Source organism: Lycium barbarum, chromosome 1, assembly GCF_019175385.1.
Source record: "Lycium barbarum isolate Lr01 chromosome 1, ASM1917538v2, whole genome shotgun sequence".
Classification (NCBI taxonomy): Eukaryota; Viridiplantae; Streptophyta; class Magnoliopsida; order Solanales; family Solanaceae; genus Lycium; species Lycium barbarum.
The window spans coordinates 101201068-101273156 of record NC_083337.1 but is presented as its reverse complement, the minus strand read 5'-3'; the positions used below and the strand labels follow the sequence as shown (position 1 = coordinate 101273156).

Sequence of the window (72089 nt, the reverse complement as noted above, 5' to 3'; positions counted from 1 at the left end):
ATTTTAACCTATGTCATGTGTCACCAATTCAAGTAAGAACTTGGAGAAAAAGGAGAGAATGAGAAATGGAGAGGAGCCGAATCCCTTCGTGAAGTGCTCCATATGTCCCATATTAGTTTTCTAGTTTAGCTTTTCGAGAGCCAAGTTGACTAACTTTCGGAGCTAAATTAGATTAGATTAATTCATTATTCTAAAATTATAATTTAATATTCAAAAACTACACAAAAAATACTACAAGTTGAAATTCTTCTCATATTAATATGGTGAGAAATATCTCCAAATATTGGTGAAAATGTATATAGTTTGAATTTTATAAAAGGAAAGTGGACAAGTAATATGGGACGGAGGGAGTACTTGTTTTCGGGGACTAAACAAGTAGAATAATGATCAACCCCAACAAGAGGAAACTTAAGTTGTTACCACATCAATGATCAACCCCACCCCCTCCCAGTTGCTCAAAGAAGACATCAATGCAGTCGTCATCTTCCATCTCCAGATCATCTGCAGTCTTTGTGGGATCAACCCTCTTTCCATCATAACAGAACCTACATATTTCATACATGAGATTTTGCCTGTCACAGTAACCAAACATCAACCTTTTTAGGGGAACATCTCTTCTGATTCTGAAAAACACGTCATTTTCCCTTTGGCTCACTACTCTTATAGTTATATGCTCTTTTTTCACTTCTTGCTCTGCTGATGTTTCCATATGGAGTATTTGATAATTCCCCTCACAAGTTACAACGAATAATAATACAATAAGGTAAATGACTAGTGAAGAATGAGGATATTTTATAAGCAACATGCACCTACGCTTATCCCTAGCTAGTTCTTGGGAACTAAATTATCGAAATTCCACCGGTTTCTTTTCTCTTTCTTTTCATATGTTTTGGGAATTGAAAAGTAAGTTGACATTTAACAGTTCACATTGCACAATCAAAGCTTCTAAGCCTTATATATTCTTCGCGGAGTTCGAGGGCATTTGGATAAAACATACTCCCTCAAGTTTTACTTGTACACTATACTAAAAATAATTGTCTAATTTTACTTATTCACTTTAGAAAATCAAAAGATAATTTATCACTTTTTTATATTTTACCCTCAGTATTAATAAGTCAAATTTTCCAATTCCGTTTTCCCACACTTTCAAATTATACTTGTCAAACTTGGCTTTTTTCCAATAAGTATAATGCAACACTCAATATTTACTTGTAAGATGATAGTAAAGTTACCTTTGTAGTCTTCAACATTTAAGGTTCTTCTACAATCTATATCTATATCTATCTATATATAATATAAAGTTAGGTATAGATAAGATGATGTGACACCTCTTTATGGCCACCATTCCTATTTATGTTTTTTTTCATTTTTTTTCCATTTTTCTTGCATTTATGTGTCATGTTACAAAAACTAAAAAGATACTCCTTTAATTAACTTTGTTAATTATATCTTAATTATGTTAAATGTGCTACATTTAACTCTCCATAACATTTTTAAGAGAAAAACATTTAGATTCATTATATTGTAATTAAAAAAATCTGATATTATTATCCAATCTTTCCCATTTCTTATAATTTTCTCTCATTATTTTTTCAATTTTGTCCTCTTTATGAAGTCAAGACAGAATGTGTAAAGACCACTAATTCTAATTAAACGGAATAATCTCAATTTATTGCTCAATTAAAGGGTAAGATAATTAATTGATGAATGAAAGATGAAAGGACTCTATATGATCAATCGTTTTCTTTGCACATAATTTGAGTTATAAAAGTAAATGTTATTTTTATTCGCTAATTAAATGTGAGAATTAATACATATAAGTGCATATCATCATATATAATAAGGTATATAGGTTACTCTCAATTTCTTCCCATCAGTTGAAACGTTATGAATTTTTTTTTGCCTCATTTTGGTTTCATTGTTTTTATTTTTATTTTTTATGTGTTCATATTTCGGGGAGGAAAAGAAAGAAGGCAAAACCTTGTGCCTTTGTCCCAAGCGAATAGAACCAAACTTCCTACCAAAAAAAGAATAGAACCAAACTATATGAACTTTTGGTAATTTTTTTGTCTTTATATTTCATTTGCTCTTTCTTTTACCTTTTTTGTTTCCTTCTTTCCTTATTTTAATTTCTCAAAGTTATATTAATCGAGATGATATTAATGAAGTAAAAATTGGATTAGCAAAATGGATAAAAATGTTAATATTAACACGCATGTATTTTCATCTATTAGCTTCCTGGTCATTTTTTTTTAAAATTCGTTTCATATATTAAGTTTGTGTATTTTTTGATGGATAGCTTGGGAAATGTTATTGAACATCATCTGAAATGTTGGTCTATTCATCAAGAATCCTCTTAATTTCTCTCTTAGATTTTCTTTCCCAATTTCATTTCAACCTTTCGAAAGTGTAATTTCTTTTTGGCTAATCCTAAATTTTCTCACTTCAATTATTCTTATTCATCTATTTTAATTGATAGTGATTATTCAAAGAAAATGGAGATTTTATTTTTCACCATTGATTAACAAAGTAAGAAAGCAAAAGAATATGAAAAGAGGTAAAGTATTCTTTTCCGTCTCATGGGCTTAGCACCCTCAATTGTTTAATAGATATCGATTTTTTTATAATAAAAAATATGATATTATTCAACTCTCTCTTGAAAGAAAGAAAGTTGAATACTTATATACATAAATTAGATGTACAATGAAATCATATTTTAAATGTTTGTTACACATATATGCATATTAAGAGAGACCAATTTGTTAAAATTATTTACGAGTCAAAAAACTCTTAGGTGATGAAAAATTAGATAAAAATGTAAAATGAAGTGTTAATAATAAAACACATTAAAACTTAAAAGTGTGATTTGTATATTAAAATTTAATTTAAAATACTTTTAATATTAGATATTAAAAAGACTATTTCGTATATAAACTTAGGTCTTTCAAAATCGCACGAAGCGCGGATAAATTCCCTAGTATACGTAGATACTAGTGGATTTGGCACGAATGTAACTGAAATTAGCGAATTTATGAACTTAATTTTTCTTTTTTGTAAATTTACTCGAGATGGAGAAATAAACTTTCATATATATGTACATACAAAAATTAGTTTTATAAATCGTATAGTCACAGATATAAATATTTTCTCCGACTAGCTCCAACTCTCTCATTTCACTAATCCTCCACTAACAAACATATTTTATTTTTTGCAGCCAGTATGAAAATGGCGTACAAAAAATTGAAATCAATTGCTAAATGGACTTTCAGTGCAATTTCCAACTATTCAATTTTGATTCAAATTGTTAATTAACTGACATTAAGTTTAAGTTAAGTACTCCCTTCGGATAAAAAAAAGTGTTCACTTGACCTTTTTTTCTTAGGTAAAAAAAGTGTTCACTTATCAAATCAAGAAACAATTAATCTTATCTGTCCAGATTTACCCCTATTAAGTGCTATGTGATCAAATCCCAATGCCTATTTAATTAGGGGCAGTTTAGTCAAATTAACTATTTTTTGTCTTGAAGTTAGTATTTTCTTAAGAGGTGTGCAAATGGCTAAGTGAACACTCTTTTTGATCCCGAAGGGAGTAATTTGCAATAATTTTTATCTCAAAAGGTCGAAGTATACAGTCACAAAAGAAAGGCGACTATTTTTCTTCCTTGCATAATCGAATTTACCAATTTTTTTCCTATTTTACCCTTAGTGTTAATAAGTCAAAATTTTCAATTCCTTTTTCCAAGACTTTGGAATTATACTAGTCAAACTTGACTTATTATGATAATTTTGGTTCCAAAATTAACTTTTTTTGGGGAAATCGTGAATTGTTGAAACCCATTAATTAATTAGTTGGCTCCACATTTTTTTTGGATGCTTTAATTGATTTCAATTATTAGGTAATTAGCAATAATTAGGGGTACTATGATAAACTTTCCATTCTATTTTTGGCTCATTAATAGGCGTGCCAAGTCAATATGTGATAAATAAAACTGTACGGAGGGGGTAATTACTACTCCCCGTCTCAAATTATCTATTGTGGTTAGTAAAACTAGTTGTATCAAATTATTTGTCATTTTAGAAATTCAAGACACAATTAATTATTTGTTCCTTATTTTACCCTTAGTAGAATTTTGTTTATTAATGGAGATGACACATAAAGGTAAAGTTAGTGAAATACCCCGAATTAATATTTCTTAAGGAATTTGAGGCGGAGGCCGGAGGGAGTACTATAATGGATGTTAATCGGTCTGGCACGTTGAATAATGTAGACATTAAATGAAATTAACGAAGTAGGAAACTTAAGTCACAAGTATGATTTAATAAGAAGTTCAATTTGCAGTAAAAACCTAATTAATTACAGTGCATTTATTATGTTTCCTAAACATTCTATGTCTCCCAAAAAAATATAAGTTCAATTTTGCAATAAAAACAAACCCTAATTAATTACACTGCATTTATTATGTTTCCTAGACATTCTATGTCTCCCAATAAACCCTTTCCTAAAATTAGTTATGGAAATAAATTATCTATATATATTTGATCTCTAGTTGTAATCCAGCATAGGGTTTTATTTCTTTGTTCTTTGCCTTTTGATTTGCATTCTTCTTCTTCTCTTCTTTATTATCTCTCTATGTTAATATATCAAAGGAAGAAATACACATTTATTTCTTTGTTCTTTGCCTTTAATAATACAGACACCCAGCTTCTTCAAGTAAACATCGGAAACCGATAACAACATATAGCACTACGTACTTGAAAAAGTAGTACAAAGTAAAAAATATACACACACACACTCGTTGTGACAAAAGTTCGACTACAATGCCTGTAGAAGAAAAGAAGATAAATCTTGGTGATGATAGTAAAAAAAGGGTGTTTGGTAGTCTTTATGACGAACTAATTAATGAGAGTACTATATACGAATTGAAGAGGACGGTGAAATCAGGATCAAAGTCAAAGCAGGCACTAAAACAAAATAATGTATTGCAAAATAAAAAACCAAAACTGAGTGCTGAAGATCATGCAAAGAAGTTACAGAAGCAAAGAGAAGCAGAAAGGATTGCATTAGAAAAGATGGTAAAGACGGTTGAATTTGATGATAATTTGCAGGTATTGAAAGATTTTGAGAGACTTATTGGCGCTCGACAATAATTGGAAAGAAAGATTGGCTTATTATATAGGACTACAAACTACATTATGCATGTGTCCCTTAGATCCAATATGTCATGTAATAATATTTCGAAAACCTTATTGACATATATTGTTGATTTATTCATTAATGACAGTTATTTTCTTTATTATTATTATAAATCATAAGTATTAACTTTCCTATTTGATAATGTTCTTGATTAAGTTTGTAAGACTTGTCATCTTAGTATAGTGTTGGGTTTGGTGGTGGTATGAATGAGAAACTTTTTATTCGTGGCCTTTTCTGGAAAGACACATGCTTTTTTTCCGTAAAGGCACCATCATTTTTTTTTCTTCCGAAAAGGTACTAGGACTCTAGGAGAGTGTTTGGATGACTTATTTTAAGTATTTTATTATTGGCTTTTAAGCTTTTTTGTACTTTTTGTAAGTTTTGAGAAGAATAAAAAGTGTTAAAAACAAATATAAAAATAAGTTACCCAACTTATGGCTTTCGCTTTTAGCTTATAAAGTTACTTTTGAAAAGTCAAACCAAACTCCTCTAGGTTGGGTTGCACATTTCATCACAACACCTATTCATTGGCTATATATATTGAGGCCTTGCCCCAGATTTTTTACACTGCGAACCGAATTTTCTTCTTCTTTTTTTCTCCGCATTTTTTTTCTTTTTTTTTTTTAAAACGAAAATAGTGTCGCGTGATTTGTACCGGTCTTTGTGTTCGAAAGTTGTCGGAATTTGAGGTACCACTATCCTGGCAAAGATATTTCATCCTACCCTTGAAGGTAATATCCTACAGCCTGGGTACAGTGAGGAGATTAAATTATATAACACACACGTGAATTTTGTGGGATCGAAATTACAGTTTGTTTAAACATTACCGTTTTGTTTTCTGTTTAGGCATTATAGACTCGACTTTAATTATTCTAACTAAGAATACAGTGAACAACAAGTAGAGGTCATGATAATCTTTAATAATTATTTATCTTTATTTACTGGTTAATACCTCGTCAGCTTAATGGGTGTGAGATAATGATTGATCAAGACAAAATACATGTTCAAGTAATTAATGAGTTTTAGCTCTATATGGTTATGAATAATTACCCTCTCAATAGATGCATCCTCACATGTTCACTATCTCTGTAACGACAAAATTTCGTTCCTAAAAACTAATAATCAAGACGAGAAAAACAATGACAAGTAATACTATTTAATTTCATTAACTTGTGCGGTAGTTACAATTTTTATAAAATCTTAAATAAAAAGATGTAATCCTCTAATTTTTCTCCTTACGATCGTCAGTTCAAGGGCTTTGCTTGTTCTTGAATTAATGGATTACTTTTGTTGAAATTTCACCATGAATGCAGAGCGAAGCTTTGATCATAAACATGGAGGTATGGAAGCTTGCGGCTCACCACTTGGATGCAAAGACTTCTCGGGATGCGGAAGACTTGCGGATCACTGGAGAGGAGAACATATTTCTGCACGCCTTTTGGCCTTATGAAGACCCCTATTTATAGTTGTAGGGGAGGGAGTTTGTGATGAATACATACTCTTTGTCCTTCAATTTGATTGGTCTACCGACGTCATCAAACCTATTACAAAATCTATGTCATAAGTATGTATGTAATTGGTTGAACCGCGTCATTTGAACACTTGACGATATTTTATTGGTTCTTATATTGACTGGCATGAAACGACACTAATGCACGTGACATGATTTTGTTGATCCTTGACTTGACTTGACTTGGCGTGCCACGTCATTTGACACGCGGCACAGATCTTGGGCTAATGGAGCAGCCCATTATTTGAAAACCAACTCAATGGGCTAGCCCAATAAAATTGAACTTACTTTAAATCCTATTTTGCTTAAATGATTTAATCTTGATTTGGGTTTGATATTTCTTGGATTTATCTGAATTAATATGGATGTTAATTCCACAAAATCCGTATGTCTACAACCTCAAACTAGGAGCATCCATCATTCCGCAAATTAGTACTCTCTTAGTATATTAGCGCACGACCTATTTGTCTAGTATGAAACTAAACAAGGAAAATAAAAGAAGAACCTGCTTTCATTTGCTTTGTGCAGCTTTAGTACTCGCTTATGTGTGAGTGAGAGTGTTTACCCCGATTTTGAATAACCAATTAAAATTGTAAGTGAGGTATAGGATATGAGATTATATCTTGACCTTATTCAATAGAGGAAAGAAATATATGAATATGGTATAAAGAGGCAATTGATGATCGATGGTTTGCTATAGACTCGTGTATCTACTAATACATAAACGTTATTTGATTTAGTAAACGTAAGAAATAAGCACAATAAATATAGATCGAATCTGATATATTGAGAGGGAGATTTGTGTATTTTGCTATTACAAGAGTTCTTGATAATGTAGAAGCCAACCCCCTAAGAGGAGGACAATGCCTCTTATTTATAGTAGTGCCCCATGGGCTTCACACAACATGAATAATAAAATAATGATGAAAAAGCTCTGAGTTGGGTTAGGTTGGATTAGGTAGACCGTACGGTCTGACACCCGTACGATTGACAGTTGAACATAGCAGGACGTCATCGACGCGTGGCAGCCGCGGAACGGATCTCCCGGACCACTGGCCATGACTAAACGGACATACGACCTCGAACAACCGGTCATGAAAGAATTCAGACCAAATGATGCCCCTCCTTTGCTCCAGTCCAAGCGTTTCCCCGGTTCAGAACGGGAGCCTTCATGCACGTTCTTGTCCCTTTCTTCCCTCGGCCTTCGGTCCCACCGGTTTAACACGTACCCGATTTTTACCGTATACAGATAGTCCCCACACTTCCTGGATCGTAGATTTGTCGGAGTGACGGGGAGTGGATGAATCACTAAACCGGGGACTCCCTTTGTCCGTCGTTACCTTTTCGTTTTTGGCGGGAACAGTTGCGCCATGTTCTTCTGCCATCGGCCACGTGTCTTATCCCGGATGGTCCGCTCTGACAACCGCCGCACGCACGTCGTTTCAAGTCATTCCTCATTAATTATGGGGCACGTGGCGCTCCTGGATTGGCCGGAGAATTGTAACCGTCACAGTCCCATGCCTATGTAAGGCTCTTTCATCTCTTCATTTGAACATTTTACCTCTTCGATTAATCTTTCTGCTTCAAGTTTTCTGCCTCTTACACATTCTATATCTCTACTCATAATCACCTGAAAAACTCAGTTCTTGTTGATCTACTGCTCGTACTACGTGAAAGAATCGATACCGCCACCTTCTCCACTCGTCATTCTCGTCTGTTGCTGCTTCCTCCTGTTGCCTTTGCCATTTTTGAACTCTTTGACTGTTTCTTTTGCTCTTTCACCTTCCTCTTCGAATCCATTCAACTTCTTCCTTTCATATTTCCAAATGTTTGAAACCACTTCCCACGATATTCCCTCGGTTTCATCTCAAGGAACCGAGCCTGCATCCTCGGCTAAAGCAAAGAGCTCCTTCGAGCCTACTGCCTCGGACATTATACCGGCCAAACCCAATTTCAACAAAGACCTCGAGGTCGAAAAACCTTCTTCGGTATCCGATAGGGGGTATGTTGTGAGGCGATACCCCTCATCCATTACTGAGGAGAGACTCGACATAGTTCGGGCTGACTGCGGGTGGGACACCCATCCGGTTCGGGTTTTTGCCCCCGGGCCAAGTGAATCAGTCACTGACCACCGGGAAGGTTTTTTGTACGTGTATACTTATCCTTTCACTTTCAAGCTCGACCCTCCGGTAGATCCGGTCATCCTGGACATGTGCCGGACCTACGACGTGACCTTGGCACAGATTGGTTCGATCGTTTGGAGGGTCGTAGCATGCCTCCGGTTATTGGCCGACAATGCCGGGAAGGAGCTCACGCTGGACCACCTGATACGTTTATACTCCCCGAGGCTGTTCCGGGGTGGCGTAATAAAACTCGCCAAGCGTAGCCGGAATCCATTTTTCTCAAAAATGGACGAAGACCGAGACAGGGGCTGGCTGGAGCGATATGTCCGGGTGAGGACCGAGGACATCATTCCGGCCAATTACATGCCCTTCCCGGAGAAGTGGAACAACAAGCGTAAGTCTGAATCCTTAAGTAATTGCTTTTGTATGTTTCGCCAAACTTTGATCCCACTTTCTCACCGTTTCTCTTATTTATACCATCCAATGGATATATTCCTCCGGTCGTCCGGAACCTGAGCGAATGGGTCACTGCACTCCTTAGCCAACATATCCACGATAACCGGACGTGGGGCCACCTGTCACGCGGCCGATGGGTCACCCAGAACTACGGTAATACTTTGCCCTTACCCGTGTTCCCTGCATCTTCTACTACCCGTATTTATTGTGTCTTTGATTTTCAGGTTTGCCCAAGGGCTCGGTGGATCCAAGACCGGATATGGCATCCGAACCCACAACTTCGGCACCCGAGTTTGATTCAGCAGGTGCATCTCGCATCCTTGCTGCTGCTAAAAGAAAAAGGCCCTCGGACAAAGGGCAGAAAACGAAGAAAAGGGCGAGGAGCGTCGTTAGGACTCTCCGGGACGAAGCAGAGTCCGAGCTTCTCGACTGGAGTATCGGTGCGGCCCCTGCCGTGGCTCCTGTTCTGGAGGAGGATGTCAACGCTTCTCCGCCCCCTTCGGCCGGTGAAGGGCCTTTAGTCCCGGCGCTACCCACAGGTGCGGAAGAAGTTCTTCACCTGGCTCCTCTAAGGTCGATTGATTTCGTCGACATTTTAGGTGAGGCTTCCTCCGAAGAGACCCCCCTGCAACGGGCAAGTAGATTTGGGGGGGCGGCTGCTGCCGAAGCTGGTCAAAGAACAGAGTCGGCCCCCGAGAGCAAAGCTCCATCGGTCGTTGGCCCGTTGCCCGATTATGAGGCCGCTGCCACTATGGAGCCCCCTTTCATTGTTGAAGCTGCTGAGGTTGCTCCAAGTTCTTCAACCCCGGCTCCGAGGCCTGACGAGTTTGAGGATATGTTCTCGGGCACTCCCCCCGCTATTGGCGAAGCCGCAAGATTCGGGCATTTCCCGATCCCTCGGGACACGAGGTCGGCCAGCCGGACCTCCGAATCTGGGGCCAGGGACAGCTTGGTCCGTAAGCGTGGAGCCGAGAAGAACAAAATCAGTTATGGTCACTGTCCCCGAGGACTGCAGCTTTCTTTCTCGCTCGGTGGGTGTGGGGATCTATATGAGGCCTCTTGTCTCGGATTCGGACAAGCGGAAGATGACTGGGGTCTCTTAGCAGTGCCTCATTAACGAGGGTATGCATGCGGGAAACCGGGTAAGAGTTTTAGCCGTCCTTGCATAACTTTGCTGAGAATTTTAGCCTTGTTTTGTTCAAGTTTTTAACTTGCTTCACTTGAAAAGTGTGGTGCTCGTCAACGAAGCCTTCATCCATGCCCAGCAAGTGATGGATGATCTTAAGGGCCAACTGGATGCCCAGGGTCGGGAAACGGAGAAATATCTGCACCTTATTCAGGAGAAGGAGGAGGAGTTTAACCGAGCAGTCGCTCTTTCCAATCTTCGACCCGAGCTTGACGTAGCGAACGCTGAAAATCGTCAATTAAGGAGTGGGCTGGCTGCGATGGCCGAATACAATCGGAGTCTCGAAGCTGACAAGATCGACCTTAACCGAGACAACGCTCAAATTTCATCGAGGCTTGGTGAGCTCGAAACCACCTTCTCCAACTTCGGGAGGAGCTGGATTTGGTGAAGTCGGATGCTGCGAGCTTGGCCGAGAGGAATCGGCTGCTCGAATCTGAGAATGCCTGATATCAAGAGCGTGCAAGGGTGTTCGAGGAGAAGGCGGAGATGAGGGCCTGGATGTGTGATGATCTGAAAAACGAGCTTAAGGAGACGGCTGATGCAAATGACACTCTCCAGGCCGAGCTTCAATCGGCCATCCAAATGCAGAATGTTCTTGGAGAGGCTCGGGATGCTCTAGCGGCGAAGTTAGCCCAGGCCGAGGCTGATTTGGACGAAGCTTTGAAGAGCGTCGAGGCCGTCGAGGCTCATTCTACCATTGCCGCTGAATACGAAAAATAGAAGTCTCGGAGGATCACCTTTAAGCAAGCCGAGCATGGTTTTACGGATCTACCGGCCCTTATTCTCGAGGCTAAAAGAATCGAGGAAGAGGCAAAGGGTGCCCTCGGGACCGATTCTGATGACTCCGAGCGGACAGTGTCCGAGCACTCCGGCTCCAGCCATTCCGGATAGATTTGGGCCTGTACTTAGCCTTTTGTTATTTTTTGCCTTTGTAGGAGTTTTCAATGTAAAAATCCTTTGCTATAAATGGAACATGTATTTTCCTTGACTCTTCACTTTTCTTGAATTTTTTGTTATGGTTTCCGCCCGAATTGTTGGTTTCGTTTTTAAGGAGTCATTATTTTAGACTGTGCCTATATATCGACATTTTGCCTTATCCGGTATATTTTGTCCCAGAATTTTATTGAGTTTTTGCCCGTGGGACTTATCTTTATGCTTTGTGAATAAGGACGTCTCTGAATCACAACGGGCATTTTTAGGGCCGGAATTTTTCGGCTATTTTTACCTTTTAGGGCCGGTATTTTTCGAACACCTGAATCTTAGCCTTAGCTGGATTTTCATGTAAAAGTCCCCGTCTGTGGGGCTACCAATTTTGACTCGGTTCACTATGACCTTGTTGCCTTTGCCGAATTTCTACCGTAGCGCCCGGTATCGGGTATATATGAATGAAGTAGTGCCGAAATACGGCAGTAATCCTCGGGGTAAAGTGTTTTATCGGAAAGACATTTTGAGAATGTTATCCAAACTTTCGATCATTTTTGTATTGCAAGTATTTGTATACATGAGAACGAACTTTTTCCTCCTACCTTTGCCGTGGCAAGTACTAAATGGACACGATTCATTCTGATCGTTTGGTCCTTACATTGGAACCTAATGTAGAAGGTACGGTTCTCTGTTTTGCCGTAGAAAATATTGCGTGGACACGATTCATTTTGATCGTTTGGTCCTTACATCGGGACCTGACATTTTTGGTCCGGTTTTGTTCGTTGAGGGCGGCCTCCGGTTTCGGCTAACCGGGGCAAACTCCGGAGTGGGTGTGATAGTCCCCTAGCCCTTAGCCGAGCTGCAAGATCGGATGAGTGCTATCAAGTCCCCATTCGTTGGGTGTGACCCCGAGAATTTGGACGTTTGTCCTTTATTTTTGTCAAGTAACACGTTGTACTTGTTGCCTCATTAAAAACCTTGTCGGAAAACCCATTTTGGGAAAAAATCGCACTAAGGAAAAGAGTGCAACACATGTTTTCAGAATTAGGTTCTTTTCTTTGCTCGGTACTCGGTCTCCTGCAAAAAAGAAAGGTCAAAAATAGAAAAGCATGGGGAGTTCATACCTCAGCAGTAGTATCTTTTCAGATGAGCCACATTCCAATTATTGCGCAACTGTTGCCCGTCCATGGACTCCAGCTGGTATGATCCTTTACCCGTTACCTCAGTTATCTTGTACGGTCCTTCCCAGTTCGGACCCAGTTTTCTTTCGTTAGGATTCTTGGTGTTCAAGGTAACTTTTCGAAGCACCAAGTCCCCAACCTGGAAATGATGAAAATTGGTTCTCTGATTGTAGTACCTTTCCACCCTCTGTTTCTGGGCTGCAATACGGACCGACGCGCTTTCGCGAAGTTCATCCGTGAGGTCGAGTCTTATGGCTATGGCCTCCTCATTTTACTCCTCGGTTGTATATCGGAACCGGAGGGTGGGTTCTCCGACTTCCACGGGAATAAGGGCTTCGGCCCCGTAGACCAACGAGAAAGGAGTTTCCCCCGTGCTTGATTTCGATGTGGTTCTGTAAGCCCATAATACCTCCGGTAATATTTCTCTCCAATGATGCTTTGATGCTTTAAGTCTTTTCCTCAGATTTTGGATTATTGTCTTGTTTGTGGATTCCGCATGTCCATTTGCACACGGGTGATACGGAGTTGATACGATTTTCTTGATTTTTAACCCTTCGAGGAATTTGTTGACTTTGCCACCCATGAACTGGGGTCCGTTATCACAAGTTATCTCAGCGGGGATGCCGAAACGACAGATGATGTGATCCCATATGAAGTCAATGACTTCCTTCTCTCTGATTTTTTCAAAGGCCTGCGCTTCAACCCATTTGGTGAAATAATCAGTCATAAACAGAATAAAACGGGCTTTACCTGGTGCCCCTGGTAATGGACCGACGATGTCCATTCCCCACTTCATGAAAGGCTAGGGCGACACCACCGAATGAAACAACTCCCCGGGCTGACGAATCATCGGAGCATGTCTCTGACACCCGTCGCATTTACGGACAAAATTCTTCGAGTCTTCCTCCATCCGGTTCCAGTAATAACCGGCCCTGATAATCTTTCGGACCAGAGCATCGGCACCGGAGTGATTGCCGCAGGTTCCTTCGTGCACCTCTCTCATCACATACGCCGTCTCTCCGAGAGCCAAACACTTGGCCAGGGGTTCGAAGAAAGACCGTCGATACAATTGGCCGTCTACCAAGCAAAAACGCGCAGCTTTGGTCTTTAATGACCGTGATTCCTTTGGGTCATTCGGGAGCTTCCCATCATAGTCGATGTACTTGTTGCGCCATGTTACATCTCGCGTTTACACAAGTTGGAAAGCGTACGAGTTCAATGACATTAGTAACGGAATAAGTTTGATGAATTTTGAAACTGTTATATATGGTCTTGATATGATATTTCAATAACAAAAGTTTTGGAAGCTTATGTATTTCAAAGAAATATTAAAATATTAGTGTATGAGATTATATCCTATGATTTTACTTTTTATATTAAAATAATTGGAGGGGTGGCATATTATCCACGTACCACATGGATTTTGGACATGTATTAGACATCATCATTACCTATTCATTCTTTATAATTAAGAAATTTGGCCAGCAATAATCTTTTTCTGATGAGTTTCTATCTGACTCCATAACATTCCGTATTTTTGGATTAGGAAATTGAATCGTCCAACAGGAGCAAATTTATCCAAGTTGGAGGATTCTATCATATTCAAGGATAAAAATCGAGAGCTCGGTGTACAAAGAGTTTGAGGTCCCGAAATAATTTAGGTCTTAACAAGTGTGACCACGGGGATTGAGAATAATATTTTGTGTGTACCAAAAGAGACTATGGACTAGTGCTAGATGTTATATCTCGTATTTTTGTACGATTGGATTATTCGTAAATAAGTTTAAGGACAAGATTAATCTTGAGATATGAGACGAGGATTTTTAATCCCGATTTATTATTGCTCGGCTTACTAATTAATTGCAAATAGTGTGGGAACATTAGCAAAGCGGGAAATTAACTAACCATGATTAGATTATTAAATGAAGATTAGGGATTAATTAAGATTAATTAAGTGTATTAAATGGACCCCAGTATAACACGACCAAATCTGATTGATCCATGCCATAGTGGGACATGTGTCAGTTGGTGGCTTAAGTAGTAAGCTCTAGATATAATATAAATGAGAATGGTACATAAGAAATTCTTGAAGTGGGTTCTACCTAATTTTTGTCTTATATATATTTGGATAACTTTGGACTAGGGGCAGTCACGTTTTCCTCCTATTTAGCTTAGTTGTCCTACTAGCTAATTACCACTATAGGGATATATAACAATATTAGGCTTACAAAGTGTGCTATATATATATATCTGTAGGGTAGTTTTATATATCTACACGTAAAGATTAAAATACTATAATCTTAGGAAATTGGTAGGGAGTTCATAGATAGCTGCTGCTATGATTTTATGATCGTGGTTTTGTGCAAAACAATTGGATAGATCCCAACACAACAAGTTCGTTGTTTCAACTTAGAGTTCGTTAAATCCGGGATTTATTTAAAGGAAAGCAAAGTGGAAGAAGATTATTTTTTTGCCATATTAGGTAAGAAATATTCTCTCCTCGGTATATTTTTTAGCCAAATTTATTAAGGTAAGGTTTAATATTCTCATACATATTTTAGAAGATGATTAGTCTTTGTATGAATTAATGGATGTGAAAGAGATTGCAAGAGTTGTGTATGTTGATATGGAAGTGGAGTTTGAGCCGTATGGGGCTAATTTAAACTAGCTATGGTAAATTAAGTTTAATTAGTGGTATGGTTGTTGTTATCATGGATTATATGGCAAAAGGATTAGAAAGTTAAAGTTGAAATTTTGTTGATATGAATATGCTGTTGTTTTCGTTGAATTGAATGAATTGAAGATATGATTGTATCCATATGTTGTTGTTGGTATGTCTGTGTCAACAGGAGAGCAATTGAAAATTTGGGATAGGCGAATGTATAGGGGAAGTGCTGCCGGATTTTCGCTAGATTTTTAGATAATAGAAAACCCTAAACGAGGATATATAAACTAAAATGTAGGTTCAATAAGAAATGGGTTATAGAATTGTGGACTAGAAAATATAGTTACTAACGATAACGTTACTTTTATATAAATAGGCTAAAAGGGCGACGAGGCGAAAAGGATTCATGAATAGTCACTGACAGGTATGTAAAGCCTACCTTTCTTTCTTTTGGCATGACCTTTATGAAACGAACAAATAACACATATGCATGCTTTTAAAGAAAATCCTATTCTTAAGGCCACTAGGATGGCCAATATCTTTGACTTCCATAAGCCATTCCATATGGTTTGATACGTACTTATGATGTCCGAAGTTCTATTCGATATGTTTCCGAATGTTGTTCGAAAAATATTTGATATGGCTAAAGTCTTGGATATATATTCTGATACGTACATATGACTCTAAAGGCTCCATTCGATTTGATCCATAAGGATATTTGAAAGTTCCCTAATATGATTGTTACTTGAATTTCCAAAAAGAGCTTCTGAAACATTTTTAGAACGTTCTGTACTTTAAAAGTTCGTAACTTTCGTATACTAATTCCGATTGACCCGAAACTGATTTCTGAGCCTTCGGATGTCGTAAATATATTTGTCCATCGAGTTTTGGAATTTATTTAATTATATGCATTTAGTTTCTCACTACTCCACTCGTGGATGTCTCAATGCTGCTTTCACTGAGCCCGGGCCAGGATATGTTATCACGCGTATTCCACTGCATTGTTCGCCGTGCCTCGATGTGAGGGGGCAGGTATACATGTACATGGGTTGTGGAGTATGCTGTTCCATGTACACACATTCTGATATATGATAATATGATATGATATGGCCATCGAATATGTTTGATATGTGCACATTCTGATATGATATGATATGTTACGGAGCTATTCCCTTCTCTGGAGTATGCTGTGTTGTGGCGCCAGTGACGGGGTGGCGACCACATTCTGTTCACCGAGTCCCATAATGGGGGCCGGATATGGCATATGCTCTGACATGTATTATCTCTGTTCTGTGAGTAAGCATTTTGACATTCCGGTTACTGTACTTATATTTTGTACCCTCTGTTCAGATTATGATTCTGTTTATTGTACTTTATGCTTTACATACTCGGTACATATTCCGTACTGACCCCCTTTCTTCGGGGGCTGCGTTTCATGCCACGCAGGTACAGACGACTGATTTACCGATCCGCCCGCTTAGGATTCTATTCTGCTGTCTTGGAGTGCTCGGTTGTCCGGAGCCTGCGTCTTGGTACAGTCTTTTGCCATTGTACATATGTATGTGGTGTCACACCCCTTTTTAACCGGGTCGAAATAGGAGTATGACATATTGATGATTCCTGTTTATTTTTATTTAAGGAGTCGCCACCTAATTAATTTTTAAGGTGAATTAGGACACCTAGAGGTTAACTAAGGCAAAGTTAAAACTGAACCTCAATTAATAGTCTGCTTAACCAGTGTGATTCTAGGTAAGGGCTCTATATTATCCTAAAGGGAAGAGATTAGGCACCCTTTAGGATCCGTTAACTTACGGTTATCCGACCAAACTTAGGTTAATTAATGAAGGTGAGAATTTGTATAAAAGAGGACTTTGAATGCCATTTTAAATAAAACTTGTAAATCTTCACTAAGGCTTTAAATAAAATGCGATTTAGCAATAAAACTTATAAAAAGATAGTTTGCATAAAAGAAGATTTTTAAAATAAAACTTAAAAGGTTACTAAAACCTTATATGAAGGTATAGTAAATGCCATTCAAGATAAAACTTGTAGGAAATATGATAATTTACCTATAAATAATAATTTTTGAGAAGAGATTTAGCAATTTTGATCTTTGGATAAATTATGTATATGAATATAGCAATGTAGAAAACTCTAGGCTTATGAATAGAATTCAAGAGGAAGTAAGTTTTATTTTTCCTTTTTATTATTTCTCATTATCTATGCTTAGCTAAAATATGCACGATTGATTCAAACTTGAAGAGTTATTTATAAAATATACTTGAGTTTATACCTGCATATTAATGACGTTTCGAAGTGTTTAGGATAAAAATGAAATATGAGTCTCTTAACTCAAAATATAGTCATGCTATTTTTGCAAATCAATTATTCCAAATAAAATAATATTAGACGTTATAAATAATTTTAACATAAAAAAGAAGAGAATAAACTTATGGAATTGATTGTTAGTCTTTCTTAAACTAACTACCCGTTGCTAAAACTAAACCTACTAATTCATTGGGATTTATCTAAACTGAGAAAAACAAAAACAAACAAGAAGGTTAGTTGCATAATACAAGTGAAATGCACAAAATGAATAGAAGAGTAGATAATTTAAATGGGCTCAGCCCATTTTTTTTTTAAAAAGAAGTGCTGCAATCGGGGCTGCTGTTGGGTTTTGGCCCAATAATAATTTATATGCTGCTGCGGACGTTGCTGGACATGGAAGATGACCCAAGGAGCTTATGTTGGGCTTTTAGCCCAACGCCAAATGCGGAAGAAGACGAGTCCGAAGGACTCGCATGCGATGGTCATGCATAAAAACGAAAGGAAAAGGATTAGAAACAATTCTCAACAAGGAAAGAGAAGTCTATATAACCCTAATTATTAAAAGCTAGATAAAAGAATCAAATGTAAAAAATAACATATAAGGCAAAAATAATTTAGAAAAGAATCAAATGTAAAAAATAACATATAAGGCAAAAATAATTTAGCATATTAATTGCACCCGAATTTGAGTATAGCAGCCCCACTCTCTTTTTACGCAAGTTTTAGGTGTTCAAATCAGTTTAATATTAAAGCGTAGCAGCGACATATTTTCAGCGAAGCAACAATAGCCCATCCAATACCATCCTTGACAAGGTAGTGACTTGGTCATAAATGGACAGTATGTATTTTTTTTTTTCAAACTTGAAGTGCCTCGAATCAGCAAACATTACAATATCAGTAGTAGCAACAGATAGCTATAGCATGTAGCAACAGGATGACAATATTTCAGGGATGTAGTAGATCATCGACAAATAATGCAGTAACTATTCGCCGTGAAGTACTCATGAATGCAACTCATTTAACCCTTTAAGGTGCAGCAATAGTTCATCAGATAGCAGCTCAAATGCAACGTCTATTTGCCACATATCGTAGCAGCACTTCAGCTCAAAATGAAGCACCTGCTTGCCTTGAAATGCCTCAGCAATTCGGCTCAGGGTGCGGCATTTGCTTTCTTCGAAGTGCAGCTACAACTTAGCTTAAGATGCAACAACTATTTAACATTAATTTTGCAACAACACAAAGCCAAAACCAGCAATTATTTGCCTTCACGATTGTCGCAAAATGCCACATATTTCAGCTCAAAACTGTAGTAACATTTCAGTCAAGATACCTTCAGTGAAACACTCCAAAAAGAGGTGTAAATGACCAAGATTTCAGCAGCTGTTTACAGCGAACCTAACAGCCAAGTAGCAGCTCAAAAGTGCAGCCATTTGGATTCAAAGATGGCATCTTTCAGTCTCAAAATGCAGCATTTAACTTAGTCGCATAACTCAACTCAAATTAATTAATATTTAGGCCAACAATCTGCCCTTGAAGGGCAGCGGTAAATGGAAAGAAAGCAGTGACAAAATGGCCAAAAAAATTGCAGCAAAGTCTTGGCCAAAATAAATCCGTAGAATGGCCAAAGCAGCAACCCAAAAAGAAAGTTCAACCTCAAAAATCATTTCAACAAACAAGCTACACTTAATCCGATCTTGAGCCCTTAAAAGATCATTTTTTTTTTGTATGCCACTTCTTTTAGCAACCAAACCCAGATTAATCTAAAGATACTAGTTAACACATAAGCATAAGTACAATACTATGGCATACATATATGGCCTCAACCCATTTTTCTTACATAAATTTAAATGACACAAGTTTGTAGGAAACTTGCTTAATCACACCAGTTGAGTCAACAGCGCTATCATATTTATCTAAGACTGTTTAGGCTATAAATGGTATCTAAGTCATGATTATTCAAGTGCATTAGCATACTTAGTTTGTTCGATCCAAATCACAACATTATATCAATTAGCATATTTAGACTTATAGACTAACATCAGGAAAGTGTAAAAATGCATCACTGATTAATACCATATGCAAGACGTACTTTATCCTGAAATAAATTATTGAAGAATCACGGCAAAATATGAACAGTTCAAACAACATATAGGAACAAAATAATACTTTAGACTATCATTGATGTACCACATACCGCAAAAGAAACTAAATAAGTGCACAGGCATTGGTGGATCATTTGATTATGAGGTATTTTGTATGCTTAACTTCAGATTGGCATAAAGGAATGGATATAGAATGCTTTGTCAAGAGACTAATGCATATTTTCTTTATATAAAGCAACTCAAGGCACTTTCTATACCAGATTGGGTGAACGCAAGCTTTAGTAATCGTACTGGAGTTTTAAATACTACTTCAGATCCATTTTATATGTAAAGGCTTCATGCAACTGATTGAAACCTTTTCAACCTGTTTGTCAGATCTAAACCCCTCACGAACCCCTTAAAGAAAGAATTTCCTGGCGAGTAGATTTTGAGCATGCTTCTACTCGAATGACTAAATCATCTAGCATACAAAATGATGAAATTATAACACATAAGGCATCCAAAGCTGACAAACTGATTGGACCTACTCATAATCCAACATCAGAGTCAAATAACAACAGTTACGCACATATACTGACTTAGGTTTAAACTGCTAAGCATATGAACAATCCGAGATTTAATCATGCTTGAATCATACGAAAATGCATGATTAAGCAGAACCCAAGAATACTCAAGCAAAATACTAACTAGTATTTAATAGACATCTAGATTAACAGCACTCCGACTGAACTGGTCTATAAACATATCACTGATTAATACAACATATCAAATCCTGCTTAATCAAATGATGACTGCTCATGGAACCAAACCATTCTAAACATTATAGATGTTAAACTTCACGCATAAATCATGTAGAGCCGTAAATTAAACTGACATAGAACAGATAAACCTAAAATGCAAAACGTAAACAAAAGAGGATTACCTTCTTCGGGTGCAGCGAAGTGGGTGCGGGGTTTCCAATCAACCTCGAAGACTACCAAATCCGAGCTTGCGAGGTTCGGATTTACAACAACAACAGAGCAGACGAAAAAATATATATATTTTAGTATTTCGACTCGATATTTTGAATTATCACAAACACTGAAAACTAATATTTGAGGGAATTTTAGGTGGCTCAAGAACTTGTATTTTCAAGAGAGATTTTCGATTCAGAAGCTTCAATTCTTGAGGGAGTTTTCTGAACTGTGATTCTTATGGGGGGGGGGGGGGGGTTTCTTGCGATTCTAGAACTCAATTCTTTGGGGGTTTTCTTGACTTTAAGGTTTCAATTCTTGGGAAAACCTTGAGGGGTTTTTGCTTTTCCGAATCCTCCATTTCTTGAGGTAATTTTATGAACCAAAAAAAAAAACTCCCCTAACATGGATGATGAAACCAATACTTATAGACTAATTTTGGGTCTTGAGTTTGAGAGGAGCGGGGAGAGACAAGATTAAGTGGGGAACAGAGAGAAGTGGGAGTGGGGGTAGGCGGCGGTGGTGGGGAACAGGAACTAGTGGGAGGGAGCGGAGAAGAGGGAGAGGGGAAGTGGAGAGGGGAGCGGGAAAGGGGAGAGACGAAGAAGGGGAGCGGCGGAAAAAATGAAAGGGGGTTAGGGATTTAGGGTTAAGGAAAATAGGGGATGGGCTGGACCGGGTCGGGTCGGGTAGTGTTTAGGTAATGGGCTGGTCCATTTTAAAATATTGGGCTGGTATTTAAATGTGGCTTGGGCATTAAGATGAATTAAAATGTGGGCTGATTTTATGAATTGGTCCGAAAATAGTATGGGTTGATTGGGTTACTACATTTAAATAAAAGACCTATTTAAATAACTTGTGTTAAAATATTACTTAATATAAAATATGCAATTATTAGTGCTCAGATAAAAAATGGCGTTGTAATAGCCGTGTAATAATATTTCGAAAATCCACAGTAAATAAACACTATTATTTAATTATGTAAAGATAAATGCGATGCGTGTGCGTAAGCTGGTAAAATGCCGAAATGATAAAAATTGTGAATAATAATAATAATAATAATAATAATGGCTAGTAACTGTAATGGAATAATGAAACGCCGGCATTGATAAGAGGCTAATAATTATAGTAAAAATATAAATATATATTTTTTAATTTTCCAAAAAATATTAGAAGCGTAAATAGGTATTTCGGAGGAGAGGCGGGACAAAATTGGGTGTCAACATGTGGTTCAGGGGTATGACGGGGCCCTGTCCCGTCTTGTGATTCTGTTGCTATCTGTAGAGGTCTGTAGACATACATGTGGGTTGTGTATATGTTTTGGGTTGATATGATCTGTGATAGCCTTATCGGCTTCCACGCGCTAAATCTGCTTATCTGTGATAATTAGTAACGCTAATCGACTCTTACATATATATATATATATATATATATATATATATATATATATATATATATATATATATATATATATTCTGCTAATATGCTGGTTTGGGTTATTGGGTACGTTCGAGTGTCCAACACGGACACTAGTCGCGGCCTACGGGGTTGGGTCGTGACACGCCAATCCCAAGTTAAACCCATTGTGTTTATTTCGGCGTGTCCGTTTTCATCGCCGTTTTTAACAAGTGCACCATTGTCTCGGGGTTGATTTCCTCCCCTTCGACCGAGGATCCCAAATTTGCTAATGCATCGGCTTCGCTGTTCTGCTCCCTCGGTATGTGTTGTATGGTCCATTCTTTAAATCGATGTAGTATCACTTGGATTTTTTCAAGATACCTCTACATCCGTTCGTCCTTGACCTCGAAGACGCCGTTCACCTGGTTTACGACCAAAAGTGAATCGCACTTTGCCTCGATTATTTCGGCCCCCATAACTCGGGCCAGTTCCAAACCTGCAATCATAGCCTCATACTCGGCTTCATTGTTAGTCAATTTAGCAGTTCTAATGGACTGTCGAACGGCATCCCCGACCGGGGTTCTAAGGACGATTCCCAGCCCAGAACCTTTGAGGTTCGAGGCCCTGTCCGTATGTAGCGACCAAATACCCGAGGCTTTCCCCGAGGTCAGCAGAAGTTCTTTCTCGACCTCGGGGACCATAGCCGGGGTGAAGTCTGCCATGAAGTCTGCCATGATCTGGGACTTGATGGCCGTTCGAGATTTGTACTCGATATCGTACCCGCTAATTTCTACAACCCATTTAGTTAGTCTACCCGATAATTTCGGTTTATGCATGATGTTTTTTAGGGGGTAAGTACTTATTACACATATCGGATAGCATTGAAAGTAGGGCTTGAGCTTTCTAAAAGCGCTTACCAATGCCAATGCCAATTTTTCCAAGTGGGGATAACAGGTCTCCGCATCCCCCAAAGTTCTATTCGCGTAATAGATAGGGAATTGTGTACCTGATTCTTCTCGGACCAAAACGCCACTTACCGCTACTTCAGAGACAGCAAGGTAGAGAAAATGCCGCTCGTCCGTTTTTGGCCTGTGCAGCAGCGGTGGGCTGGACAGGTATCTTTTTAATTCTTGTAAAGCCTTTTGACACACCGATGTCCAAATGAAATCGTTCTTCTTCCTCAGTAAGGAGAAGAAGCGGTGTCTCTTGTCCGAGGACCTTGATATGAAACGACTTAGCGCCGCTATCCTTACGGTGAGCCTCTGCACTCCTTTGACGTTGTTCACTACTTCGATATCATCGATGGCCTTGATTTTGTCCGGGTTGATTTCGATACCCCGGTTCGACACCATGAAGCCCAAAAATTACCGGACCGGACGCCGAAGGCGCATTTTTTCGGGTTAAGCTTCATATTATACTTGCGGAGCACATTGAAGGTTTCCTGCAAATGCTTTAAATGGTCCTCTGTTTCCAGGGACTTAACAACCATGTCGTCAATATAAACTTCTATTTTTTTTCCTATTTGCTCTTCGAACATCCCATTAACTAGGCGTTGGTACGTTGCACCGGCATTTTTTAGGCCAAAAGGCATGACATTATAACAGTAAGTCCCGTACCGGGTAATGAAGGATGTTTTCTCTTGATCCTCCGGGTGCATCCGAATTTGGTTATACCCGGAGTAAGCATCGAGAAAACTTAACATCTCATGCCCGACCGTCGCATCGATCATTCTATCGATGTGAGGCAACGAAAACGAATCCTTCGGGCAAGCTTTATTTAAATCTTTGTAATCAACACACATTCGAAATTTGTTACCCTTTTTGGGCACCAGTACCACGTTAGCTAGCAAATCCGGGTACTTTACCTCCCGGATAGAACCTATTTTTAAAAGCTTTGTTACCTCATCTTTTACGAAGGAGTGCTTTGCTTCCGCCATGGGCCTTCTCTTCTGCTTCACCGGGGGAAACTTTCCGTCCAAGCTAAGCTTGTGAGTCGCCACTTCTGGTGATATACCTGTCATATCTATATGGGACCATGCGAAACAATATGCGTTAACTCGAAGGAATTCAATTAACTTATTCCTGAGCTCCGGGGTTAGCCCCGTGTCCAGGTATACCTTTCTGTCCGGTAGGTACTCGAACAAGATGATCTGCTCCAACTCCTCTACGGTCGACTTGGTTGCATCCGAGTCATCCGGCATGACGAATGATCTGGGTATATCGAAATCATCCCCTTCATACGCCGGATCCGACCCGGTGTGCTTTGATTGCTATTTGGTGTCCTCTCCTCCGGTTAGATCTTCTTCCTTCTGAACCAATTCTTTGGGTCGAGGTGTCGCTTCCTCAACTGCGAACATCTCCCTTGCAGCGGGTTGTTCACCTCGGATGGTTTTTATCCCTTCCGGGGTGGGGAACTTCAGCAGCTGATGCAGTGTTGAGGGCACGACCCTCATGCTATGTATCCAGGGTCTACCCAGCAATGCATTATACTTCATATCCCCTTCAATTACATAAAACACGGTTTGCTGGATAGTGCCATCGATGTTCACAGGCAATGAGATCTCCCTTTTTGTGGTTTCGCTCGCCATGTTGAACCCGCTGAGCACCCGGGCTACCGGTACGATCTGATCGAGCAGCCCTAGCTGTTCGACCACTCTCCACCGGCTGATGTTGGCCGAGCTACCTGGGTCAATCAAAATACGTTTAATCTTAGTTTTAAAGATAAGTACAGAAATTACCAATGCATCATTGTGTGGTTGAATGATGCCCTCTGCGTCCTCATTGCTGAAAGAGATAGAACCCTCGGGTGAATGATCCCGGCTGCGCTTTTTGCAAACAACAGAAACCTTGGCCCGTTTCATCACCGGCCCCCGAGGGGCATCGATACCCCCAACTATCATGTTGATTACATGCTGGGGTTCTACTGGCTCGGCCCTTCGATGAGCTTCCCTTTCCTTGTAGTGGCTTTTGGCTCGTTCACTCAGCAGTTCTCGGAGATGACCATTCTCCAGTAACCGGGCTACCTCCTCTCTCAACTGGCGATAATCCTCGGTTCTGTGACCATGGGTTCCATGGTATTCACACACCATGCTCGGGTCCCGTTGGCCCAGATTCGACCTTAGAGGTCTCGGCCATCTTACATCCGGGACACGACCGATGGCCGAGATGAGACCCGAGGTACTGACGTTGAAGTTGTACTCCGATATCTTTGGTGAGTCCTTGTTGCCGGCAGAGCTTCCGGCATCGCTCCTGAATAAGAGACCCCGGCTGTTCGATGGGCGCTCGACCCGTTTACTACCCCGACCGGAGAAACGGCTTGGGCTCACCCTTGATTTTTCCAACCTAAAACTTTGCTTCTCCGAATGGGAGTATGGCCGATACCTTTCCTTCGACGATTCGGCCTTTGTTTCGTAACCCTTCCTTGGTCTCTCAAAACTTTTATTCACATTTATTGGCCCCGGGGGGAGCTCGAATTGATCATCCTCCACCCGAATCTTCGACTCGTATCGGTTATGGACATCAGCCCATGTCACAGCCTCGTATTCCAGCAAGCTCTCTTTTAATTTGAACGAAGTTGTTGAACTCTGAACATTGAGTCCCTTTGTAAAAGCTTGTGCAGCCCATTCTTCTGGAACCGGGGGGAGTTCCATCCGTTCCCTTTGGAATCGGTTGATGAATTCACGCAGTAACTCGTCGTCTCTTTGGGTTATACGAAAAATGTCGGCCTTACGGGCCTGCACCTTTTTGGCACCGGCGTGAACTTTGATGAAGGCATCGGCGAGCATTTTGAAAGAGGTGATCGAATGTTCGGGTACATGGTCGTACCATGTCAATGCTCCTTTTGACAAAGTTTTCCCGAATTTTTTCAGCAACAACGATTCAATTTTGTCCTCCTCCATATCATTGCCTTTTATGGCGCATGTGTATGAGGTCACGTGTTCGTGTGGGTTCGTTGTGCCGTCATATTTCTGTTCCTGCAACATTTCAAAGATTAAACGTAAGTCAATATTGTCATTAGGTGCACCCGGTTCCGGGACAAAGTAACAGAATTGTGAGTATTTAGAGGATCAGTGGCCGGTAAGGTGGCGTTCTCCTGGTCCATGGTGTTTTGACGGTTGAGGCCCTCCCTCGAATTAACGGGGTTAGGGTCATCATGGTTCGGCAATCCTCGTCGCCCGCTGCCTTCGTTTTTAGCCACGATCTCGTTGTTGTTGACGTGACCGGATAGCCCACTGTCGGCCATTTAGTCCGTTTTTTCAGAGACGAACAGAAGGTGTTTTTTGATTTAGATGGGTAAGGTAGAGATCAAGATAAAAGACCACTATTATCCTAGCCTCACGGTGGGCGCCAAACTGTTTACCCCGATTTTGGATAACCAATTAAAATTGTAAGTGAGGTATAGGATATGTGGTTATATCTTGACCTTATTCAATAGAGGAAAGAAATATATGAATATGGTATAAATGAGCAATTGATGATCGATGGTTTGCTATAGACTCGTGTATCTACTAATACATAAACGTTATTTGATTTAGGAAACGTAAGAAATAAGCACAATAAATATAGATCGAATCTAATATATTGAGAGGGAGATTTGTGTATTTTGCTATTACAAGAGTTCTTGGTAATGTAGAAGCCAACCCCCTAAGAGGAGGACAATGCCTCTTATTTATAGTAGTGCCCCATGGGCTTCGCACAACATGAATAATAAAATAATGATGAAAAAGCTCTGAGTTGGGTTAGGTAGACCGTACGGTCTGACACCCGTACGATTGGCAGTTGAACATAGCAGGACGTCATCGACGCGTGGCAGCCGTACAACGGATCTCCCGGACCACTGGCCATGACCAAACGGACATACGGCCTCGAACAACCGGTCATGAAAGAATTCGGACCAAATGATGCCCCTCCTTTGCTCCGGTCCAAGCGTTTCCCCGGTTCAGAACGGGAGCCTTCATGCACGTTCTTGTCCCTTTCTTCCCTCGGCCTTTGGTCCCACCGGTTTAATAGTACCCAGTTTTTACCGTATACAGAGAGATATTGCGATATTATAACTGGATTGCTTCACCTATAAGACATGATGATTAGCCCGTGAACTAATTCTCCACCTAAACCCTATTCTATTTGGGCAATTTGCACGATTGCCCTTATTAGGGGTGGTCTTTAATTTTTGCCCCTCAAATTGCTGGTCTTACTTTTTGCCCTTCGCTTAAAAAGGTGGCCGAAAATACCCCGAGGTTTTGGGTTCGAACCACCGCTCAGTAAAAAAAAAAATGTTGGGCTTCAAGAAATTTCTATCGAAATATCTCTAGCAGAAGAGAAGAAGCCCCAATCCGAGCAAAAACTAGGTCTGTTCCGGGAGAATTTGCTTCCGCTCGATCCTAAGGCCGTTTAAAATATGATGCAGGAGGGGGGGGTGGTGGTGGTGTGGGTGTGGGTTCTTGATTATTCAGGCGGCCTAAAATATTTATAGTGCGGTACCCATGTACAAATTTCGCCACTTTTTTTGTTTTTGTTTTGGTAAATAAAGATAGTAATATATTAATAGAACTTAATATGCATCAATACAAGGAAGTGGCAGAGCAAATGTTTTGCTATAGTAATAAATTTTGCCACTTAAAACTTCCATTATAGCAATTATGTACCTTGTAAATTCACATTCTGAATATCTTACTGGTATACAAAATATAAATTGTATATTCCCTATTTGTACAAAGTATATAATTATGTAACTACATATTGTATAGTATGAAGATATACAACTTGTTGAATCAAATTGTCATATATCATTAGTGGTCGTTTGGTTCAGAGACAAGTTAGGCAGAAATTAGTTATGTAGGACCGTAATTTAGGAAAGTTATGAAAATAATAATTCTTGTTTAATGTTTAGTTATGCATTAACATTATAAATGTAATATAAAATTAAAATATGTGGTTTACTTATTCAACCAATTAATAAAACTGCTTAAACTCGAATTTAAATGTTTTTTATGAGGGTTTGCATTATTCAGAATGGTGTACATGGATCGGGTTGGTTCGGGTTTTTCAAATACTAAATCAATTGTGTCGGATTTTTAAATCTATAAACCAAACCAACCGAATATAAGTAGGGTTCTTCAACCACAGATTTCCGTGGGATTTTCGGGTTTTTTTACGGAAAGATCTTCGTACAAAATATATACGTAACTTTTACTTCAAATATTTCTTTAGTCCTAATAAGATATAACTATCTAATTAAAGTATTTCTTACGAAAATAACACAAATGTGAGATGAGTGATGACATTATAATTAAATATTCAACAAAAAAGATAATAAAATCCTATAAAATTTCTCTAAAAAATAACGCTTTAAGAAAACCACGCAATATCCGACCCGCCTACGTTGGGCATCTCACTCAACCACCACCACCGATGGCTCCGACTATCTCCACCGGCAACTGCTGGGAGTAATTCACGACAATCCCATCCCCCACAGCAAACAACACCAATCCACGATCATCACACCAGAAATTAACCAAAGCAAAGAGACATACGCCCAAGCAATGCACATCGCAAAAAACACAGAAATAATTCACAAAACCATCAAACTCGACTATAGACCATATGTAATTAACAATGGATTATCAGTGGTTTCATTTACCACGGAGGAAGAGAAACTACTAGCACACAATTGCCGGCTGACCTTGGTTGGTAAATTCTCAAGGAATAAACCCCAAATTGATACGATCTGCAAAGAAATTAAAAGATGATTCCCAATGAAAGGGGAAGTAAAGATAGGGTTATTCGATTCAAGACACGTCTTTCTTGATTTCACCGATGAAGAAGATTTCAAGAATCTATACTACAGAAGATATATTCCATTCGGCATGGATGTGGTGATGTGACCACAAAGATATACAAAATATTTCACCCCATCGGAAGAAACAACCCTAGCACCAGTATGGGTAATCTTTCCAGGCGTTAAATGACATTATTTTGACTAGGAAGCAATCTTCAGACTTATAACACCATTCATTAGCACCGAGTAAGGCCACTGATTAAAAAACCAGGCCAAGCGTTGTTATACCCCGTACATTTATACGACAAATTACCCGCAAGCAAATCGACTCAAGTTAAAGACGGGATCATTTTCGGGCACGAAGTAGAAATCTTTAATTTCCGGTTTCTATTAGAACATGAATTGCTTATAAATTTTACTTAGTGTATAAATATTAATGGATATTAGGGATTAATTAGCCATGATTAGATTATTAAGTGGGGATTAAAAATTAATTATTCACGAATTAGGCACTAGTGGTCGTGTGGGCCCCACCAAGACATGTGGCCAAATTTGATGGGCTCAAGCCATGAGTGGGACATGTGTCCAACTAGTAGGCATGATATTTAAGTCAAATTGATGACTAAGGAACTCATTTATCATCTTTCAAACTTGAGAAAACTTAGAGTTAGAGAGAGGGGCTCTCAAGCTTAGAGAGAGAGAGAAGTTCCCGGAGCCACTATTCACGGCGGCGCCACTGTTCACGGCGCCACTATTCATGGTGGCGCACTGTTCACGCGCACTGTTCATGCCGCCACTGTTCACGCGCCACTGTTCACGGCCAAGAGGAGAAAAATCCAACCCCATTTCTAGCCTTCCCAAAAAGTAATTCCTTGGTGTTAACCCACTATTTGGAGGTCCCTAAGTAGCGTGGAAGCATTATTGGAGCAATCAAACCATCCATTTTTGTAAATCGCAAACCCTAACTTTCTTGTGGAGTAAAGAACAAAGGTAAGAATTTCTATTGTTTTATGGGCTATAAATGTTTTATGCATATTGTGGTATGTTAATATGGATGAAATTGGTGAAATATTGTATGTTGGAAGTGGGTTGTGTGCTTGGGGAGCTAGCCGTGTAAATGGGTGTGTGATTGGGGTTGGGTCGTGACAGAAGTGGTATCAGAGCGGTTTGTCCTCGGAATGTCTACAGGCCATGTCTAGTAGAGTCTTGTTTATCGGTGTGTTGTGCACCACATCTATAAACAGGAGGCTACAGGACATTTAGGATGTTACCTTTCTTTCATATCTTAGATCGTGCGATAGAGCCCAGTCACAGGAAATGAAATTCCTTACACTAACCCTTGGTTTCAGCGGTAGAATGGCATCGACAGAAAAAAGTGACTAATATTATTGGAAGTTACAAAGTACGCAGGTAAGCAACGGTACGAAGAATGTATGTCGGGTAAGGTATTTGAAGTACGATTGAAATGTAAGGTTAAAGATTGAAAGGGAAGGTAAACAGGAAAGTGTAACAGGTGCAGTTTGGATTAGACATACGAGGTAAGTCCATCATTTTCATACTGTTGTTAATATTGGGAGCCCTGTGTGGCTATGACACGATATGATATATGCATATATATGTTGGCCCTGTGAGGCATTGTTGGTATTTCCTGCGTGCAGGTTTTGGAATAGTAAGAAATACAAAGGAACCTCTGCCCAAATTTTCCCGGGAATAAGAAAAAAAAAATGAAATATAGGTTCATAATGTGCCTTGAAAGTTGATACCGATAGGGAAAGATCAATCAGAAAAGGTGAAGGGTTAGGTACGCCTAGTCCGCAGGATGTAATATGAATACCATAAGGATTGTTATAGAAGTGAGTGAAGCCTAGCAAGGAAGTAACTAGAAGATATGATGTGATTAGTGTGAAACAGGAAAACAAATATAAAATAAGAAAGACTTACAAAGTTCTATAGGGAAAATTTAGGATAAAGGTCAAGTGGTAACGAAAGTGAAAGCGAACACAGGAAGAGGAGAAGTTAATTGAAAGAAGAAGGAGTCAAGTTAAGACTAAGCGCACAAGGAAGAAAGTAAGATTTCAACGGAAGAGCTCGCAATACAACTGACAACGGACAGCGAAGTAAGAGGAGAGTGAAGGCAATGACGTGGAATTATTACCTCGGGAAGCAACAGAAAGAGGAAATACTACAGGAATGACTACGTAAGGACCTGGAGTGCGTTATAATGGATTAAAGCAAGTCGACAAACAGAAGAGGTATGTGAAGGACATAATTAACTAAGAGAACACTTGAGAAAGTATTGAGAATTCAGAATCAGTTCAACATTCGAGGACGAATGTTCTAAAGGGGGGAAGGATGTTATACCCCGTACATTTATACGACAAATTACCCGCAAGCAAATCGACTCAAGTTAAAGACGGGATCATTTTCGGGCACGAAGTAGAAATCTTTAATTTCCGGTTTCTATTAGAACATGAATTGCTTATAAATTTTACTTAGTGTATAAATATTAATGGATATTAGGGATTAATTAACCATGATTAGATTATTAAGTGGGGATTAAAAATTAATTATTCACGAATTAGGCACTAGTGGTCGTGTGGGCCCCACCAAGACATGTGGCCAAATTTGATGGGCTCAAGCCATGAGTGGGACATGTGTCCAACTAGTAGGCATGATATTTAAGTCAAATTGATGACTAAGGAACTCATTTATCATCTTTCAAACTTGAGAAAACTTAGAGTTAGAGAGAGGGGCTCTCAAGCTTAGAGAGAGAGAGAAGTTCCCGGAGCCACTATTCACGGCGGCGCCACTGTTCACGGCGCCACTATTCATGGTGGCGCACTGTTCATGCCGCCACTGTTCACGCGCCACTGTTCACGGCCAAGAGGAGAAAAATCCAACCCCATTTCTAGCCTTCCCAAAAAGTAATTCCTTGGTGTTAACCCACTATTTGGAGGTCCCTAAGTAGCGTGGAAGCATTATTGGAGCAATCAAACCATCCATTTTTGTAAATCGCAAACCCTAACTTTCTTGTGGAGTAAAGAACAAAGGTAAGAATTTCTATTGTTTTATGGGCTATAAATGTTTTATGCATATTGTGGTATGTTAATATGGATGAAATTGGTGAAATATTGTATGTTGGAAGTGGGTTGTGTGCTTGGGGAGCTAGCCGTGTAAATGGGTGTGTGATTGGGTTAATGAATAAAATTTTTGTAGCATGTTTGATTGTTGTAGAGTGGAGAAGAGAATAAAAATCATCAGTATATGTGTATGTGTGTAGTGTGGCCGTGTATAGCCCCAATGTTTGGCAAAGGATGAATCAATATCGCTTAGTGTTTTAGTTGTCGTCGTTATGAATTCTAGTTTGGAAATGAGAGTTTAATGTCCCAAATTAATATGGTGAATGTTGCGGACTGATTTGGAGAATTTTGTGAAATTAATGCAATCTTTATATTTATGAGAATTATATCGATATAGTGTGGATTGTTGATACAAATCATGACTTAAAAATGAGGAATGTGGTAAAGGGGCTGCTCTCGGTTTTTGGGGCTGTTTTCGGCCCAATTTGGAGAAATTGTTGGATCGTTGGAAATATTATGTGAATTGCTTAGAATGTTCTTGAATGTTGTTAGTATGGGTTTGGGTTAGTATTTGAATGTATAGGCGTTGATGTTGGCTTGAAGGTAAGCCGTTGAATTGAATATTTGGAAAGTTGTCGAATGATGAAAAAGAGAGTATTAATGTAATATTGTCTTTCGGATTGGTTATTGGAGTTGCTAGGTTGGTTATTGTGGTTGTTGTTGTTGATTTTGAGCGAGTTAAATTCTCGGGTTGGCCTATTTACAGGGGAAATGCTGCCGAATTTTCTGTAGAATTTAATGTTAGTTTGGAATGAATGGCTTAAGTGCCTATGTTTAATATTGGATATTCGTTGGCATATTTGTAGACCTTGGGGAGCCCGAGGCGTAGATTGAGATTTACTTTAGATTGGCTATCTTGGAGTGCGTACGAGGTATGTAAAGCGCAACCCTTCTTTCTTTTGGCATGCCTTAGTTTTCAATAGGGTATATCACAAGTCTCGAGGAAATTCCAAATTCGAAATCCGAGTACGTTATGATCCTTATATATATTTCTTGGCATTCTTATGTATGTTGTGATGAAGTATGAACCATTATGTCTTCGAAAGCATTGATTTCCAAACTTTGTACAAAAAAAAGTTGTTTTAAAGAATTCCGTAACTACGAAACGCCGTATCTTCCACATAAAGGCTCGGATTGCTTTGATATGTTCGTAGAAGTTTGTATGGCGTATGATAAGTATGTTTTCCATAGACGGGCCCGGCTCGGGTCAATACCCGTCCGTGGGTCCCGCGACTTTCCTTTATGTAATTCGGACGACTTTTGAAAGAATTTGGTATGATTATCATTTCGAATTTCAAGTATGGTCATTTACTTATATTTGAGTCTATGATAATGATTTTATGCATATGGTTACTCATGACTCTGCTCGTGCGTTCTGTTATATCTTTCGTCGGTTCCCGGACCGGTTCTGTTATCGTGCGCACTTTGATATACTCCGGAGTTATGCTGTGTTTATGGTTCACCGAGCTACTCGCAAAAGAGGGTCGGGTTCCACCTATATTTGGTGTTATGCTGTGTATGGCGTTATGTTGTGATATGTGACGGGGATACGGAGATTTGAAACATTCTGGTGTTATGCTGTGTTATGGCGCCATCGACGGGCGGGCGACCATATTCTTCTGTACCCTACGCATGACTTACATATTTTTGAAAGTAAACAAATTTTGATATGTTGGATTTATACTTATGTTCTGTACTACTATTTCGTTTATGCCTCAGATTTGTTTCTGTATTTTCTGCTTTGCATACTCAGTACATATTTCGTACTGACCCCCTTTCTTCGGGGGGCTGCGTTTCATGCCCGCAGGTACAGACGCACAGTTTGGTGATCTACCCATTTAGGACACCCTCTTCTGCTGTTTGGAGTGCTCTTCTCATTTCAGAGCACACATTTTGGTATATATATTCGTTCGCTATGTATATATGTATTTGTTCAGGGGCACGGCGGGGCCCTGTCCCGCCATATGATTCGGTTTGTCTGTTTAGAGGTCTGTAGACGTATTTGTGGGTGTGTGTGCCTACTTCTGTACGGATGTGTTTGCATGACTCTATTCGTTATGGCAGCCTTGTCGGCTTGCACATGTATATGTTGTTCTGTTGGCCCTGTGTGGCCTTTGTTGGTATTTGCTGTGTACAGGGTTATTTTGGATAGTCCGAAAAACAAAGGAAACTCTCCGAAATTTTCTTTGAAAATCTCATAAATATGAAACACCGCCTTGTCGGCTTCTGTTATATGCCTGGATGGGTTTGATATAATCTGAGGCAGTGTTTGATATTTGTGTCGGTATAAGTTATCTGTTTGCCACTCGGATTTGTGATTGTGTTCGGGTGCCCAATTCGGGCACTAGTCACGGCCCACGGGGTTGGGTCGTGACAAGCGTGGCCAAGGTAAGAGTAGAAATTGACCTGGCAGAGCCTAGGTTAACTGAAATCAAATATATGATGCAGGGCCATGGTATATGGAACTGTAGAAGAAACCAAGCTGATAATGGAAAATCAAAATCAGTACCACAATAGATGAATATCACTCAAGATGTTCGACAAAATGTCAAGAAGATGAGGGAACCGACTCAAAGAAACAACAATGGAACTAGGACCCCAAATCACCAAACAGAAATTAACAACAAAAAACAAGGGACAAATGACGGAAGTACTCCGGATTCTGATAAGATGGACATTATAGAGGACAAGGAAGAATCATTGATTTGGAAAACATATTCAATTATCAAGAGATGGTCACATAAAATATGATAAACAACAGTCCAGGACAAATAATATTCACCAATGAGGATATTGAAGAACTGAGAAAGCAAAGTCAGGAAATGGAAAAGGAAAAGGGGGATCCTGGCAAACTAAATCCAGGCTATACAAGCATACTCCACCAGGTCATACTAGGATGGGACCCCCATACCAAAAGAAGAAGCAGAAAAAGCCAAAAAAAAAAAAAAAACAGAAGAGGGTCCAGTTCAATTTGAACAATGAACAAGAATCCTGGTTACAAACTCAGGAGGAAATAGCTCAGATGAAAGAAAGTAGCATAACAATCACATCCCTAACAATATAAGGAAGAAAAGCCAAAGAAAAACACATAGAGAGTATTAATAGATATGATGCTCTTACTAATGTTTCTCCTATAGATGCAGGTGAAGAAGTTACAAAAGAGACCACAGAAAGGGACTCACTCTCAGAGGACAACACCAATGACCTCATGGAAGACAAAATAGCTATTGATAACCAGGACTACAACAGTGAGAAAAATACAAACTTTGTTCACAGTGACAGTGAGATTGCCCGTGATAAAGGGAAATCTAGCTGTGAGAAGGAAGCTCAACTTTGACAATGAGTCCTTCAAAGAGCTTGCAGACTATAACAATCTATCCCCCAGAGGAACTAGTATCCTCCAAAGGGATAAAATTGGCACCTCAAAGGGGTCCAGAAACACCACTCCCAAAACTAAGTAATGTTTAGATTCCTATGTTGGAATGCAAGGAGCATAAAAACCATGGGTTCTTGTGAGAGGTTGAAAAACCTCAAATCAGAGTATCAGTTCCCCTTTATATGCATTCAAGAACCAAAAAGGAAATCTAAACATATTACTAAGTATATGATGAAATTAGGTTTTCAGCATTCTCATAACAATATCAATAATAAAATTTGGCTGTTTGGGATTTTTCTATTACAGTGCAAGTGATTGACAATTCTCATCAACATATTACCTGTCATGTTTCCTGTAATAATAGCTGCACTAACTTCTACTTGAACTCTGTATGGGCTGAATGCACCATCCCTCTTAGAAAACCTCTATGGGAAGAAATTCTAAGTTTGTCCAACAAAGTGAAGGGGCCATGGGGGGTGATAGGGGATTTTAATGTGATCACCTGCCAGAGGAAAAACATGGTGGTGCACCTTATAACATGCATAAAAGTTTTGACTTCCTAGAATGTCTAACAGACTATGGACTCATTGATGTCGGCTATACAGATGCTCAATATACATGGTGCAACAACTGGGGACACCCTAAAACCATTTGGAAGAGACTGGATAGATTACTATACAATGAAGCATGGATGGATAATTTCAATGGCACAAATTTATCTCATCTGTTAAGGACAAGCTCAGACCATGCACCCCTGCGAGTTACTATAGATAAAGAAATGATAAACCTTGTGAGATACTTCAAATTCCTCAACATATGGTGCGAACACGAAGACTTCAAGGATATTGTAAAAGAAGCATGGTTGATCCCTACTCAAGGTTTAGCTATGTAGCAACTGTATATCAAAATGAAATCAGTAGCAAAGAAGCTTAGCTCCTGGTCCAGAGAAGCATATGGATACATCTTTAGAAATGTAAAAGAAGCTGAAAATAAGTAAAGGATTTGGAAAAGAAACATACAAAAGCTACTAGTGATGAGACCAGAAGCAACCTCAACAAAGCAAGGGCTGAATATATCAGGTTAATGAAGAACCAAGATAAGATATATAAACAAAGGGCCAAATCAAGATAGTTACAAGATGGTGATAAGAATACTTCTTATTTCCACAAGGTAATAAAAGATAGAAGGAGAAAATTGAATATTAATAGTATAATGGACAATGAAGGGCATAAAATGGAAGGCCACCAGAATACAGCAACAGCTGTAATAAAACAGTATGAGTAGCTATTAAGTTATCAGGAAATCAAATGAAGCTTCAGAATATTGGACAAACTTCTCCAGCTGGTAACAGAGGATACAAACTCCATATTGATTGCCAAACCTAAAAACTAGGAGGTAACAGATGCTATTAAAAATATTAATCCTGACAGTTCTCCAGGCCCTGATGGGTTTGGAGGAAAATTCTTTCAAGTATGCATAGACTTTATACTCCCAGATATTCATAATGCTATAAATGAATTCTTTGATGGTGCACCAATACCTAGGTATGTCTCTCATACTTGTTTCGTTATGCTTCCCAAATGCCCTCAACCCCGGTCTTTCTTTGATATTTGACCTATTAGTTGTGTAATATTCCGAGTAAAATAATTGCCAAAATCCTTTCAAACAGAATTGGTAGGATTTTGCCTAATATAATATCCCCTAACCAAAGTGGATTTATACATGGGAGATCCATAACTGATAATATCCTGCTAGCCCAAGAATGGTTCAAGATATATCTAAACCCAACAATTATGATAACATAGTCCTCAAGTTGGACATGATTAAAGGAGATGATAGGGTATCTTGGCCCTATCTATGCAAGGTTATGAGAAAGCTAGGATTCAATGAAATTTGGATTGACTTAATATATAGGCATATTTCTAACAATTGGTATTCTATGGTGCCAAATGGTACTAGAAATGGTTTCTTTAAATCCAATAGAGGCTTAAGACAGGGGGATCCCCTTTCCCCTGCTCTGTTTGTAATATGTACTGAATTATTATCTATGCTCCTTAATAATCTTGTTGTTGATGAGAATTATTCAAGTTTCTACAGACCTAAGAAAGGTCCAAATATTACTCACTTGGCATTTGCAGATGATGTCATAATCTTCACATCAGGTAAGCCTATTGATATAAGAAGTATTGAAGGTACTAATTGCTTATGAAAATATTTCAGGTCAGCTGATTAATAAACAAAAAAGTTGTGTGGCATTTGCTCCAAAGGCCAACCTAGAAGTAATCAATAGAGTAACCCACCTTACTGAAATGAACAGGAAAGAATGGCCTATAAAATACCTTGGTTGCCCTCTCTTTTTAGGCAGAATGAAAATCATCTATTTTTTAGAAATGGTGCATTCTATAACCAAAAGAATCCATTCGTGGCATGCTAAATTTTTATCATTGGGGGGGCAGAATAGTATTGATCAAACATGTGTTACTGGCAATGCCATTTCACTTACTAGCAGCAATGAAACCTCCCAAAGGCACTTTTGAACAACGAGAAGGTGCTATGACAATATTTTTATGGAGTGATAATGAATCTATGAGGAAATACCATTGGAGCAAATGGGAATCTATGTGCTTACCATGAGAAGAGGGTGGTGTGGGATTTAGATGTCTAAGGGATGTCAATAATGCTTTCATAGCAAAGCAGTAGTGGAACCTAAGAACCAAAGATTCAATGTGGACAGATTATATGACGGCAAAATACTGCTTAAGAATCAATCCATTAATTAGGAAGGTGGTAGGAGTACAGCCCCAGACTTGGAGAGCAATGTGCAAGATAAAACACCAAGTAGAGGACAGTATAATATGGCAAATTGGTCAAGGGCAGACATCATTCTGGTATGACAACTGGTCCAGAGAAGGAGCTTTGTACAGGCTATTACCAGATGATGTGATTCCAAACAACATAATGCTTAATGAGGTTCATGTGAATGACACCTGGCAATGGAACAAGGCTGGTTACAGAGTTCCATGGGAGGTGAAAATGGCTATTCAACACATAACAGTCAACTTCACTCAGTCTAAGATGGATAAAGCTACTTGGGTCCCCAATACAGAAGGAAGTTTCACTATATTCTCATCTTGGAACTTACTTAGAAAAAGGGCAGAAGACAATTGGCATGATAGAAAAACATGTCACAAGAATGTTTCACTAAAAATCAACTTCCATTTCTGGAGAATGATCAAGGATAGGTTGTCAATAGATAACAAGATTGGTAGGTTCAAAATTCATGGCCCATCCATATGTTGTTGCTGCACTAACCACAAGGTAGAAACTGTAGAACATCCGTTTGGTCAGAGTGAATTGGCACAAGAGCTATGGTCAAATATATGTCATCCATTAGGCATCAAAGTTCAGGGTATCCCTCTTAGACGGATCCTGGTAAACTGCTGGAATATACAAGCCAAGAATCCTGTTGCTAAGTTAGTAAGAGGAATTCTACCTCAGATGATCTGCTGGGAAATATGAAAAGCAAGGCGTAACATAAGATTTAGTTTCATCAACTTCAACAGCAGCATTTCAACAAAGAACATCACTACTCAAATTATTTAGACAATCAACACTCACTGATTGAAACAGACTGGCTTTCTCTACGCAGCAAGTTAAGTAATAACTATGCGAAGAAATGTATCAAAATTACCAAATGGTACCCCCCACCTCCCAATCACATCAAATTAAATAGTGATGATAGTTGCAGGGGTGATTATTGTGGGGGAGGAGGACTGATCAGAAATGATATGGGCAAGATGATATCTGCTTACAACATCAGCCTAGGCAAAAGTACAAGTCATTGGACAGAGGCAAAAGCACTACAATATAGGCTGAAATGGTGTATAAGCAGGGGTTGGAATAATATCATGTTAGAAGCTGATTCACTACTTCAGGTCCAAGTCATACAGGGAAAGATTAAATCTCCATGAAACATTGCTCAAATTGTTAGATGGATTCAGAGGATAATTGATTGACATCAACCTAACATGGTGAAACCATCTCTTATATAATATAAATATGTTGGATTCAAGATTAACTCTTTTAAAAGTTCAACTACATGGGAGTCGTTTGGTTTGAAGGGGACCATCAAGGAAGCTGCTTATATGAAAACCATTCACAAGTTGATCACTTAAAGCAAGCTGTTGTCATCTTCCAACGATTATCCTTTTGCTGTTTTTATTTGTCTCTGGACAAATTTCCAACGAGAGGTATTTGTAATATACATGTAGCTTTCTGTTGAAACAAAATAAAGTAGCTTCTAGTTTGTGATCCATCATGATAAATAGCAGCAGACTACTTTTATTTTGCAATATGTAAGACTTAGAATATGTAGTTCTTATACTTTTAACTACTTTCTTTCTTTTCTCAACAGCTAAATGAACTTCCAGAAAAATGAAATCATAGCATCTTCCAAATCTGTTTTCTGTTATGTTGTTAAATTATTATTAATTTAAGCTGGACGTAGGACGTCAACACAATCATATTAACGAACTGTTTTTCACTTTTTTTTTTTTTTTGGTCAAACTAACATGTGTATACGGACAACAAGTATATGAAATTCATTTTTAGTTATTAGTTTTCGATTTCTTCGTTTTTTCTTTTGAAAATACATGCTCTCCTAGCTTTGTTGTCAATCCAAGCGTGCCAAGGTGACATTTGGAGAGACCATAAAACATCAAACAGTCCTTTAATATCTCTTCTTTCATAACAATGTTTTCTTCTTCTGTTATTTGCTTCATGTGTCCTTTTCTAAGAGAATGATATAGTAGACAACTGTAATACTGCTCACAAGTCACAACAGGTAGATTGATCAAGTAGTCTTCAAATTCCTTCGCTATTTTATAGTTAGGCACCCTTTTAATCACGATTTAGCTCTTCCTTTGTATTGTATGGTTGGCATAATTTTTGACATTTACCAGATTGTCTATAAGCATAAGACCTTTTGTGTATGGTTTGAAAGAAATCTTGTTTAACGCATTCACTTTATTCGATTTCAATTAAGCACATTGAGTTAAACCATACCCACATGGCAAGATGATTTAAATATAGGAAGTGACAACTTCAGTTTTAAAAAAAGACATTGTGTTTATTGAGTTGGTGTAAACATTTACGTGTAAGTTTTTTTGCATATGTTTGTATGTTCACGGTCACCAATTTAGACTTGGTCCACATGTTATTGTGAGGCAAGTTTAAGAACCTGTTCTTGGACTAGCCATTTCTGTATTGAAGAAACAGCGTGGTCAAATATAGACAAACTCAGACGGATAAACAATTAGATAACTCTTCTTTGGTACATTTGTACTTCTCATCTAGGACCCTAAAACTGAAAATCCTCAGATTAGGATAAACAAATTACTATATTATCAAGGCGGAGGCAAAATATTTAGCTTATGGATTCTAAATCGCAATCCTCTTTGCTTACTGGGTAATGAACTTACAATATAACCACATGGTTTGAACCAAAGCTACTAGGTTCTGCCAAAAGAAATTGTTGAAACTAATGCACTTGTGAAACAAATTGGTGTATACAGATGGATCAAATGTACAATGTAAAAGAAAAATAAAAGAATCAGAGGCATAAGGTATAAAGACTAACATTGGGAATATCCCAATCCTTCCTATAAAACAGAAGTCATCTGGGACTTCTGCAGATTTCTTTTCTACGATGTAAGAAATTCTTTTCTACGATGTAAGAAATCAGAGGCATAACGTACGTATAGACTAACAATGGGATCGGAGTAGTATCCCAATCCTTCCTATAGAACATAAGTCATGTGGGGCTTCTGTAGATTTTCTTGTCCGCAAAGCAAGCGCCTCGTCCTTGAACCATAGTACATATAGATAATGCTCTCAAGGCAATGCCTTATGCAAGAGACATCATAGCTCTCTAGATATCTCACGTCTGTTTCTCTCCACTTTGATCCAGCAAAATGCTTGTACTCCTCCACAACTGAAGAATGACACCAGTTCTGCAATTTCCTCAGGCATCCGACTAGACAACCAGTTCGATGCTGCACAACAAAGTGAAGTATACGTTACAACCAAAGCACACAAATATCAGCAGAGTTGTTAATTATGAAGCAATATCAAGATCAAGGAGGATGACCAAAGGAATATTGTTAAATAGTTAAAAAGGTCATTAAAGGTAGTTGGGTAATTCTGCCTCTAGTCTGTTAATTAACATAAATGCCCAATCCGGAAGCTAGTCAGCTAAGTTAGTTAGTTCGTTAAGTCCTAATCAATGTGTATATATCTGTGTATTTCTCACATTGAGATCAGATCATTGAATCATATTGATCAATACAAAAGTTCATCATCATCTTCTTCTCGTTTGTGCAGGATTAGGGTTCAATCCCTGAAATCCCAAGTTCTTGTTCATACAATTTCAAATATAATTACGTAAGATCCATCGAACTTAGTTTCTTAGGTAAGCATCGTGGTATCGTTAATAAGAGCCACACATCCACGAGAGGAACTAAGTATTTAAGATTTAATGATACAGAAAGTCTGATCATAGGAACTAAAAGTAAAAACGACGCTCAAAAGGATTCTATCAGTACAACAGAAATGATTGGTTCATAATTCAAGTTCAACGTGAGGCAAAGAATTTAACCAAAACTGTCCATATAGTCCTCTTCTTCTCCTATCTTCCTTTTCTTCTTTTCTCTTCTCTCCTCTCCTTCTCTCTGGTCCGACAGATTCAAGCTTCCCGCCGTGAACAGTGATTCCAGCGTGAACAGTGAACAGTGACTCCCACGTCAGCAGGTTCTGTCTAACTGGACTTGGTACCTCCGGTTTTTTAATTTTATTTTTTAATTCTCTGTATTTTACCCTTGCTGCTAATTTGCATTCTTGCATTACTTATTTCGTTCTTGTCGTAGTAGTTACACTTTCATCTAGATTAGTACTAACTTGTGTTTTAGTATTGATTACTGCCTGGTCGAGTAGTTTATATTTGCTTTACTGGCTTTGGTAGATGATGGTGGACTAGGGTCATGTTCTCGGATAGGGGTGAGGGTTAGAGGGGGTAGGTGGGTTAAGGGAGTCTCTAGTCTACGAGTAGGGTCTTGGAATATTGGGACTCTAACGGGGAAGTCCATCGAATTAGTTAAGATTCTTAAGAAGAGGAGGATCAATATAGCTTGTGTCCAGGAGACTAAATGGGTAGGATCCAGGGCTACAGATGTGGATGAGTATAAGTTATGGTTCTCAGGTAGGTCGAGGGATAGGAATGGGGTAGGCATTTTAGTAGATAATGACTTACGAGAACAGGTGGTAGGGGTTAAGAGAGTCAGTGATAGGTTGATGACGATTAAGCTGGTTGTTGGAGGGTTTATTTTGCACATTATTAGTGCTTACGCGCGCGCCGCAAGCGGGCTTGGGCGAGGAGGAGAAAAGACGTTTTTGGGAGGATTTGGACGAGATGATGGGAAGTATACCGTCCACTGAGAAGCTATTCATCGGAGGAGATTTCAATGGGCACATTGGGTCAATTTCAGGGGGATATGACGATGTGCATGGAGGTTGTGGTTTCGGGGACAGGAACGGAGGAGGAGTTGCACTGTTGGATTTTGCAAAAGCCTTTGGGCTGATGGTGGCCAATTCGAGTTTCCCGAAGAAGGAGGAGCACTTGGTAACCTTTCGTAGCTCGGTGGCTAAGACGCAGATAGACTTTTTACTCCTTAGGAAGGAAGATAAAGGTCTTTGTAAAGACTGCAAGGTGATCCCGAGTGAGAATCTATCGACCCAGCATAAGCTCTTGGTGATGGATTTAGAAATCAAGATGAGGAAGAGAAAGAAGGTCGTGGACGATAGGCCTAGGATCAAATGGGGGAGTTTGACCATGACGGGTGCCCTGGAGATGGGGGAGAAGCTGAGATCTATGGGAGCCTGGGAGAGTAATGGGGAGGCGACCAGTATGTGGGATAGGACGGCCAGTTGCATTAGGGAAGTAGCTAGAGAGGTGCTGGGGTAAGGGTAGTCGTGGTCGGCACCGAGGGGACTGGTGGTGGAATGGAGGAGTTCAAGAGAAGGTGGAAGCAAAAAAAGTGGCGTATGCGAAGTTGGTAGACAGCAACGATGATGAAGAGAGGCGAACGAATAGGGAATTGTACAAGATGGCGAGGAAGGAGGCAAAGTTAGCGGTTACGGCGGCAAAGACAGCAGCTTTTGAACGCCTGTATGCCGAACTAGAGGACAAAGGCGGGGATAAGAAATTGTACAGACTAGCCAAGGCAAGGGAGAGGAAGGCGCGCGACTTGGATCAGGTGAAGTGCATCAAGGACGAGGATGGTAGGGTACTAGTGGAGGACGCTCTCATTAGACGGAGATGGCAGTCATACTTCCACAAACTCTTGAACGATGGAGGGGACAGAGATATTGTGTTGGGAGATTTGGAGTACTCCGAGAGGTGTCGTGATTTTGGATATTGTAGGAATATAAAGGTTGAAGAAGTTAAGGGTGTTGTTCGTAGGATGAGTAGGGGAAGAGCGACCGGGCCCGATGAGATTCCGGGGAAATTTTGGAAGACTGCAGGAAGGGCAGGTTTAGAATGGTTGACTCGACTCTTTAATGTCATCTTTAAGACGACTAAGATGCCCGAAGAATGGCGTTGCAGTACAATGATTCCATTGTACAAGAACAAGGGCAACATTCAAAGTTGCAACAACTACAGAGGGATCAAGCTGCTAAGCCACACTATGAAAGTGTGGGAAAGGGTGGTGGAGATGAGGGTGAGGAGAGGCGTGTCTATCTCAGAGAATCAGTTTGGATTCATGCCGGGGCGCTTAACTATAGAAGCTATTCATCTTGTACGGAGACTAGTGGAGCAATATAGGGAGAGGAAGAGGGACTTGCACATGGTATTCATCGACCTAGAAAAGGCATACGACAAAGTGCCGAGAGAGGTTCTATGGAGATGCTTGGAGGCTAGAGGTGTACCTATGGCGTACATTAGGGCGATCAAGGACATGTATGATGGGGCCAAGACCAGGGTAAGGACTTTGGGAGGAGACTCAGAACACTTTCCAGTGGTGATGGGGCTGCATCAGGGATCAGCTCTTAGCCCATTTTTATTCTCCTTGGTGATCGATGGATTGACGCGGCAAATTCAAGGTGAGGTGCCATGGTGTATGTTATTTGCGGATGACATAGTCCTGATTGACGAGTCTCGCAGCGGGGTTAACGCTAAGCTGGAGGTTTGGAGACAAACTCTGGAGTCTAAAGGGTTCAAGTTGAGTAGGACCAAGACAGAGTACTTGGAGTGCAAGTTCAATGATATAGTACAGGAGGCTGACGTGGAAGTGAAGCTTGGCACCCAGGTCATACAGAAGAAAGATAGCTTCAAGTATCTTGGGTCTATTATACAAGGAAATGGGGAAATTGATGATGACGTCACACATCGTATTGGTGCAGGATGGATGAAATGGAGGCTTGCTTCCGGAGTGTTGTGTGACAAGAAGGTGCCACCGAAACTTAAAGGCAAGTTCTACAAAGTGGTGGTTAGACCAACTATGTTGTATGGGGCGGAGTGTTGGCCAGTCAAGAAATCTCATGTTCAAAAGATGAAAGTGGCGGAAATGAGAATGCTGCGATGGATGTGTGGGCACACTAGGAGTGATAAGATTAGGAATGAAGTTATCCGAGACAAGGTTGGAATAGCCTCAGTGGAAGACAAGATGCGGGAAGCGAGGTTGAGATGGTTTGGGCATGTGATGCGGAGAGATGAAAATGCCCCAGTGCGGAGGTGCGAGAGGTTGGCCAGCGACGGTTTCAGAAGAGGTAGAGGTAGGCCGAAGAAGTATTGGGGGGAAGTGATTAGACAGGACATGGCGCATTTCCTGCTTACGGAGGACATGACCTTAGATAGGAGGGCATGGAGGACTCATATTAGGGTAGAAGGATAGTAGGTAGTCGCGTTTATCCTCCCTTAAGAGTAGTTATATTGTTCTATAGTTTCTTGTCTCTTGATTTCTGCGAGTTTCTGCGAGTATCTGTTGGTTTATAATGACTTATTTACTTTCATTGTTTTCATTTTCATAGTTATTTATAGCAGTTAATTCTCCTTTTACCATGACTTTCTTGCTTTGTTAATCCTTGCTTTCATATTGTTTTTTATACGCTTGATCATATCTAACCTTTTGTCTTGTCCTTTTTTTTCTCTCCTCTCTTGAGCCGAGGGTCTTTCGGAAACAACCGCCCTACCTTTCAAGGTGGGGGTTAGGTCTGCGTACACTCTACCCTCCCCAGACCCCACATAGTGGGATTATACTGGGCTTGTTGTTGTTGTTGTCGTCCATATAGTTCATAAGAAGATGTATGCCTAGACTGGATATGGTTTCATAAATGCGTTCTATTAGCAACAACAAATTTCCTCATTATTTATACATATAAATGCACACAGAATAAGGAGAATATCAGGACAAGTACAAGCATAAAAATGTACCTTTCCGCGCTTGCAGTGGATAAGAATTGGATGATTTCTGACATCTACAAACAATAACAAAAAAGAAAAAAGTCAAATATCATGTAATACGAATTATAGCCCTAAGAACATGATGACGAAAGAGAATTCCAAAGATTTTAATATACCAATTAAGACTTTCAAAGCCTCTGTTATAGCACTCCGGGATATAGCTGATGATTCCTGAGAGGAAAATTTCTTAAGTTTTCAAGCTTACCTTTCCAATAAGGTAATTAATCATATCACTTAAAATTCCATTTAAAAAATTATAACACCAGATGTGGCCACATAGAACCAACAAAGTACATACATTTTGATGAAACAACAGCCTACAGAACTAAACCCTATCTAATAGTTCTCCCTCCATTCACTTTTACTTGTCACTTCTCGCTTCTCAAGAGTCAATTTTACTAATCTTTAGAGCTAAATTGAAATACATTAATTCAATATTAGATGTTAAAAAACTATACAAAAAAAAAAAAATACTATATAAATTGCAATTCTCTCCATATTAATATGATGAAAAAATATATCTTAAAATGTTGGTCAAAATCTATGTAGTTTAACTCTCAAGAAGCGAAACGTGACACGTAAAAGTGAATGGAGGGAGGAGGGAGGACTACTAATACACAAAACAACTAAGGATCAAAGGGCAGCAAAATTAATTCCAAATTAGAGAAAAAAAAAAAAAGAACATTACCTTAGTACCATCAATTCCAAATTGGAAAAGCTTGATTTTATTAATTCTAAGAAACTCTAAATTCTCTTCAGGATAAGGCTCCGGACATAAATATCTGCAAACAAACAGGAAATTATAACAATCAATTCCCATATCTGCAAATCAAATAAAAATAATCTTGAAAAGAAGACTAACATTATAGAGCGCAAATTGAGGGATTGCAAAAAAGGGAAATTGGAAGGTTGAGGAAAGCCAGATCTGTAAATACAGTTATCTTCAACTATAGATAAATTTGAAGGTGGCACCAACATGTTGCTCTCTTCTTCAACTAAAATTAAACCCATCTTTGTTATTTGCAAAAACAAATGAAATTTCACAATCTTTTTCCAAGAAGAAGAGGCAAAAGAAGTTTGTTTATCCCTCTCCTATAGAAGAAGAGGGCTGTGTGTGTGGATATAGGAAGGATAAGGAGAATTGAGAGGAAATCAAGGAAAATTACTATTTTTAGATATGAATTGGATAGGGAGAACTGAGAGGAATTTGGAATTCATTGAGAGGAAATCAAGGGAAATTACTATTTTTAGATATGAATTGGATAGGGAGAACTGAGAGGAATTTGGAATTCCTGTAACTACTAAGTAATTATGGATTTGATGTATGATGGGACTCTTTCTGATTTTGCAACTGCTACGCACAGCAACTTATACTACTCCTGCTTTCTATTTTTATCCATTTGTTTTTGACCTTTCAAATTACCACTATTATGTATATTTTTTATTTTTATTTACACGGTTATAGTAATTATGGAGTTAAGAAACATACTCCGTTCGTTTACTTTTACTTGTCCGCTATACTAAATATATAAGCTCACTTTTACCAGTTCAATGTAGAAATTCAAGAGATAATTTACCACTTTATACATAATTTACCCTTATTATTAATGTTTAAATTATTTCAAATTCATTTACCAACATTAGATGACTTATACTCCATCCGTCCCAATTTATATGATACAGTTTGACTAGGCCCGGAGTTTAAGAAACAAAGAAAGACTTTTGAAACAAGTCATAGATATTTGTGTGACTGTAAATCATTTCATTAAGGGTAAACAAGAAAGTTTTAAATTAAATATAGAAATGTATCATTCTTCTTGGACAAACTAAAAAGGAAAGTGTATTACATAATTGAGACAGATGAAGTATAAATTAAGGGTGATATAATAAATTTGGCGTATGTCAAGTCAAAACATGAATGAGTAAATATGAACGGAGAGAGTAACAATTATGGAGTATGATATTTGAATGGTATGCATCGCCCTTTTCATTTTATTTTTTTTGAATTCTATTTATAATAATAAATTTTCATGTTAGGCTGTTTGTTACTCCATCTAGTTCAAAATAATTGAGGTTTTAAGCTTGAGCACATAGATTAAAGAATTCACTAACTCCTAATAGTTAAGTGGGTTTTGACTTATATACCCTTAATTATGATATTCTTTTCTTTTTAGTTTAACATAATTATTATAGGGATATGAGAATGTGTCAACAACAAATTTTAAAAAGATAAACTAAATATATTTTGATTTTGTGAAGCATCAATTATTTTAAACTAACTTTTAAAGGCTTAAACCTCAATTATTTTGAACAAGAGGGATTATAGAAATAATTGGTATGCCAAGACATTTTGTGGATGGAACTTTACCTATGGACATAAGCATGCTAGTTAAGACTCAAGAGAATCCAAATCTAATCCTGTTCATGATCTAGCTAGTTAAAGTGTGGCTCAATTAGATCTGTTCTTTATCCATCAAAATGGAAGAATCCTGGAATAACCGATTAATTTAAATGAATCCCGCATATTCCAATCAATTCATATCAATATAATTTGACATGTGCAGTCATAAGTCATGAAATTCTGATTTAATCGAGTCCTAATACGAATATCAAATACCAAATAAAAACTATATAAAAGAAGGTCATGAGAAATCATCATATACACTTAAACAGTTACGTCAAATACATAATCAAATAGCATGACCTAGCTATTTAGCTAATGCATACAGAGTATTATAATATTACTCCTTCTGCTCCTTTTCACTTATCCGTATACAATAAAAATTTGGCTTAATACCTAGATGGACCCTTAAACTTGGCATGTTTTGTAAGATAGACATATAAACTTATAAGGTGACCAGATAGACACTTAAACTTACTCAAAGTGTATTTTTCAAGTTTTTCAGTTGTTTTGAAAACAAAAACTATATTTTTCAAACACTCACAATTTTCATGGCCAAACAAGCCCTAAATATATCACAAAATATTTTTTTTAAAATGCAAAAATAAGGCAAACGCATATACATGAGACTATAAATGTGCACTTAAACCAATAAATACTCGCTAATCGCAATTTTGCAGCTTTCAATTAACTCGGATTTTTTTTTTACACTTGAATAATTAAAAAACAATAACTTTAACCAATAAAAATCCTTAAAAAAAGAAATTTCAAATTAAGAAATTTCTAAGTTCAGTATTTCAAGTGTAAAAGAAATTTCAAATTAAGAAAACTGTAAAGCCGAGAAGAAATTTCTTAATTTGAAATTTCTTTTTTTAAGGATTTTTATTGGTTAAAGTTATTGTTTTTTAATTATTCAAGTGTAAAAAAAAACCGAGTTAATTGAAAGCTGCAAAATTGCGATTAGCGAGTATTTATTGGTTTAAGTGCACATTTATAGTCTCATGTATATGCGTTTACCTTATTTTTGCATTTTAAAAAAAATATTTTGTGATATATTTAGGGCTTGTTTGGCCATGAAAATTGTGAGTGTTTGAAAAATATAGTTTTTGTTTTCAAAACAACTGAAAAACTTGAAAAATACACTTTGAGTAAGTTTAAGTGTCTATCTGGTCACCTTATAAGTTTATATGCCTATCTTACAAAACATGCCAAATTTAAGGGTCCATCTGGGTATTAAGCCTAAAAATTTCATCGTACGATTCCGCTTTAGAAAATAGAAGAGATTTTTTTTATTTTTTTTTTACTTTTATTATTAAGTAACAATTTCTCAAATTTATCGAAACATTAGGACTCAAATTTAGTTTTTTCACAACATAGTAACTATAAGTAATTTAGTGAAATAACCACCGGGTTAATTATACTTTTTAAAAGGAGCATAAGATATATATACTGTACAAGTAAAAAGAAATCGATAGAGTATATTACATGTCCTTTTTCAATTGTTTGAAATAAAAGATTTTTATATGTAATTGAAATGCACCTAATCTTTATTCAAAAACAAAGAACGAATTAGTTTATAAATTTGAACTTTAATGAAAGACTTGACCTAGGAACTTGGAAGGATTTCATTGACTAAAGGAAACTTCCAAAGATGTGGTTTGGTCATAGTCGGTGTGCTATGAATGATACCTGACTGATGACATATATAATTTTTTTACTATATTTTTGTAAAGGAGGGGTCGTGGATTAGTCGACTTTTTAGGAATGCTCTTTGAATCTTATTGACGATTTGACGACGTTGTGATCAATCAATTTCAAATAGAAAGGCTTTTCTTATATAAGACAACGTAGGAAACCAAATGGAAAGGAAATAGACATGTTACATTTATATTTTTGTGAGATGTACACGAATACTAAATTACCGTAATACGAGGCTTAATATTAGGGCAATTCGCAGGAATGCCCTTATTTTGGGGTGGTCTTTAATTTTTGCCCATTAAATTGTGGTTTTTAATTTTTGCCTTTCGTTAGAATTCTTTGATTCGGGTTCGAACACCCGTTCAGTCAAAAATTAAAAAAAAAACAATTTTGCATGTCTTAAGACAGATTTTTGGACAAAACTCTGCCTTAAGACAGAATTTTACCTTGCAAAACTCAAGGCAGAGTTTTGCCCAAGCACTTCATTTTCAGCAGTATTCTGTGTAGCAAGCTTTTTTGTTCACTTCAATGCCTTCTGGGGTTCTTCTTTTGTACTTTTACTCCTTGTTTGGTCATCATTAGCATTCAAGTTTCTTTTCTCCTTTAAAACAACAACTTAATCACTTTTTACTTTCTCCAAAGAAGGACCAACAGATTTGCCCCTATTTTTTCTGCCTCTATCAAGCACTTCATTTTCAGCAATATCATCTTTCACCAATACTGAATCTTCATCTTGTGTAGCAAGCCTCTTTGATCGCTTCAATACCTTCTGGGGTTCTTCTTTTGTGCCTTTATTCTCATCATCATTAGCATTTAAGAAATTTCTGCCTTCAGGCAAAATTCTATCTTGCGAATCCAAACCTCTGCCTTGCGACATTTTTTTTTTTTACTGAGCTGGAGTTCGAACCCAAAACCTCAGGGTATTAGGCGAAGGGCAAAATTTAAGACAACCAATTTGAGGGGCAAAAATTAAAGACCACCCCAAAAGAAGGGCAATCTGCGCAAAAAAATGCTTAATATAAGTAAGCATGTTAATTGGTTCGGGTCAATTCGTGTATGGCCGGCCCGGATCGGTAAGAAATCGGCCCAAATATAGAACAAGGTGGGGTTGGGGAGGGGAAGCGGGGCAGGTTTTGGGAAGGAGTTGGGCCAGCCAATCTCCTAACCCAAGTTGCAGCCCTGGTCGCTATTCATCGATGCACCTGAGTGGTAGACCGGCCAGGATACATTTCAAGTTGCGACCCACCGATGCACCAGCACGAAAATTAATTTTTTGGAATTTCTGGCAATTATGGTTGTTGGACCTACGACCAAATTCCAAAAAAGTGCCCCCAACCCCCCACCACCATGAAGCTCCAAATTTATTTTTAACCCCAAAGCTTACAGAATTATACTTTAGCCCTTTTTTCACTGATAAATATTTTTTACTCATAAATATTTTTTTACCTTTTTCATATTTACTATAATCTCTCTCTCTTAATTTGCTGACCAAGTTTTACTTTAATGTTTCTGCAAATTGAAATCAACAAGATTAAGTGAAAGTTTTCAAATGTTTAATTCATCAATTTACGGTCATCTTGTTTCTTCTTTTTCTCTGACAATTTGGTACATTCGTTCCATCTCTTATTTTTACTTAGTATTTTACTTCTCGCATATTTATTTTTTATTATTTTTGCATTTTAAACTTTATTATTTTAATTTGCATAATGAATACACTAGAAAAGATAGGTAAGTTTATGTCTCGGGGGGCGAAAGGGTTAAGTTAAAAGCTGGGAGTACTACACTTAGAAATTACTCTCTTATTCGAGAAACATTACCTAGTGAACTAGGAGATATAGGTGCGGGTGCACATGATATGAATTATTTAAAATAACAAGAAAATTACGATATAGAAGATAGGATGAACCCAATGTAGGTGCAGATGCTGATATCCCCACTAGTTCGATTTTTTTTATCAAAATTAGAATAATCTAACACTGCTGCTCCGTCTTGAACTCAGCAACCTCCTATTCCTAACCCGAAAACGAACAAGTTTAGTGTAGTACATTTTTGACCCAGTAAAAAATACATATCAAATTGAATGTAAACTTTTCCATGATACTTATGAGCATGAGAACGGGGTAAATAAAGGAGGAACATGTCAATTAACTAGATATCCGAATGAAAAAAACCACATTAGAGAGGTGACGTAGTAGAATCCAACAAAGATTTAACCCCCAGATCAGAAAATTAAGTGGATTGTATGATAAAATAATGACCGTGAAGAGTTAGCGAAAGTAGAAGGAAATGTAGAACACCAAGGAAACTTAGAAGGACATCAAGTGAACATGACAGGTAAATCAGTATCATCAATGGCTAGATGATCGTGTGTAGAATGGATAGCTGATTCTGAAGCGTCACATTACATTTTTGCAAGCTTAGATGTGTTAAATAGTAAAAATGAGTTAAGTCCAAATAACGGAGACCGTTCCTACTAGGAAGAAGTACAATATAACACATGTTGGGAGTGCATCTTTACTGAGAAATATGCACGTTAAGAATGTTCTCTATGTGCCTAAATTTAAGTACAACCTCATATCTGCTTCCAAGCTGACAAAAGAACCCTCCTGCTCTGTCACTTTCTTTTCTGATTTCTGTGTATTTCAGTATCTTTACAGTGACGGGGTAAGGGCAGGGGCGGATCCACCCTTTAGGGTGAGGGTGGCATTGCACCCCCTCGATTAATAAATTTTTTATATATTTATGTTGTAATTTGCTTAAATTAGGTTAAATATTTGATCCTGCCACCTCCAGTCATATATTAGACAAAGGTGCCACGGCTGGTAGACACAAGTTTGAATCTATCTTGAATATTTTCTGACTCTCATTTTTCTTTGCGCTTTTTACTTCCTTTGTACCAATAATTCCCTTTTCGGCCCTCCCAATTTTCTATTTATCTTTTTATTATTTATATTGCATTTCCTCTTTTCTATTATTTTATCTGTGATCTCTAGCGAGAGCACACAAATAGAAATTTCAAAATCCCTTAAATTAAACATTTCTCTTATCAAATTTGTGAGTATTTAAATCAAAAAACATAGGTCTCAATGAGAATTTTGGATTGAGATCAAAATTCATTTTTTTTTTTTTTATAATTTCTTCTGTTTATTACTCCCTCCGTCCATGTTTACTTGTCTATATTTGACTTGGGACACTCTTAATAAGCAATAAATAAAATGAGAAATGAATTGGAGTACTTAATAATTAGGGTAAAATAGGTATAAAATGGTAAATTATGTCTTGATTTGCAAAATATATAACTTACAAGTAAAAGGATTTTTAGTATAATGGACAAATAAAAATGGACGGAGGGAGTGTATTATAAAAATTTATGCTATTCTGTAATTGTTAAATTCAATTTAAATCACTTTACTACTTAAATTGTGATGGAAATTTCATAAGCATTGCTTAGAAAAAACATGAAATTTATGATTTATTTTTGAGAACTTGTAGTTTATCCAATTCTACATTTACTTTGGGGTGTATTTACCTATTGAAGAGTTTTTCTATTATTTTTCTTATTTTGATGGGTGTAATTCCCTTATTGAAGATATTATTTTACTGGTAGAAATTCATTTTTTAATATACATAAGATATGCAAGTCCCTTGGTGAAAATGTTGATTTTACTTCTGTTGTTAATGGATGATAATGAGTGTGATTCTTTGTTTGAGATGTTAATTATGTTCGTTTCTTGATTTTTGAGATGTAATTTTCATATTTGCAAATAAACTAAAAAGAGATGGACCTGACCCAAATACACGTTCCTAACAAGATGTACATTGAAAAAAATTGTGGCACCCGCCACCTTCAAATCCTAGATCAGCCTCTGGGTAAGGGAATTGGCAGGGAGAATGAACGCTTGTACATCATCAAGGATGAAAAGAAAAACTGAGGCCAAGAATATTATTCCAAATATAGCAAACCAGAAGAGAATCTCTGTCATAAGAGGCTAGGACATGCTTCAATAAGCACTATGAAGAATGTGGAATATTTTCAGAATAAGATTTTAAATATATAAGTAAATAAGTACTGTCTTATATATCCTTTGGATAAGCAAAGTAGATTACTATTTCCTAGAAGTGACAGCCCCCTTTGCCTTATACATATGAATGTGACCCTATAAGCATCCTACTCATGATACAAAGCATTTTTTTACAATTGTTGATGATAATTCAAGGTATACTTGGGTGTATCATTGCAATTAAAGAGTAACGCTTTTGTAGTTCTTAGAAAATTTCTGTTATTTTCAAAGACACAGTTTAATGGCTCTGTTATAACAATAAGAATATTCAATATAACTGAATATTTTAACAAATAGACTACTGAATTGTTTGATTCATATGGAATAGTTCATCAAAGTAGTTGTGTATATTGTCCACGACAGAATCAGACAGCTGAGAGAAAGCATAGGCATATATTCGCGTATCCAGGTTCTTGAAGTTTCAGGGCAGTATTTCCATAAGATTTTTGGGCGAGTGTGTTCTTACAGCTGTGTATGTCATCAATAGGATTCCTACTGATACACTTGAACTGCTGCATAGGAGGCCACCATCTGCTGCATATTTAAGAGTGTTGGGTTGCATATGTATACCACTAACTTGGTTACGGAGGACAAGTTCTCCCCAAGGGCAAAGGCATCAATTTTCAAGGGCTATTCAGAAACTTGGAAAGGATACAAGTTATTGGATTTATCCGCTAACCAATTTTTTGTTTACAGGGATGTCATCTTTAATGAACATTTGTTTCCTTTTGCCAAGATTTCTTCTTCAGTTGAAGTACCTCCCTCAGTTCATGACAGGGGGAGTGCTTTAGATGGTCATAATCGTGAGCTACTTCAACTTCATAGATCACATGTAGCCGGAGAGGGGCCTAAGAATGTTGTGTCCTCCTAGAAATGAAGCTGACAATATCATTGTTGATAATGTTGTAGCATATGGTGGGATTTCAAATGACCATGAATGTCACACCCCCAACGAGGAGTATGACAGGCTCTGACCCGTAGGCCGAATGTCACCTGACTTAACCGTTACTTCGACATCACATACCATGACTCAAAGAACATCTGCTCGCGGAAAAAGGGCCAACATAGAAATATTCGATAATTCAACACATATGTACATGTGCGGACCGGCAAGGTCACTACAACATAAAGTATATCATAAGGCCGACAAGGCTATCAGAAAAATACCAAGAAGTCAAGACAAGGCCGACAAGGCCATATATAATGTTTACATATCCCACAATGTCCATGAGCCTCTAAGAGTATACATATGAACATATATTACACTAACAGAAAAGTACCAAAAGATAGCAAGCCCGGAGTAGTGGTACTTGCTAACACCGCTGAAGCTGTAAAATCCTACTGCGGTTGCTCCTCGATAATTCTGTCAGAGCCTGCAGCACGAAATGCAGCGTCCCGGGCAATGGGACGTCAGTACGGATAAAAGTACTGAGTATGTAAAGCAGGAGGGTAACAACATAATTAAGATAAAATGTGACATTAATATAGGCAAAAGAAAACCGAACATCTGGAAGTAGCACAAAATATAATGCAAGATAAAATCATTTGTATGCTTATATATATATATATATATATATATATATATATATGTAACTGATAGTATCCATGCCCGGCCGTAAGGCTCGGTGTTATATACGTGAAATCATGGCCGGCCATTAAGGCTCGGTGTTATCATCATTAGCCCGCGTCCGGGCCTCTCGCGTCCGGGGCAATATCATAACATGCCCACTGCAGTGGTGTGCGCATCTACGCGCCATGCCCGACCGACTATAGCGCGGCACGGTGTAGTAAAATAGTGCAATACATTTATATGTATACAATGCATTTATTCATACGTATATACCATTATTGATCTGGACCGGAAAAAAAAAGAAACTGTGCAGGACTCCGCTTTCCTTCCGCGATGCGGACGGAAAGCGCAAAGTTCTGAGGCCTTCCGCATCGCCTAATCCTGGAGCTGATTTTGGATGAGAATTCAATGATCTGATCTTGGCCTTTCGGAGTGACATAAGGTCGGTAGCCTCCGAATAGCTTATGGAATTTGTATCGAGTCCAAAGGAGTAACCAATGATGGTAAATAAAATAATACTTTAAGAATCATTAAAATAACAAGATATTAAGATTTGAAATACAAAGCATGGGAATAGAGTGGATTTGTTATGGAACGCTCATGTCTATGTTCTCATTGGATTCGTGCCAAAGAAAAAGGGGAAACGAACACCTTACATACCTTATCCGTCAAGCCACCAGTTAAAGAATTCCTTACGCCAAAGCTTGCCCTTCACCCGAACCTATATATCGAGAAACACATCCTTAATCACACTTTCATCATATTTCCATCAACTTATAAGCACTAATTTATGGAAGTCTAATTTGGGTTACGAAAATTTGGGCAACATTTCCCCTATATCATCGACTTCCTCCAAATACCAAAACAATTCCCAAACAATACCAACAACATCAACAACAACATCCTCAATATTCCACAATATAAATATATATATTTTCATCCAAAATTCTCTTCAAACCTCAATCCATAAGCCAACAACATCAACACAACATACTATAACTTTTATTCTTGTAAATATTCCTTAATCAAGGTTGATAGAGAGAGAGATTCAATGATTCATACCTTATGTTTACTAAAGTAGCAAGATCTTCAATATTTACTTGTTCCCAAGCTAACTCCAACACAAAAATGAAATTATAATTGAGACTACGCGTTGTCCAGACCTTGATTAGTATTCCGTAGCTTGAAATTTGCTAAAAATCCTCACTTCTATGTGATACAAGAGCCCTCTTGTTGGCTAAAATTTTTGGAATATTGTGGAGAGTTTTGATAAAGAAAAATGGGGTTTTTACCCCTTTTATAGTGGCTAAGGTTGGAAGTACTGTAGCGGTACTGTAGCAGCTCTGTTTCTGCTTTGTCAGCTCAGTTTGTAACGTCTATAATTCACTACTCCGATGTCCTATCGACGAGCGGTTTATTGCATTAGAAACTAGACCCGACGAACTTCATTTTAGGATTTTGAAACACCTTAAAACTCATAATATACATGGAGATATACCCCTCCAAAGTTGACTCAAAATCCAAATTTCAAAATTTTGACAGACTTATTTTCCTTGATTTGCTTGGTCCCAGAGTCTTCCATAGCTTATTATATGAACTTAAACCCTCGTAACCATGAGATAGATGCATACAATCTCCTATATCCTAGGAAATTCCCCTCGTCCAGACTCAACGACTAACGCCTAATAGATTTCACGTACAAGACTACGAGGTGTAACATTCTCCCCCCCTTAAAAAAAATTCGTCCTCGAATGTCGGATACCCGAGGGTTAATAAAATTTCCATGGAACGTTAGTAAAGTATCTCTCATGGTTGGAGCACCTCTAATCTCCTACATATCACAAATCCTAATCACAAGTCCTACATGATACCGTAATCAATGACACGTAATCATACGATGATTAGAATATTATTTCTCATCTTATTGAGTCTTAAAGGGGTTTAAATATAACTCTTACCTTGTAAGTGATTTGCGGATGTAGCAAAACCTTGCAAGAATTCTTTCGGAGTAGTATCATCTGTGACGGGGAATAAATGGGGATACTTGGACTTCATTTTTGCTTCGGCTTCCCATGTCATCTCTTCCCTATCTTTACTCCTCCATAGAACCTTCACTGAAGTCACGTCTTTGTTTCGGAGTCTACGAACTTGTCTGTCGGGAATAGCAATTGGTTCTTCCTCATATGTCAGATTTTCTGTAACTTGTATATCGTCAATAGGTACGATTCTGGATGGATGTCCAATACACTTCCTAAGCATGGACACATGGAAAACTGGATGAACCGCTTGTAGCTCTAATGGCAGCTCCAATTCATAAGCCACCTGGCCTACCCTTCGGATGATCTGATAAGGTCCGATATATCGGGGATTAAGTTTTCCTTTCTTACCAAACCGCATCACACCCTTTATAGGTGATATCTTCAGAAACACCCAATCACCTAGCTGAAATTCTAATTCTCGTCGTCGTACATCTGCATAAGATTTTTGACGACTCTGAGCTGTATGCAATCGTTCTTGAATAAGCTTTACCTTTTCAATAGCCTGATGAACAAGGTCTGGCCCAAATAAGTTTGCTTCTCCGACTTCAAACCAACCGGCAGGAGACCTACACTTCCTACCATAAAGAGCTTCATGCGGAGCCATTTTGATACTGGCATGATAGCTATTGTTATAAGCAAACTCTATCAAGGGAAAATGATCATCCTAACTTCCTTGGAAATCCAGTACACAAGCTCGTAACATATCTTCTAAGGTCTGAATAGTCCGCTCAGCTTGCCCGTCTGACTGCGGATGGAAAGCCGTGCTAAGGTTTACTCGAGTACCAAGACTTTCCTAAAAAGATTTCCAGAACCTTGCTGTAAACTATGCGCCTCTGTCTGAAATAATTGATAGCGGAATGCCATGAAGGCGCACAATCTCCTTAAGATATAGCTTAACATAGTTTTCAGCAGTATAGGTAGTTCTTACTGGCAAGAAATGAGTTGATTTAGTTAACCTATCAACAATCACCCAAATAGAATCGAATCTGCGGCGAGAACGGGGCAATCCCGTAACAAAATCCATATTAATCACTTCCCATTTCCATGCTGGGATCTCCATTTCTTGTAATAAGCCACTGGGTTTCTGATGCTCGATCTTCACCTGTTGGCAAGTGGGGCATTGAGCTACAAAGTTAGCAATATCCTTCTTCATATCATTCCACCAGTAAAAGCCCTTGAGGTTATGATACATCTTGGTGGACCTGGGATGAATTTAATACCGGGAGGAATGAAATTTTGACATGATCATGTCCCGAAGCCCAGTTACATTTGGAACGCACAAACGACCTCGATGTTTGAGAAACCCATTTGAATCCAGTTCGAAGGTTGAGATCCGATTTTGTTGCACTCCTTCGTTATTGTTAATTAAAACTGGATCTTCATACTGTTGAGTCTTTACCTCTGAGGCAAGATTCGATTGAGATATATTCTGTAAAGCAATTCCAGTGTCTTCCGAATCTAGCAAGCGAACTCCCAAATTTGCTAAGCGATGAAGTTCTCTGGTCATTTCCAATTTTTCTGCTGGCATATATAATAGACTTCCCATTGAATTGCGACTTAGGGCATTAGCTACAACATTAGCTTTGCCGGGGTGATATAAGATCTCAGCATCGTAATCCTTTAGCAATTTGAGCCATCTTCGTTGCCTCAAATTCAATTCCTTTTGCCTAAATATATATTGAAGGCTTTTATGGTCCGTATAGATATCGACATGAACTCCATATAAATAATGCCGCCATATCTTTAGAGCGTGAATCACTGCCGCCAGCTCTAGATCATGGGTTGGATAATTTTGCTCATGTTTCCGTAGTTGTCGGGAGGCATAAGCAATCACCTTATCATTTTGCATCAACACACATCCTAGGCCGGTGCGTGACGCATCACAGTATATAGCGTAACCCTCGGTGCCTTTTGGAAGGGTGAGGACAGGGGCAGATGTCAACTTATCTTTCAATTTCTAGCAACTCCGCTCGCACGCTTCTGACCATTGAAACTTGGCCTCCTTCTGAGTTAATTTTGTAAGGGGAGCTGCTATAGAAGAAAATCCCTCTACAAATCTTCAATAATATCCAGCAAGACCCAAGAAACTTCGGACTTCCAAAGCGGTTGTTGGTGGAGGCCAGTTCTTAACGGCTTCAATCTTCCGATCATCAACTTTAATACCTTCATCGGACACAATATGGCCTAGAAAAGCCACTGAAGTTATCCAAAATTCACATTTGGAAAATTTGGCATACAACCTTTGATTTTGCAATGTTTGCAACACCTTTCGGAGGTGATCAACATGTTCCCTCTCCGAAAGAGAATATACCAAGATGTCGTCAATGAATACAATAACAAAAATATCCAAGAAGGGTCGGAATATAGTGTTCATTAGCGTTCAAAATGCCCATATCTCGTTCGGAAAGCTGTCTTCGGAATGTCTTCCCCTTTTACTCGTAGCTGATGATACCCTGACCTCAAGTCAATCTTCGAGAAGCATTTAGCACCCTGTAGCTGGTCAAACAAATCATCAATTCTAGGTAATGGATATTTGTTCTTGATAGTCACCTTATTCAACTGCCGGTAGTCAATACACATTCTTAGTGAGCCATCCTTCTTGCGCACAAATAATACTGGTGCTCCCCACGGAGAAGTACTGGGCCTAATGAAGCCCTTGTCTAACAAGTCCTGCAATTGCACTTTCAATTCGCGCAACTCGGTGGGGGACATACGATAAGGGGGGATAGAGATGGGTCGAGTGTCCGGATACACATTAATCGCAAATTCAATTTCCCTTTCGGGAGGGAGGCCTGGTAATTCATCGGGGAATACATCCTGAAATTCATTAACTACAGGAACGGATTGCAAATTTGGCAGTTCCGCTTCAGTGCTCTTAACTCGAACCAAATGATAAATATACCCTTTGGAAATCATTTTTCGCGCCATAAGGTAGGATAAACCTACCCTTTGGTGCTGGGGTATTGGCCATCCATTTGGACCAATATTCCACATTGGCATAGCAAGAGGCTAGCCAATCCATTCCCATGATAGCGTCAAAGTCCACCATTTCTAACTCCACTAGATCAGCAACTGTTTGACGACCACAACTTGTAACCACACACCTACGATAGATTCGTCTTGCAATAACAAGTTCCCCGACCGGAGTAGAAATCGAGAAAGGCTTGGACAAAGATTCGGGCTCTATACCGAACATATCACAAAATAAGGTGTGATATAAGATAGCGTGGAACCCAGATCGATCAATGCATAGACATCATAAGAACAAATTGATAAAATACCTGTCACAACATCTGGAGACGACTCAAGATCCTGCCGTCCTGCAAGTGCATAAATACGATTTTGGTTTCTGCCGGAAGCAGACACCTGACCTCTTCCCCTACCTCTACCTACTGGGGCTGGAGAAGATCCTTGTCCAGGAGGGCGAACAGAAAATGAAGAACCTGCGATCGAACCTGTTGGCTGAGCCGGGCCTCCTCTACCACGAGATGGATAGTTTCCCATAACATGACCAGGCTGTCCACAGTGATAACACACCCCCATACCTTGGCGGCACTGGCCAGAGTGGCCTTTACCGCACTGGTCACAACGGGGCAAGGGAGGCCTTGCCTGGCTAGATTCTCCTCTGTAAGAAGGAACTGACGCTCTCGAGCTTCGACTCGATCCAGAATGTTATATCCCATGTCTTTGCGCATTCGGGAAAAAATCGAAATAACTTTGACTTGTAAGAAATAAGGTAATAATTGATTTTATTTAACACATGAGTTGTTTATGAAAGAATATTAATGTGGAAGTGTCGAGGAAGGCTAAGGGCAAAATTGGAATTTCGGAAATTAGTTTCGGGAATTACAAAATGTGATCCATAAGTCATTGGGCTCAAAACAAATAATAAAAATTGAGGCCCAAAGAGAGAAGGGTGGCCGGCCAAGCCTAAGGCCCCAACCCATGATTTTAATATTTCCCATGTGCCAAATTATTATAAAGGGATCATTTATCCAAAGAAGCTTCATGAAGCAAAGAAGAGAAAAACAAACACAAAGAAGAGCAAAAATTATAAGGCCATTCGGCCCTTGCTCTCCACTTTCACCCCTCAAAAATCTTGATCCAAAAATTATTGTCTTGTGATATTTCCACTAATTCAAGGACCCTTTACAACTTGGTGTAGCTAATTTGGAAGATAGGGAGCTTGTTTCTTCAAATTAACAAGTGGGTTTAGTGAAGAAGCTTGGAAGAAAAAGGTAAGATCTTGCTCCTTTTACTTTGGAATATATATATATATATATATATATATATATATATATATATATGTGTGTGTGTGTTGTAGCATGTAGAAATAAGTAGAAATTATGAAAATATGGAAGATTGCAAAGTGGGTGTATATGGGTGTATGAGGCCGTGTGTATATGTGGTTATATAGGCAAGATGAGTTGAAATTTTTGTAGTATTCCAGTTGTGGTTATTGTGGACTCGATAAAAAAAATGAAAGTTGAATGAATTTGGTTGGGGTTGGAAATGTTGGGTTGGCCGTGTGGTATGGAAGTGAGAAGGGAAATGGAAATGAATTAATTTTGTTTAATGTGTTAATTGTGTTGTTGTGATCTTTATAATGTAAATGAAGGTTAAATGGGTTAAGTTGGCATTGAAATGGATTGTAGAAGGTTATGTCATTTTAGTATGATTTTATGACAATATAAAGAAAATGAAGTGTTAAGGTGTAAATCATGATTATTGTTAATAAAATGAGGTGACAAAAATGTGTTAGGAATGTTTATGTTGAAAGTTTGAAGTTTTGAAGGAATTACGGTTTTATGGAAATTTTGGTATATTTTGTAAATATTGTGTTAAATGAGAGGAAATACTCCTGAATGGAATTGGAGTGATCTTGATTGTTAATGTATATGGAAATGTTGATATTGATTTGAAAATGCAAGTTAGATTGGATATTGTTGCATTGTTGGAAAAGAAGACTATTTAAGTTAGAATGCGTTTCTAGTCGATTATTGATGTTGTTGGTATTGTTGTTGGTTTGATTGTTGATGTTTGGAGCCGAGTTAAATCTCGGGGATGTGGTATTTACAGGGGAGATGCTGCCCAAATTTCTGTAGAAAAGTGTAATTTAAGATTCAAGTCCTAAAGGCTTGAAATTGATAGTTGGTAATTGTGACCAAATGCAGATTTTTGAGAAAATTAAGATTGAGTTTGGAGAGGCGTAAGACGTGAAAAAGGTATGTAAAGCCGTCCTTTTCCTTCTCTTGGAATGTCCTAGGTGTACTAGGGTTGGAATTGAGCCTCGGAAAGCATTCTATTCATAGAAACTCGAGATTTAAAATGTCCTCTTTCCATTCAATAAAATTGAATCCTAATTGTATGTTTTGTTGAAAGAATTGTGTAAGCTTTTACAAATTGCCTAGAAAGTTAGGGAATGTCCCTAGGGCCTCCATGGATGACCCTATAGACCTAATATACGTAATTTGCACCCATCGCTTCCTTTGACCCGAGGTGGGCCCACGATTCTCGATTTGTCCCTTATTGTACTAATGTCTTATTTTCAAGCCATGTAAAATGAAACGTTTTATCTATCCTTCTAGCTACTAAAGGACAATTGTTTTAATAGCTCCCGTGAGTCTTGTAAACTATTTTGGAATATGGAAGCGACCTCAGAAAGATTCTTTCTCCGTACTTATTATGACATCCGAAACACACTTACTATGATTCTGTCCGATTTCATTATTCCGATTTGTCATTCGTTATTTCTTATTGAGTCTCTGGAAATATATGGTATTTTATATTGCATTTAGTTTCTCACTACTCCACTCGTGGATGCCTCAATGTCTCCTTCACTGAGCCCGGGCCAGGATATGTTGTCAAACGTATTCCACTGCATTGTTCGTCGTGCCTCGATGTGAGGGGGCAGGTTTACTTGTACATGGGTTGTGGAGTATGCTGTGCCATGTACACACTTTCTGATATGATATGATATGATATGATATAATATGATATAATATGATATGATATGATTTGATATGACCATCTGATATGATATGTGATGTTACGGGGTTACTCCCTATTCCGGAGCATGATGTGTTGTGGCACTAGTGTCGGGGTGGCGACCACGTTTCGTTCACCGTGTCCCTTGACGGGGGCCGGGTATGATATGACATATGTTTTTGCATACGTTCTTTATGGTTTGAAAATATGCATTTGATAATCTGGATAATACTCATTTTCTGCAAGTTCTGTTTCGACTATGATTTTGTTTCTGTACTACAGGCTTTACATATTCAGTACATATTTCGTACTGACCCCCTTTTCTTCGGGGGTTGCGTTTTCATGCCGCGCAGGTACAGACGACAGATTTGCTGATCCGCCTGCTTAGGACTATATTCTGCTATCTGGGAGTGCTCTATTGTTCGGAGCCTACGTTTTGGTACAGTCTTTTGCTATTGTACATATGTATGCTATTCATGGGTACGACGGGGCCCTGTCCCGTCTTATGATTCTGATGTGTCCTGTAGAGGTCTGTAGACATACATGTGGGTTCTGTATATGCTTTGGGTTGATATGATCCGTGATAGCCTCATCGGCTTCTACGTGCTATATCTGTTCATCTGTGATAGTTAGTGACGCCATTTGACTTTTATATGTATATATTCTGCTAATATGCCGGTTTGGGTTATGGGGCACGTCCGGGTGTCCAGCACGGACACTAGTCGCGGCCTACGGGGTTGGGTCGTGACACAGAATAAGTGGGTCTATCATAACGCTGCCTCTGGAACCTGGAAGGTGCACTAACCGCTGAAGGATCTGATCTTCTATAAGAATGGGGCCTATAATCTTCCTGATAAGCACCTGAATAACCTGCGGATCTGGCCCGCTTATAACTGCTCCTCCTTGGTTCTTGCTCAGTCCGCTTTCGGTGTTCAAGGTCCTCCAAATTTTGAGCGTACGCCTGAATACGAGCAATATCCATACTACTCTGTAATGAGGCCGTCATACAATCCTTAATCAAGTGAGGCCCAAGTCCCGTCACAAAGCGATGTACCCTATCTTCCATTTCAGCTACCATCGCCATGGCGTATCTAGCCAAGGAGTTAAACTTCAAACTATATTCCCGAACGCTCATATTATTCTGGCGAAGCAATTGAAATTCGTCATCTCTAGCTCTGCGAGCCTCAGCGGGCAGATAATGATCCAGAAAGGCTCTGGTGAATTCCGACCATACTGTTGGAGGTGCGTTCGGCCCTCTCGATTGCTTCCAAGACTCATACCATACCGCTGCCACATCCCACAGTCTATGAGAAGCTAGCTCCACTGATTCTGTGTCAGAAGCATGCATTACCCTCAAAGCGCGACCCATTCGATCTATAAAATTCTGAGGGTCATCCTTCGGGTTTGTCCCCGTGAACACCGGAGGGTCCAAGGTATAAAAATCACGTACACGAGAACTAACAACCCTATTCGGAAGGCCAGCCTGCCGCTGAGTTTGAGCAGCCACCAATCTAGTCAATAACTAGACTGCGTCTCGCAAGTCCTGTTCTGTAGTAGCGGGGTGCGGAGCTGAAGGCTGAGGAGCCGTGTCACGACCCAACCCCGTGGGCCGCGACCAGTGCCCGAGCTGGGCACCTATACGTACCCGATACCCCAAATTAGCATATTAACAGAATAATAATATAATAATAATATTAGTGGTCGCTACAGAATTTAGCAGAAAAGCAGACTTGGCACACATAGGCCGATAAGGCCATCACAGAACAGAATATCCCAAACATATGTACAGAACCCACACAGATGTATCCACAGACCTCTACAGAACATATCATAATCATAAGACGGGACAGGGCCCCGTCATACCCTGAACAAAGTACATATCCAGATAGCAGTGACAGACTGTACCAAAAGATGGGCTCTGTAGAAGAGAGCGCCCCAAATAGCAGAAATAGGATCCTAAACGTGTGGATCAGCGAACCTGTCGTCAGTACCTGCGCGGCATGAAAACGCAGCCCCCGAAGAAAGGGGGTCAGTACGAAATATGTACTGAATATGTAAAGCGGAATCACAGAAGTCAAATCATAATGGTTACAGAAAATGAGTACAGAATCCAGAGTGTCAAATGCATATTTCCAAAACAGACAGAATGCGTACAGAAACATATGTCATATCATATCATATCCGGTCCCTGACACGGGACTCGGCAGACAGAATGTGGCCACCCTCCCGACGCTGGTGCCACTATACAGAGGAATCAGAAAAAGGGGCGTGGCCCCGTATCATATAATGTCATATCAAAATGGCCATACAGATCAGATCAGAATAGGCGGACATGGCACATCATACTCCACAGACCCATGTACGCGTATACCTGCCCCCTCACATCGGGACGCGGCGAACAATGCAGAGAATTACGCTTGACAACATATCCTGGCCCGGGCTCAGTGTGGGAAACATTGGGACATCCACGAATGGAGTAGTGAGAGACTAATGCAATTTAAAAATATAATAAATGTTTTCAAAGACTCGATGAAGCGTATCAAAGACAAACAAATCCAATGGGGTCGGACGGAATCATAATAAATGTATTTCGGATATCATAATAAATTACAGAAGTATAACTTTCCCGAAGTCATTCCGAGTGTCAAAACAATTTATAATATTTAACAGAATATTTAAAATAATATTCGTTAAGCGATTAGTAGGGTAATTAAAACATTTCTTTCAAAAATCGCTTAAAAAGGAAGCTTTAACACATTAGGGGCAAAACCGTAAATAGCGGGCCCGCCTTGGGACAAACAAGGCGGCGGGCTCAAATTGTGCCCTCTAAGCATATAGTATCACCTAAAAAGGTTATACAAACATTCTATGCCTTTCTGAATAATTTAGAGCAAAATTGCATAATTTCAGAAAAAGCGTATCAAAATGGTTCAATTCTACTGAAGGAAAAACTGAAATTTTGTCTTGCGGATTCCGAGGGCCAAGAGGTCCTTCGAGGCCCGGATCCGACCCTAACACACTAGGGGCATGCCAAGGGAAGAATTGGGGTTGCTTTACATACCTTTCGCGCTCCTTAAGCCTTTCCAAACTCACTTCCCGTTTCGTCGAAAAACTGCAATTGGTCAAGTTTACCAATTGTGAATTATTAATGCCATTATTTCAACTTTAAGCATATTTGGCTACCGAAATTTTGGCAGCACTTCCCCTATACATATGACACCCCGAGAATTCAACTCGGCTATAAATCATCAACAACAACCCAAACGACAACAACAATATCAACAATGAACATTAAAAACACAAATATCCTTCAACTAGTCATTTTTCTCACAAGTTGACATAATCTTCAATTCAACCCAACTTTCAACTAAGATCAATAATTTCATATTCAACAACCATCATGATCATCACCATATAGTTCTAGAAACATTTCATATCGTTTTCCTTAAGATATACACTCGATATACATGATATACAATCTTCCGCCAAAATCATAACTTATGCAAAACATCAAATCTTTGGCATACAACTTCATAACAAGTTTCCAACTTCCAAATTCATCAATGGTCATCACAACTAACAACCAAACAACTTCATTTCCTTAATGTCGGAAAAACCATACTAAAACGACATAAGTTTCTACATTCCAATTCAATACAAACTTATATCATTCTAACTTCATTTACATATCAAGCATTACAACAACACTCCAATACTCTAAACAAACTTAATCCATTTCATTCCCAAGTCAAATATACCACACGACCATATGCTATTTTTCTCCATTCAATCAAATTTATTCCACTTTCATTCTCAACATAAATTCCATCACATTCACAACTAGAATACAACATGAATTCTATACATTTTTGGCTATACAATATACAAATACACATGGCTACACATATATACCACACACCCACTTTGCAAACTTCCATTTCTCCATACAATCAACACATTTCTATATACTACAACCCAAACAAAACTCCATAACACAAGAATAAAGGATAAATTCTTACCTTTTCCTCTAGTCTTCTTTACTCGAATTTGTGATCACTTTGGTGAACCAAGGCCTCCTTTCTCCAAACCAACTACACCAAGTTGAAGAGGGGACTCAACTTAGTAAGGAAACCACAAAATACAAATTTTTAACACAAGATTTTTGGTGGTGAATTTTCCACACCAAACCCGAAATGCCTTCTTTTTTTGCTCTTGTTTTGCTCTTCTTTCTCTTCTAAGTCTCTTGAACCTTCTAAGGGATAGTGATCCCTTTATAATTAATTAGCACATGGAAATATTCATTAAAGCCATGGGTTGGGCCTCACTTGGCCGGCCACCCCTTAAACATTGGGCCTAAATTTTTATTTTATTTTTTTGGGCCAACTCGGTTGGTCCCGAGTTGGGCATAGCCCACTGACCTTTCGACCTTAAAACGTTCATAACTCCTTGTACCGACGTCACCTGGGAACCCACGACCTATGGATTGAAAGCTAATTCAATTATCTACAACTTCTATTTCAAGGTATTTTCGAAATTCCAAACTTACAATACAGTTTTTGCCCCCTAAAGTCAGGTCACCCGAAAACGTTTTCTTAAAAATATTTGTTTGGAGGGTTTCCACTTTGATTTGGTCCAAAGGTACTTCATGAGTTGTGTTTAACTTTACATATGTGATTCATATGACTTTTCAGATGTTCCAAAAAAAATCTCAGTATGTGGGGCCCACCCCAGCAGATGCTCCGAGGTTCAAAAATACGGGATATAACAAGCCGGAGGGTCTGGAGCCCTATTTTGCTCTTCTGCACCTGATGGAGTAGAGGTAGCATGCGAGGGGGTAACGCTCTGAGCCTCGCTATGCCCTAACTCAGGTGGCGGTACTCGGCTCGGGCCTTCCCCAGCAGTGCCCAGTATACTCGGCTCGGGTCTTCCTCGGAGGCATTGCTGAAAATTAAACACGGAAGGATTAGATAGTTGTATTCTTAACTTGGCTCTATCGCACGATCTACATCATGAAGGAAAGTATCTTCCTAAATATCCTGTAGCCTCCTAGCTATAGATATGGTGCACGACATATCGATAACCAGGACTCTACTGGGCACGGCTCATGGACATCCCTAGGACTGAACCTGGCTCTGATACCAATTTGTCACACCCCCAACGAGGAGTATGGCAGGCTCTGACCCGTAGGCCGAATGTCACCTGACTTAACCGTTACTTCGACATCACATACCATGACTCAAAGAACATCTGCTCGCGGAAAAAGGGCCAACATAGAAATATTCGTTAATTCAACACATATGTACATGTGCGGACCGGCAAGGTCGCTACAACATAAAGTATATCATAAGGCCGACAAGGCTATCAGAAAAATACCAAGAAGTCAAGACAAGGCCGACAAGGCCATACATAATGTTTACATATCCCACAATGTCCATGAGCCTCTAAGAGTATACATATGAACATATTTTATACTAACAGAAAAGTACCAAAAGATAGCAAGCCCGGAGTAGTGGTACTTGCTAACACCGCTGAAGCTATAAAATCCTACTGCGGTTGCTCCTCGATAATTCTGTCAGAGCCTGCAGCACGAAATGCAGCGTCCCGGGCAATGGGACGTCAGTACGGATAAAAGTACTGAGTAAGTAAAGCAGGAGGGTAACAACATAATTAAGATAAAATGTGACATTAATATAGGCAAAAGAAAACCGAACATCTGGAAGTAGCACAAAATATAATGCATGATAAAATCATTTGTATGCTTATATATATATATATATATATATATATATATATATATATATATATATATATATATATATATATATATATATATATATGTAACTGATAGTATCCATGCCCGGCTGTAAGGCTCGGTGTTATATACGTGAAATCATGGCCGGCCATTAAGGCTCGGTGTTATCATCATTAGCCCGCGTCCAGAGCAATATCATAACATGCCCACTATAGTGGTGTGCGCATCTACGCGCCATGCCCGGCCTACTATAGCGCGGCACGGTGTAGTAAAATAGTGCAATACATTTATATATATATACAATGCATTTATTCATACGTATATACCATTATTGATCTGGACCGGAAAAAAAAGAAACTGTGCTGGACTCCGCTTTCCTTCCGCGATGCGGACGGAAAGCGCAAAGTTCTGAGGCCTTCCGCGATGCGGAAGGAAAGCCTAATCCTGGAGCTGATTTTGGATGAGAATTCAATGATCTGATCTTGGCCTTTCGGAGTGACATAAGGTCGGTAGCCTCCGAATAGCTTATGGAATTTTTACCGAGTCCAAAGGAGTAACCGATGATGATAAATAAAATAATACTTTAAGAATCATTAAAATAACAAGATATTAAGATTTGAAATACAAAGCGTGGGAATAGAGTGGATTTGTTATGGAACACTCATGTCTATGTTCTCATTGGATTCATGCCAAAGAAAAAGGGGAAACGAACACCTTACATACCTTATCCGTCAAGCCACCAGTTAAAGAATTCCTTACACCGAAGCTTGCCCTTCACCCGAACCCATATATCGAGAAACACATCCTTAATCACACTTTCATCATATTTCTATCAACTTATAAGCACTAATTTATGGAAGTCTAATTTGGGTTACGAAAATTTGGGCAGCATCTACCCTATATCATCGACTTCCTCCAAATACCAAAACAATTCCCAAACAATACCAACAACATCAACAACAACATCCTCAATATTCCACAAGATAAATATATATATTTTCATCCAAAATTCTCTTCAAACCTCAATCCATAAGCCAACAACATCAACACAACAAACTATAACTTTTATTCTTGTAAATATTCCTTAATCAAGGTTGATAGAGAGAGAGAGATTCAATGATTCATACCTCATGTTTACTAAAGTAGCAACATCTTCAATATTTACTTGTTCGCAAGCTAACTCCAACACAAAAATGAAATTATAATCGAGACTACGCGTTGTCCAGACCTTGATTAGTATTCCGTAGCTTGAAATATGCTAAAAATCCTCACTTCTATGTGATACAAGAGCCCTCTTGTTGGCTGAAATTTCTGGAATATTGTGGAGAGTTTTGATGAAGAAAAATAGGGTTTTTACCCCTTTTGTATTGGCTAAGGTCGGAAGTACTGTAGTGGCACTGTAGCGGTACTGTTTCTGCTTTGTCAGCTCAGTTTGTAATGTCTATAATTCTCTACTCCGATGTCCTATCGACGAGAGGTTTGTTGAATTAGAAACTAGACACAACGAACTTCATTTTAGGATTTTGAAACACCTTAAAACTCCTAAGATACATGGAGATATACCCCTCCAAAGTTGTCTCAAAATCCAAATTTTAAATTTTTGACAAACTTATTTTGCTTGATTTGCTTGGTCCCAGAGTCTTCCATAGCTTATTATATGAACTTAAACCCTCGTAACCATGAGATAGATGCATACAATCTCCCATATCTTTGGAAATGCCCCTCGTCCAGACTCAACGACTAATGCCTAATAGATTTTACGTACAATACTACGAGGTGTAACAATGAAGTACCTGCAGAGGTTGACCATCTGATAGCAGCTGCAGAGGTTGAGCAACTGATAACACTTGAGGATAGACTGCACTCAGTATACAGTTGTCACACCCCAAACTCGACCCTGGACGTAACAGACATCCGATGCTATGAACAACATCGGAAGCACCTTATGAATCAATAAACATCAATTCCCTTTTTAATAATCTTTCATCTATTATTTCAACAAGTTATAAATTTCTAAATGAAATCATTATCACACTTATGAAATAACACAGCGAAAATCTACATAAAATGTGGCTAAATGACTCAACGAGTCATACGAGACTCCAACATTCTATCCACAATCTGATAACTATATATGGAGCTTCTAAGATAATGCATAAATGCCTAACGAATCGGGATGCAACCCGGAAACTACTAAGAAGTAATAAATAACTCAATGAAAACCCACGAACAAGTGTGTGGGCTCACCAACAATCTGGAAAGCAGCAAGTACTCCTAATCCGTGAGATCTGTCTGTACCTACTCTTCTTCGTTACCTAACATACCATCGAAAACAACAATGGTATGCCTGAGTATTGGGTACTCAGTGAGTGTCTAAGGGGCAATATTTAACGAAATAAAAGTAGTTAGAAAATGAATAATAATCAGTAAAATAATATTAAATAAAATAATTCGAAAACCAGGAAATGGAGTAAGCCATTAACTCAGAGAAATCATCAGAGAATCCAATAATAAAGAATACATCAAGTTTAACTCATTACCGTTTACCATGTCAAGTATGCCACTTACGAACCCAAGATTACCATAAGCCACTCACAGGAAACCAAGATACCAAAACAAGTCACTCACAAGCAGCCAAGATACCAAAACAATCCACTCACAGGCAAATCAATCAATCGATACTCCGGGCTAGGAAACCAAGAAGGCTAATTGTCCTCTGGACTAGTATAGCAGTATATGTACCGGGCTATAT

General features: G+C 38.7%; 2 protein-coding genes and 1 long non-coding RNA gene across 4 annotated transcripts; 1 reads left to right on the top strand and 2 right to left on the bottom strand.

Annotated features, from left to right (window-relative positions):
- The first annotated feature begins 14835 nt into the window (after nt 1-14835).
- Nucleotides 14836-20069, top strand: LOC132636470 (uncharacterized). Its single transcript, XR_009581284.1, has 3 exons — nt 14836-15055; nt 15615-15662; nt 16685-20069. It is a non-coding gene; the product is annotated as an uncharacterized LOC132636470 (long non-coding RNA).
- Nucleotides 20070-40827: 20758 nt separating this feature from the next.
- LOC132636459 (tyrosine-protein phosphatase DSP3-like) lies at nt 40828-47188 on the bottom strand. Of its 2 annotated transcripts, XM_060353333.1 has the most exons (5): nt 46691-47187; nt 46517-46610; nt 45945-45999; nt 45799-45842; nt 40828-41365 (listed from the first exon to the last, which is right to left on the bottom strand). In XM_060353333.1, exons 1-5 carry the CDS (start codon nt 46837-46839, stop codon nt 41111-41113), a joined length of 597 nt encoding a protein of 198 aa, XP_060209316.1. In that variant the 5' UTR covers nt 46840-47187; the 3' UTR covers nt 40828-41110. The 2 variants fall into 2 exon arrangements, with proteins under 2 accessions (XP_060209316.1, XP_060209324.1); XM_060353341.1 differs by lacking the exon at nt 45945-45999 and having other exon boundaries at nt 41203-41365; nt 46691-47188.
- Nucleotides 47189-59656: 12468 nt separating this feature from the next.
- On the bottom strand, nt 59657-64669 carry LOC132613046 (uncharacterized). Its single transcript, XM_060327106.1, has 3 exons — nt 64374-64669; nt 60879-61222; nt 59657-59781 (listed from the first exon to the last, which is right to left on the bottom strand). Exons 1-3 carry the CDS (start codon nt 64667-64669, stop codon nt 59657-59659), a joined length of 765 nt encoding a protein of 254 aa, XP_060183089.1.
- Between the last annotated feature and the right edge of the window lie 7420 nt (nt 64670-72089).

What these genes read in the sequence shown, in the direction of transcription:
- LOC132636459 (XM_060353333.1), bottom strand. Translation starts at nt 46,839, where the DNA reads ATGGGTTTAATTTTAGTTGAAGAAGAGAGCAACATGTTGGTGCCACCT. An exon ending in GGCTTTGAAAGTCTTAATTG is followed by an intron (nt 45,843 to 45,944) that starts GTATATTAAAAT and finishes TATTGTTTGTAG; the next exon opens with ATGTCAGAAATCATCCAATT. An exon ending in TCCACTGCAAGCGCGGAAAG is followed by an intron (nt 41,366 to 45,798) that starts GTACATTTTTAT and finishes TTTGTTGTGCAG; the next exon opens with CATCGAACTGGTTGTCTAGT.
- LOC132613046 (XM_060327106.1), bottom strand. Translation starts at nt 64,669, where the DNA reads ATGGCGATGGTAGCTGAAATGGAAGATAGGGTACATCGCTTTGTGACG. An exon ending in GCGGTTAGTGCACCTTCCAG is followed by an intron (nt 61,223 to 64,373) that starts GTTCCAGAGGCA and finishes TCCTTCTTACAG; the next exon opens with AGGAGAATCTAGCCAGGCAA. An exon ending in GTCTCCAGATGTTGTGACAG is followed by an intron (nt 59,782 to 60,878) that starts GTATTTTATCAA and finishes TGGCTTTTCTAG; the next exon opens with GCCATATTGTGTCCGATGAA.